This window comes from Mytilus edulis, chromosome 9, assembly GCF_963676685.1.
Source record: "Mytilus edulis chromosome 9, xbMytEdul2.2, whole genome shotgun sequence".
NCBI classification, from domain to species: domain Eukaryota; kingdom Metazoa; phylum Mollusca; class Bivalvia; order Mytilida; family Mytilidae; genus Mytilus; species Mytilus edulis.
The window spans coordinates 18855634-18927722 of NC_092352.1; the positions used below are offsets into that span (position 1 = coordinate 18855634).

A 72089-nucleotide genomic window follows, 5' to 3' on the forward strand; every position below is an offset into this window, starting at 1 on the left:
ATTAAATCAAAAATGTGGTTTCAACAAAATTTCTAGCCAGTTCTTTTCCCTCTTTAATCCCCAAATGTATATTCATCCCCTCTCATTATACACTGTTTGAATTGCGTATTGAAATAACAATTACGACTTTCTACATAAACAATTCCACATTTGATTAAATACTTTATTTATTTAGATTACTGGAATTGTTTACAGATAAAAGGAAACCATAGGGAAGCTGATTTTTAATTATTAACATTGTGAAATCAAAAGATATTAATCATTTTTGAAAATTAACCAATCAGTCGATGTATAATATTAATGGTTATAATACCATTTATTTCCATCGTATATAATAGACTGCCAGATCATTGACCAAGTAGATGAAGGATCAACTGAGTGTCAGCAGTGATAATGTAGTGGACTTAACAAACTTTGATGTATAATATACCAGCCAATAACCGTATATAAATACTAGGTAATACCTCAGCTTTTGGCTGAAAGGGAAATTTTTATTAATTGTTAAATTCTGTGTATAAGACCGTTTGAAATTGTATGAAAGCAAAATTAAACTGTTTAGTTAACAGTAAATATCCCTATGGACATGATTATTGAATAGGACCACACATACTCTATATCATCTAAAACATTATCAATTTCCTTTTTGTAGATAAATAGACGGAGAAAATACTACAACAGACATCACTAATGATTGACTGGGAAGTACCTATAGGTTACCAATCAGAACTATCAGAGGTGTTCAAAATCCGATAATGATGTCGTATGAACAAACTATTGAAGTTAAATTGAAAAGTAATATAAGAGACAATGTTTGTCCTTGGTTGAATCATTCGAACTGTTGATATCCGCTGGAAGTATGGATGTATCGAGATTATTTAACGTTGTAGAATTATTCACTTGGAACATAGAATTATTGATGATTATTTCCCGTGATTGTATGGATACCTGATAGTTTTAAATAATGTCTTCGTTGCTCGGACAAACATTTTTCGTCTTTTCAGTTGTTTTCTCTCGTATTGGTAAGTCCATATTTTTGTCTTCTCATAAAAATGTGTGTAGAGTTTAAAATAATTAGAGCAAGATCAAACATATCTGCATTTACTATTTTTATAAATCTAAATATGTTTGAAATTTCTAAACGGCAAATGTAAATATTAAAATAAAGTGGTAACCAAGAATAAACTCATTAATTACAGGTCTTGCTTGTTCTCCTATAATATGTAAACAATGAAGCTAAAATCGAACCCCCATGGATCTGTGTAGTTTCATCTCTGATTGCTAAGTGCTTTATAAAGTTGAATAAAGAAAAACGCTGATATTTAAACGTCCAAAACGAAACAGAAGTTAAAAGGAATATAAATAACTCAATCTTCATGACATGGTTTAAATATTTACTTAAAGATTTTTTCCACAGCATGAACAAATCGTTTGTAAGACCATGCATAGGTAAATGCGTATGTTGTCGTTATTGGAGTCATATGCATACAAGTTATATATACATCTATAATCTATCATAATTACTCGAAATATATATATATAAGTCTGAAAATTACTCCAAACAGTGTTAGAGTTAGATTTTCTACTGACAATTTTTTGTTCGTCCCGCAGTGGGATTCGAACTCACACCTTTGATACACTACAGCACCAATCGCTTAGCCTCATGTCCAGCGCTCTAGACCACTCGACCACATCCGCTATATATATGTTGTTTGTGCTGTATTAAGACCCTTCTACAACGAAATTTGTAACATGCACACGTATAAAAAACTGTGGTTTTTATACAACGCATTCCTAGGTATGAACGTTGTTTTCAATTTATACTTGTTTTATATATATTCTAAATATCAGCACATTGTTAAATCTACAAATTTACGGGAGCAAATCTTTGTTCTTCCCTCTCCGGGATTATAATTCATGCTAGTGGGATATCGTGACAACACCGCCTGCACTGTGTCCTGCGCTCTTTACCACTCGACATCTGGTAATATATCTATTTATTTGTATGATTTCTCGTCCCCCCCAAAAAAAATGAAATCATGTACAATTGTCTTGTATTTATGAAGACTGATGAAATTGTATTAAATTGTATAACGAAACATGTAAACATGATATTCATATTTAAGGAGAGAACAGAATAATAAGAATCATGTTATAGTATGAAGGGAATAAAACACTTACGGTCATAACATGGTATCACTAACATATACTTCATTTGGCAATATTGATAAAAAATAAAAGGATTATGCATAACAAATATTTGTAATATGGATTAAATATTTACTTAAAAAATGAATAAAGGCAACAGTACTATACCGCTGATTATAAGAACAATGATGCTGTAAAAAAATTATAAACAAACATCCAAAACTTCAAGGAATATTCAAAATGGAATATCCCCTTTCAAAGATCATAATCAAAAGCTCAAACACATCAAATGAATGCCCCTTCATATAAAAACAACATCGAAATACATATCTTTTGTTATGTATATAAAAAGGGGAGGTTTGGCATGCCACAAAACCAGGTTCAACCCACCATTTTTTTTCTTTAAAAATGTCCTGTACCAAGTCAGGAATATGGCCATTGTTATATTATAGTTCGTTTCTGTGTGTGTTACAATTTAACGTTGCGTCGTTTGTTTTCTCTTATTTTGAGTGTAAATTGACATTGCGATAAGACGTGTCACGGTACTTGTCTATCCCAAATTCATGTATTTGGTTTTGATGTTATATTTGTTATTCTCGTGGGATTTTGTCTGATGCTTGGTTCGTTTCTGTGTGTGTTACATTGTAGTGTTGTGTCGTTGTTCTCCTCTTATATTTAATGCGCTTCCCTCAGTTTTAGTTTGTTACCCCGATTTTGTTTTTTGTCCATGGATTTATGAGTTTGAACAGCGGTATACTACTGTTGCCTTTATTTATTAATACAATTGTGTTAAACATATATACAATATCAATTATGAATAAAATTAAACCTGCAACAATTTTACAATAATTAAAAAAAGCATTTTGTCAAAAGTTATAGCTTTAACTTTGTTTATAACTTGTTATGACAATTGCGCGAGTATCTTGTCATTGGATTAATGTTGTTTTCAACACACATCACAAACACAAAACTTAAAATCAAATTAAGTAGGTTTTCTATTGAATCAGATTCATCTATATTTAAAAACATCATGATAATACTTCAAAATTTTATTAATTTATTCAGCTAGTATTGTCGGCAGCTAGTATCGTCTACACCCTGCTTTTACTAAATTTTACCAATACTACTTTCCAGGCGTCTCGCTCAAACTGTGTTACAAAGAAACTTACACTGACATATATTTTGAACTACTAATACAGAATTCCGATAATGGTTTCTATTCAGTTCATCTTAAATTGAATATCAATTCAAAGCCAAAAGAAGAATAGAAATCAATAATTATGAAAAATGAATTTAGGAGTGTAAATGACTTTAATTTATCATCTGAAGTACATACTAAAGACATTTATTTGGAATGTTTTATCTTTTATTTCGTAATAGACTTTTTAAATTAATGTTCAAGAAATTTCTTGAAAAGCATCAAGTTATAACTTACAAAGACTTATTTAGCAAATAAGGTTTTTTTTGCTTTACAAGTATGTTATAATCTTGTGAGTATTTTTCTGTCATTTTGGGTTTTTGAATGAAAATTACTTTTGCTAAATAAGATCTCGTATAAGATATGGTAACGAGTTACGTGGTATAAGGAATATCTCCTCTGCATTATAAAAAAAAGCACAAAAATACTGAACTCCGAGGAAAATTAAAAAAAAAGTCCCTTATCAAAAGCTCAAAACACACCAAACGAATGGATAACAACTGTCACATTCCTGTATGATAAAACATTGCAGAAGCTTTTAAACGACAATTAACTGTTAAAAAAAATCTGAATTTTTTTTTTTTTTTTAGTAAAATTAGTAAAAATGTCCCCCCCCTTTTTATAATGTAGAAGTGCAGAGAATATACCATTATTTTTTTTGGGTAATTTTATAATACATATATTTTCGTTTTTTTATGATGTAACAGTAATCTGTGCATACAATATTCCAACAAAGCACGTGAAAAAAAACGTATATAAAAATCTCGTCTAGCCATTAATTTTTGTTGTGGTCATCTGCAGCAAATATAAGGTGGCAATACGAAGTTATTTTCATGCCATTTCTGTTCAATTGTCAGTTATTGACCAAAGTCACATGTATTTATATTGCTGCACTGTGTCATCCTTTAATAATGAAATTGAAGATCATACAGAATTATTAGAAGGAAGTGACGTTACCCAATTGTATCTCAATCATAGAAATGTATCATTAAAAAAAAACCTGAAAGATAAGATAAAGGAGGGTTTAAATCCTTTAAAAAATATTTGCATATATACCTGTCTAATAATCTCAACATGATTTTGTTAATAATGCATACAGTTTGTGCAATTCTTTATTCATTGAAACCTCTTTTAGATGACTTTCTCTGATTGTTCAATAAAGATAGTTAAATAAAAAGAGGTAATCTGTAATGCGACAGAATTAGTTTTTTAATAGTTCTTTCCTTTCAGAACAATTATTTGAAAGATCTCACTGACAAGATAAAAACAGTGACATTGAGAATGAAGAAATATTAAGTGATTTTTTTTTCGACTTCTCAATTACAAGGTTATCCCCTCGCTTTACAAGGTGTCTTAAATAGTTTTCGGCCTCTGTTTTCTGTAATGTTATTAGTTCATTGAACTTCAGGTTTCAATAAATACTGACGAAAAACTATTTTTTTTATTTAAATTCGGATGCGGAGCATTATAGTATATTCTGACTTTTTTGTATCTATTATTCAATCCCAAGGTAATGCAACATAAGTCGTAATCCCTTCGTAGGCGTTTTTGACTACATCTTTAGACTTACAATTCAATTTCCCTAAAGACAACACTCAGCTTATATCCTACAACTGTTATTTTTTTAATGAAGATTGCTTTTGAAGTAAATTAATCATGGACAGTTATGGTACTGTACAAATGGTAAGCAGATGCAATTCGATTCATGGAATTGACATTTCATGTCTTATGGGTCTTATTTACTATCGCAAACATAACCTTTGTGAACGATGGCTACCTTTTTTCAGACTAACATGCTATTGTTTTTGTTTCCTTTTCTCTTGTTTATCTTTGTATTGTTAATAACGGTTTATTATCGACTTGCTTAGACAAAAAGGATAACAAATATTGTCAACTTCAATGAATATATCACACAAATAGAAATAGTATTTAAAATAATGACCAAATATAGAACGTTTTCCGCTGTCTCTATTCTTCTTGTAGCAATATACATTTCGAAGCTTTTAATCTCAACACTATAATTATTTTTGATTGATTAACAGAAAGCGTGTCTAATCTTTATTCAGTTTGTCAATAAAAAATATAGTTCATGACCACTAAAACGTACTTAATTCAGCTGTTACAGTTCAGTTTATTGAAAATTAACAGAAATATCATCTCTGCGGTATTTTCTGATTCAACTTAACCGTTAACCTTGTCAATGTATTCAGAAATTATTTATAGTCACGGTTACTTATATATAACTACTTGGTGCAAAGCGATTGGTATTTTATCGTAATGAGTATTAACTAGTCATACTCCTTCCAAAGACATTGTTGTGGAAGATAAACGTCAATATATTGAAAGAAAACTAAATTATCAGTAAGAGGAACTACAGCTGGATTGATAAAACAGGTGCTTGGAGTTAATTGGTGTTAATTTACATACAATATACAATAATCGAAAATGAAGTCAATGAAACACATATGTATAAACAGGTTTTTTGGTTTAAAATTAGAATTCTTCAAAAACAATGAGATGAAAGCTTTTGCGTGTAGGTAAATTGTGTAAGTGCTTTTACGAACACATGAAACCATTCTTAGGTTTAATATTTTCAAGGGTATTTTTAGTCTACAACTTGTTTTAAAATCATTATTTTACTATATAAGACAGACTTCTACCTTATAAAAAACAACTTATGAAAACAAACCTCCGAGCAATTATTCTTAAATTTTGATTTAAAGTATAATGCTAAAGTTCGTCCAGTTAAACAAATAATCAGAGGGTGATCGAATCTCTTAGTTCTTCAACTGTTTCAGTTCTTATATACATTCTTGGCTTATATATTTACATATGAGCTTTCTTGATAAACTTTTATCCTGAAAAGAGCTTCAGACTCATACAATGGTTTTCATATTTTGATATTCAAGCGACTTAAAAAGTTAGATCAAGAATCAGTCTGGACAAAAACATTTGCTTCAAATATAGAGCCTTTTCTAGAACGTGAAATAGACGGACTATATAAAAAAAATATCTATCGCAAATCTCATAATTTTTGTCATCTGCCTATGTCTTTACTTACCTTCGTTATTGTTTTTAAAGAACACGTTCACATTAGACGGTTTCACAAACAGATATTCAATTCTGACTAGAAAACAATACCAATGAGGTAATGGAATCTTTTCTGAGTCTTTATAAATACTTGGTTGATGTCCCTGCTGGTAAACGATTTATCTCAAAGAGCATAACCTGTCCAGCAGTCAGTACCTGAAATATAAAGTCGATGCGGGAAATGTTTATATACATTTACTGTTACTTAAATGTGTAGATCATTCGAAATACTGTTTTGCTTCCCCTGGTTTGCCACAATTCATCATATTGTTTTATTTGTGTTAATATTCTTCAACTTTATAATTGGTATGACGTTCAGCTGTTTCGATATGAGTGCTTCTGAAGAGTTTTCTATAGTTGTAACGCGCATTTTGGGTTTTACTTTATAATTTTCATATCTGTTTTAAGCTTAATAAAAGAAAGCAAGCCTTTGAGTAAAACCCCAAATCAACAGGGCTATGAAGCAAAGTTCACTAGCTTTACCATAGCCATCGATATAATTTGTGAATTATTACGAATACTCTTTCATATACCATGATATACTATTTAATACCACATTTTCTGCCATTAACGAATGATTCTTATCATTGCTTTTTGATTCATATCTTGCATATCTTTGTCATCGCTTAGTCTAATTTTTCTTACATCTTTGTTTGTCTGTGAATTTTGTCGTAGATGGATGTAAATAATCTTTTAAGGTTGTTTTGGTCTTAATTTTATGTCCTTAACATTCTTGGCTTTAAAAATTTTGGGGTCGAGCGTTCCTGATGATGGTTTATCAGGAAAATCGCTTCGAACGCTCAAAATTATATAAAAGAGGGGCAAAATTACCAGAGGGACATTCAAACTCATAGATCGAAAATAAACTGACAGCGTCATTGCTAAAAAAAAACCCAAAGAGACAAACAGACAAATAATAAGCGTTATTTCATGTAGTAAATGGGTTTACGTTTTGTTTTATTACTTTTGCAGGTCATTGTTTTTTAAGGTTATCGATAGAGTTTTTAAAATACTGACGGAAAAAATAAATTACGTTGTTATTCTTATTGGAGAAAACAGTAGTTTACTGACGCTAGAAATAACTATTTTGTAGTTGCAAATCTAGAAAACAATCAAAACTGAGGGAATGCATGAAATCCAAAATGATCAAGAACTTTGACTTGACAAGCATATTCTGCACCGTGACTGATCAAGAGCAGGGACTTTGACTTGACAAGCATATTCTGCACCGTGACTGATCAAGAGCAGGGGCTTTGACTTGACAAGCATATTCTGCACCGTGACTGATCAAGAGCAGGGGCTTTGACTTGACAAGCATATTCTGCACCGTGACTGATCAAGAGCAGGGGCTTTGACTTGACAAGCATATTCTGACTTGACAAGCATATTCTGCACCGTGACTGATCAAGAGCAGGGGCTTTGACTTGACAAGCATATTCTGCACCGTGACTACCATTCAACTAGTAAAAATCTTGTTTCGCAATATCTAAACACATTTCGCCACTTCTCCACAATGTTTCATCGGGTTCCATGTAATTCATAACGAACAAATAGCTATCAATAATTTGAACCAAAAATTAAAATAAACTCGTCGATCCTCTTTAAATGAGGGATAATTTAAGATAAAGGCGTTGTTTGAATCCTTTGTTGTGACTGAAAATGAATGGACATATGTTATTTGATAAATGATATTTTGGTTAAGAAATACCAATTTCAATCTGAATAAACAATGCTTATTTCATTTCAAAAAGTGACTGAGAGACATTATTATCGTTATGATAAATGGGACAAATTTTCCTTTTCTTGATGATGATGTTCTATTGTTTTTTTCCCTTGGAGTATATTTCCAAGCTAATCAAATATACACATGTTGACATTGACATCGCACATTTCATCAGTGATTTTATTTGATTTGGTGTTAATATTCTAAAACTTTTTACAGCAGGGACATATACACCAAACATTAGTGAAAACGTGACTAAATTTGATAACAAATATAAAAAAGTAAGATTCTAACTCAAGGGATTTACTAATTACTGGTAGTTTACATCCAGTTATTAACAATAATTTTAAGGAAACCATCACGTAATGTCATTTTCCTTTAAATGTTTACAAATAGACGTATTAGTATAGGTTATAGATAATCTCTTAATGGGATAGTCTAGGGGATTGACATAGATTCTGAATTGTATAGGTTAAAAGTAAAATCACAAAAATACTGAACTTAGAGGAAGATCAATTGGGAAAGTCCATAATCACATGGCAAAACCAAATAACAAAACGCATCAAAAACGAATGGACAAAAACTGTCATATTCCTGACTTGGTACAGGCATTTTCAAATGTAGAAAATGGTGGATTAAACCTGGTTCTATAGCGCTAACCCTCTCACTTTAATGACAGTCTCATCAATTTCCGATATTTTTACATTGATGCGTTAAATAAACAGATATAATATAATAGTCAAAATATGGGTACATCAGTCATCATCGTTTAACAATTTTAAAAGGAAAAATTTAACAGAACACAAAAACATCTACTATAGCTACGAACACATTTATTGAGTGTCTGACGTCAGAAAATTTTATACGTCACATAAATTTGTCGTTCAATGTGCGTACAACAATTTTAAAATTTTCATGGGAATGTTAGCATACAGGGTTAAAAAATCAAAAGTATGTAAGAATAAATTTAAGAAATAGACCGAGATTTAAACTAGTCCAAAAGTTATATATAGAATTTATAAAAATCCAAAAATAGTTAATTCCACTACGCGATTGAATGATTTTGACGTTTGTGGTTCAACGTATATTGTAATTCATAATAGAAATATATCATAATGACATATAATAGAACAATATCATACTGACGGGATCTTTTAAAATACAGAGTCACGTTATAAGAACAAAAGAAATACAAAAAGTCGCAAATACAAAACAAACCACAAAAAAATGAAAGCCAATACAAACACATTGACGAGATGTATAAGTACCGAGCCACGTGAAACGGATATCACATGAAACCATTCAACAGTAAAAGTAATATTAATAATAGAACAAAGACAAATGAAAGAACTATAAAACACGTTGTTAAGATGATAAACAACATCAGTACGAAGAATCTATACATCAAGACCATCGTGTATTATTTGAGAAGTTGATACGGAATATTTATCAACAAGGTCTTGGTACCTTCCGATGAACTTTTTTAGAAAAAGAACGAGACGTTCTTTGACATACCCCTGTTTCATCAACTTTCTACTCAGACACTGAAAAATAAATCTTAGCTTTCTTAAATGCAATTATGTACATTCTTTCTTTAAACATTGTACAATGTTCCTGCTGTGCTGTTGCCGATGAAATATAAGCACTACCACCGATTTATCAGTCTGAGAAGACATGCATTTTTATTAGAAGTGTAGGTACTTTTTTTGTGTGAGGCAACAGAAGTATAAAAAATGTTCTTCAAAATCGTAACAATATTTGACATATACATAATAAAATTAACGGTACCAATTGTGTAGCACCAGATGCGCATTTCGACAATACATGTCTCTTCAGTGATGCTCGTGGCCAAAATATTTGAAATTTGAAAATAACAAGACACACTAATTATCAAATCGCATGAAACCAAATGAAACGGGAACGATTGTTGTAACATACAGGCGCTATGTAAGCGCACCATATAAATCTTTATCTTACCTCCAATAGATTTATGGGGATATGATTGGTTAATTGACTACACGTGGTATGTATGTATATTTGATTTAGGGTGTCACATGGTTAGTTACCATATATGGTTAGCAACCGTATGGGGTTTGTAAGGACTTACTTCCCTTTCAAAAGCAAAAAAGATGCCACAACCCTTTATAAAAAAAATGTGTTGAGGAAAAATCTGATAATCTAAGATACAGGCGTTGTTTAAATCCTTGTTTAAAAGCCACAAAACAAAATCAGACTTTTTGATTTCGTTCTATATATAAATTTAATTGTGTCTTCTATTTGTGGTTAACCAATAATTGATTGTATTTTGCGTGTTTAAAACCAGGCTGATATTTAATGTATTGTCGATTATAGTTTTTTTAGTAATAATTGTTCATTTATCTTCCTAGAAGTAAACGTTTGAGACTAAAAATTATTCCCCCCCCCCCCCAAAATCAGTTTGTATGCATTAACAAGTATTTATGCTATTTTGCATATACACTTAACGACCCTTAATTTTGTTTATCGTATTTCCTATCAATTATCTAAATAAAAAAATACATTTCGGTCACAAATAAATCTGAACTAGTATAATTCATATGCACTATATAGTCCAAACCCAGAGTCTGCCGACACAAAATTATCATTCTCTTTTTACACGTTTGGAAGATTTAATACATCATCCAATATTCATAAAATTAAGACAATTTTACACCTTTCATGTAACGGAATTTGTTGAATAAACGTCAAAGATTTTCGTTTCATCCCAAAAAAAACCATTCAATTGTTTTTACTAACATGAGCAACACGGCGGTTGTCACATGTAGAGGAGGATCGGCTTATCCTTCCGAGGCACATGAGATCACCCCATATGTTTGGTTAGGTTTAATGTACTGTTCTTTGTCTGTTTGTCTTTTTTTTTCTTTAGCCAAGGCATTGTCAATTTATTTTCGACTTATGAACTTGAATGGTAATGTTCCTCTTGTATTTTTTACTTATTTGTGTTGCATTTGGTTAATATGTTGATTTGATCCATTTCAGTGAAATTCAAAATAAATTGTGTAGCTCAAACTCTGTTACGGTTGTCGTCTCTTTGACGCGTTCTCCAATCTATGAATAAAGGTATATTTTTACTCTGAATACTCGTGGGTTTCATCAAATGCTCTTCTCTATATCTGAAAAAAAGCTGGGATACATTGGATATATTTCTATAAATGATGAAAAGAAAACTCTATGGTTCGAATATTGATACACTCCGATTTCATTTTCCAACCTTAAACTTAAATTCTTCGTGTAGTTATTCAAAATCATTTTGGACAGCATACAAAGGTAAAGATTGCCAGGGCTATTTTGTGATTCAGACTTCACTGCATATACATGGACTTTGGTATCAACAAATGGGGTAAAAATTTAAACACCGTAATAGAAATAATCAATAAACATTTATTGAATGAGAGTTATAAAGATAAAATAAATCAAAAATATAGAATAATTCTGTAAATTAGACAATTACAACTCCGACTCTTAAAACAAAAACAAAAATAGTCTCAGATTCAACATACTTTAAACTCTTTAACAATCTATAATGGAACCTACGATTTCATCATATGAACATATATTTTTGGTTGGAAGCATTAACCAACATTGAAATTATATAAATACCATTTTGCTTATAAATAAGAATAAGAAGCGTTGTTCTTAAATCTCTTATATCATATCGGTAATTATGAGCCGGCTAGTTTAAGATATTTAAAAAAAAATAACCGCAGAAATGTTCATAGAAAGTCGTTTTCAATCACCGAAGATTTTGTTTGACTATGAAGGTGAGATCATGTGCATAGACATCATATTAATATACTATATATGCAACAGTCGACAAACAATTCTATATGACATTTTAAGTGGAAAATGTCAAGGTCTAGAATTTAGCAAACACGTAATACTATTAATGTTAGGAGGAAGATAGTGATTATGTGTGGTCTCTGGTGGAGAGTTGTCTCATTGATAGTTATACCATATCTCCTTATTTTTATATAAAAGAGTATAAACAGGTCTTAGTTGTGAGTCGAGAAGCCATAAGCTACGATCCGATGACGACCATGGGATCGTAAGCGGATTTCAATCGTTTCCCTAGTAACTTTGGTTAAGTGCTGTTTTTTTTAAAGTTAATAGTCTAAATTTAAAATGAATGTAACTAACGAAAACGTATTCTTGTTCTTCGTTGTATTTTGGTGTGTTACTTAAATATGATATAATAATCATCTGGTATGGTCCAAATCCGAATATATAATGGTAGTGGGTATAAAAGTATAATAACGTGCACTCAACCCATATTTAAACTGAAAGTTTTAATGAAAAAATAAATATCAAATGTCAACTCAATTCTGTAAGGAGTGCAAAAATTTGATTTTCACTTTTGAAAGTTTAATAAGTTTAATGGTAGATCATGAGCGAAATTCACATCCAGGGAACTTCAAATCGACCAAAATCGAAATCAATTATTTTATGTTTTACTTAAACCATCTTTTGAAATATTGAAAACATTAAACATATGAATTATTGTATACGTTTAGATCTATTTACTTCCGTGGTTTCATATTATTTTTTTTTAGAAAATATTCCAATAACTACGGAAGCCAAATGACGAGAATAGTTTACACTGGTTCTAAGTGCAATTTAAGATAAGAACTCTTAGTGACTACTTTCAAGCACTTCGATTGTTCATTCAGAAAATCAATGTTTGGTTAAAAAGAAATAAACAAACATTTGGCAAAGTAGATATTAGATTTGAAGAAAACAGTAACTAGAGATTTTATAAATAAATGACCTTCAAATTATGTTAATTTAGGTGATTTATGATAATTTCATAGTGTACTCTGCAAAAATTGTCATACTAAGCTTAAACATTTATCAAAATAGACGCATTTACACTTGTAAGGTGTTATTTGAACCCGCGCAAGTTACCGCAAAATATTGCATCATGATTTTAAACATTTGACGTCAGATTAAAAAATGATTTTTGAATGACATCAGAAGTTTATTCTGTTATTCAGAGACAATTCAGCTAAAAAAAAAAAAATGTCTATTGATCAAGTAATCTTCATTTTCAATTTTTGTACAATGGAGAGGAACTGTTACTCAAAGACTTTAATGATTACCTTAGTACAAAATGAAATTACAAAAATACCGAAATCCAAGGAAAATTCGAAATGGAAAGTCCCTTATCAAATAGTAAGTACAGAAGGATGAACAGACAAAACGAATGATACAGTGTTTCGTATAGCAGAAGCGCACCTTGTTAACTTAAAGGAAGTCCTTCCCTATTGTTGCCCACTTTATTGTCGAGTAAACAATTATGTTTAATATGTATATGACAGATAACGGATTTCCAAGAAATAAAGTTCCGTAAATGCAGAAGGTAAGCTTCGTCTGAAACTTGTTTTATTAAACGAGGATCTACTACACCTCAGGGGTTATACTGTGGCTACAAGATACCATCATTTAAAACAGTTTATTATAATTAGATGCTGCATATAATCTTTTTCCCCCTTTAAAAAGCATAATACCCATATTCAATGCACAATGCATTTTCAATGAGAACTAAAATTGTATAATGAAAATGCACTATTACTAAATAGATTGTATAGTTTATATAGCTACAAGTTTTTAGATTCGATAACAATGGTTTATAATTTCTGTGAAGTATAGGTCTATAATGGAACTGTAGTAGAGATTGAGAAGCCATTGATAACAGTCGATTGAAAGCACAGCAGTAAAGATAAATTACCGGTCGGATAATTTGTTAAAGTACCTTCTACGATTTCTTACACGTAGAAACTCCCAGTAGGATTAATGACCGTAAATGAAATGAACATAGCTATATTGCCCATAATAGCAATAGTTTAAGCCATTTATTGTATTCAAATCTATGGCGTTGGCAGACATATCTGTCAAACCTTTATAAAAGGGTCACCCTCGGGAACATAGAAAGCTGACCTTGTTTGAGGTTACCTTTTAATTGAGGTTTTAAATAAAAACTACAATATGAAAAAAGAAGGGTGACCTGACAAGACATATTACCGATTTATAGTGGTAACTTTTTTAAGAGATTTAACACAACATATATAGCAAAGAAGAAACAGAATGTTTTCTTTTAGAATTACATCATTAATCCAACCTAAACCCATAAATAAAACTTTTGTAAAGCTATTGGCAATAAAGAGAAAACAGAATCAAATTTTCCAGTCGTGATTTAGACGAAATAATGAAAACACATAATAATAATAATAATAATAATAATAATAATAATAATAATAATAATAATAATAATAATAATAATAATAATAATAATAATAATAATAATAATAATAATAATAATAATAATAATAATAATAATAATAATAATGATGATAATAATAATAATAATAATAATAATAATAATAATAATAATAATAATAATAATAATAATAATAATAATAATTAAAGTTGAAGGTCTTTCAACTAATAAAGATCTATTTTGATATGAAAATATTAAAATTCAGTTGAAAATGTCAGTTCCTATGGCTTAATGATGTATAAATATGAATTTCAAGCAAAGGTCAAAATCTAGAACGTCCAATTAACCTATGACCTTGACCTCAATTTAAAGTTCATAAACCAAGGATCCCAAATCAAAAGACCCTTGGTCTGTATTATGTATGGTTCATGAGTAATATCACTTTACGCATAATTCTAAATATAAGAGGGGCGAAAACTCCCATTTATTGTCTACGCACCCTTGCAACCAAAATTTATAAGTTACGACATGTCGCAGCTAACAATTTAGTAAAAATAATTTGTTGATATCTTATAAGGTTAATGAAAATAAGTGAAAATAAGCCAAAATCAAAATTTAGAATTTGACCTTGACCTTTGACCTTGACCTCATTTTCATTTTTTTGGACCAAGGATCTTTAATCAAAAGACCCTGGGTCTCTATCACTTATGGTTTACCAGTTAGAAATGCATATCACCTATATCATATACAAAAGGGGGATAACTCTCATATGGAGTCTCCGGATAGCTTCGGTCAAAATAAAATAGAACATCCTGAGGATATAACGAGCAATTTGGAAAAATAAATTTGTCGGTTTCTTATACGGTTGCGAAGCCTTAGAGATACCAAGAAAAACAGTGTTTTGGGAGATAACTCTTACAACGTAAAGGTTTTTGTTACGCGGTGTCAGTTTCAGAAGCGTATCAACTGTTCGATATCATATACCATATATCTAAGCGACATCTTGCGAAACAAAAAAAACAGTGAAGGAAAAAAAAGTTGACGGAAAAAAAAAAAATAATAATAATAATTAAAAACCAATTGTTCAGAGAACAATTGAAGGTCTTTCCACCAGTTAATATCTATTTTGATATTGAAATATTAAAAATCAGTCTAAAATGTCAGTTCATATGGCTTTATGATGTATAGATATGAATTTAAAGCAAAGGTCAAAATCTAGAACGTCATATTGACCTATGACCTTGACCTCAATTTCAAGGTCACAAACTGAGGAGCTCAAATCAAAAGACCCTAGGTCTCTAATATGTATGGTTAATAAGTTATATCACTTTACACATAATTCTAGATATGATAGGGGCTAAAACTCCCATTCATTGTTTACGCACCCTTCCAACTAAAATTATTTAGTTACCACATGTCGCAACTAACAATTTATACAAAATAATTTATCGATTTTTTATAAAGTTAATGAAAATGAGTGAAAATAAGACAAATTCAAAAATTAGAATATGACCTTTGACCTTGACCTAATTTTCATTTTTTTGGACCAAGGACCTCAAATCAAAAGATCCTAGGTCTCTATCACTTATTGTGTTCCAGTTTAAAAAACATTTCAAAATTTCAAATACAAAAAGGGAAAAAACTCTCATATGGAGCGTTCATATTGCTTCGGTCGAAATTGGACAAATCATGCGAAGGATATAACGAGCAATTTTATAAAATAAATTTGTCGTAATCTTTTACGGTTGCGAAGGAGTTGTGATCACAAGGAAAACAGTGTTTGGGGAGATAACTCCTACAAAGAAAAGTATTCGGTTACGCAGGGTAAATTTCAAAAGCGCATAAACTGTTCGATATCATATACCAATTATCTAAGCGACATATTGCGAAACAAATGTTTATCGCAAGAACAAAATTTGGCGGAAGAAAAAAAAAATAATCAGAAGAAAAACAATAGGTCTTTCCACAGAAAAGTGGAAAGACCAAATAATCAGAACAAAACCTATAGGTCCTTCAACCGAAAGGTTGAAAGACCTAATAATTACTTTTTGATAATAATATTAATAAAATCCTAATGATTTATTTAGGATTAGAATTTTTGAATAATCGGATTCGAAAGTCTAGCATCATAGTTATTTCATGTAAAAAGATGTATTACATTTTCAGTTGTTATGTCCATACACCACATTACAACTAATGGTTTACTACATTCAGCACCGTTTTTTTTTATTCTGTACTTTGAACCCTGCTTTCCCTTTGTCTTTATCTGGAAGGTTTATTTCTAAACCGTGATAACTCCCAGTTTTCTAACAAGTTATAACACCGTCCTCTATGTTTGTCTTTACAAACTAGTTGATTCAACAAATAACTCAATTGAAGTCTTTGATTTAATTAAATGGAAATGTAGTACAAACAACTAAAGCAGTTATGATATTAGATTCCATTATGTGAGAATCTAAATTATTTAAGGTGTTTTTATATACAATGATAATTACAGATTTATCTGCCATGAGCAAGTAAATACAAATTTCCATTGTTTCCATTAAAGTGTAAATATTTAATCAGTTCCGCAGATAGCAATTTGCCGTAGAAGATATTCCCAATTATTTACAGTTCAGACCATTTTCTGATGTCGTCGCCACTCTATGTATTTAAAGTGACGTTCACTTCCATTAACGAAAGAGCACAATATTAATTTGTAATGTTAGGAGTGAGTTAACTCGTTCAACACTATTGATTCCTTTTAGTGGTTATTTTATTAGCACTTTTCTGTCAAAAATACTAGAGAATTATTCGATACTCTGTTTCAAAATGCCTCTTTGTATCAGCAATTATATCACTTCTCTTACAAGACGTCAAAGAAATTTGCATTTGCGATTATATTTTTTTTAATTGTACGATATAATCACTGCTACGTTTAACTGCTCATTAAGTGTTCAACTAGCTTTGAAATACCCTCTTCATATCTCTCAAGTGTTTATCTCAAGTTTCCAACACGTTAAGGAATCATTATATGAAATTCAAGTCTGATATCACAACTGGTTAATTGCATTTCATCTAAATATGGTACTATTCAAGTATTTGAAAAAAATTCAAACTTGAAGTAATTGTGATTTATTCATATCAAAGGCGTTATCGTTTTAATTTTTATTTTACGGTTTACAGATTTATAAATTAATGCTACGGAACACTGTCGATGACAATAAAAGATACTACTATCAAAATTACAAAATTGGGAACATCAATCACGCTAGGAGTAGAACTAATTGTCACAACTTCCGGGAAACTTTTGAATTCATTGCCTTAAATTGATGGAATAACAGTAAATATTGACAGTGTGTGAATCTGAATCAAATTAATTAGATTTAATTATCTTCAAGACTGCGCTGTTTATGGTAAACATTTAATATTAATTTACTTTAATGCGTCTTTGTATCATTCAGTAAAACTACTCAAGTAATTGGAGATTTTAGATTAAAGTTAATATACTGTCCATCATAGGCATGTATATAATAAACTCATCATAGATACCAGGACTAAAATTTTATATTTTACGTCTGACGCGCGTTTCGTCTACAAAAGTGATGCTCGAATAAAAAAATGTTTAAAAGGCCAAATAGAGTACGAAGTTGAAGAGCATTGAGGAACAGAAATGTATTCCTGATACGTGTGGTGAATCGGTGAAAATGACTTATTAGTATTTTTAAGAAGGCAAAAGATTCTAAAGGGACATTCAAACTTACATGTATTGTCGAAATGCGCATCTGGTGCAAGAAAATTGGTACCGTTAATTTTATTATAGATAGAAAATAAACTGACAACTTCATGACTAAAAAAGAAAAAGACAAACAAACAAACAACTAGTAGTACACAAGACACAACATAGAAAACTAAAGACTAAGCAACACGAACCCCACCAAAACTTGGGTGATATACTATATATTTTATAGTTCGTTCTTATGTTGTACTGTTATACCACTGACCCAGGTTAGGGGGAGGGTTGGGATCCCGCTAACATGTTTAACCCCGCCACATTATTTATGTATGTGCCTGTCCCAAGTCAGGAGCCTGTAATTCAGTGGTTGTCGTTTGTTTATGTGTTACATATTTGTTTTTCGTTCATTTTTTTACATAATAAGGCCGTTAGTTTTCTCGTTTGAATTGTTTTACATTGTCTTATCGGGGTCTATTATAGCTGACTATGCGGTATGGGCTTTGCTCATTGTTGAAGGCCGTACGGTGACCTATAGTTGTTAATGTCTGTGTCATTTTGGTCTTTTGTGGATAGTTGTCTCATTGGCAATCATACCACATCTTCTTTTTTATATAATTGGTATATTATCTATAATGACAGAAATCTTGTCGCACACAAAGTAGGCAAGAATAAGAATATTTCTTAATAGTTCCATCAGACTGATCTCACAAATGTTGTTAATCCAAATGCTTAAATGTATCTAGAGGTGATACGAATGTTTCAATAAACTATGTAACTTGTACTTTTTCGAAGCATCCTTGATATTGAAGCTTATTATTCAATGGCACGCGTCTTATGAATAACTTGTGCTTTTAAAAATCTATAAATTGTCTGGACAGATATTAGGGAAGTGCGAACATATATTCTATTTACCAAGAACATGATTGTGAATAAGATGCTTTGAATGCACGTAGACAAATTTATATAAGTTCAGATGTTCAGCTGATCTACTTTTATATAACTTAAATGGGTCTAAAATATTTTGAAATTTCTGGTTTAAAGTAGATGAAGGCATTAAGCATGTTCTAATGTCGTTCCGTTCGTTCTAAAACTAAACGCAGTGGCAAAGGTTAATTAAGGTTGATGTCTGCATTCCGTGATAAGTTACATAAAATATTATTAAATTGAGTGAAACCCCAAAAAAACTATGAACAAGGACATAAATGACAAATTGTTTTCGCCTTTTACTTGATGTGAACTATCTAATCAAAAGAGTCATGGTCATATTAATAACAACCTGTTTCCTCATGCAAACGTTGTATCTTTTCGTCGTAAACATATGAAAATGTACTACCATTTCATTATTATCAAACTCGTTTATCAAGCTATCATGCAGAGACAATATTTGTCATTTATCAGTGTTATATTATATATCATATCTTCTAACTTTGAACACTTACAAAATGAAACATTTCCGTAAAAATCATTAATCTTGGATTTTTCTAAATAACGTCAATAAATTCGGATGCACAATATTTATCTCCGTTTTTTATATGAATTTTGTTTACATTATTTTGAACAATTATTTTGCAAATGAATACGTGATGCAATGTAGTTTTGTGTATTGCATTTAAAGCTCAACTGACCGAGGCCAGTATAAATCGATTTGATCACTTGTGGTCAGTCGTATGTTTGCCGTCCCTCTGAGAAAATTTCGAAGCACCTTTCTTTATTTCCTTTCATAAGAAACGCCAAAAGCCTATTTTGTTTTGGAAGTCAATGACGTATAACACCCAAAACTGGTGACGAGCTATATTACCGAAAAGGACCTAGACATTACAGACTCAGCTTCTTTATAGTTTATCAATTAGTTTACAAACGTACAATGTAAGAAAGGTTTGAAAGAAATCATGTCAATACCGAAGTACTGCCTGCTGAGCTGATAATACGCTCAGGGAATAATAGTACACCAGCAGAGGTTTCGACCCAGTACTGTAAAACATGAAAACTCTTTTCCGTCTCAATAAGGGTGTGTATTTTTATATGTGTTCCTTTGTTCGCATGTTCACTAAAAATATAACAGCGTAAACAAGTAATTTTCTAATATCTTTAAGTCTTATTTGATAGAGAAATTATTAAAGGGATAATATATATACTTGCTTTCAATTAAATTCAAATAAAGACAATAGTAGTATACCGCTGTTCAATAGTAATAAATCGATTAAACTAAATCCTGGTCAAATACCAAAACTGATGGAAACACATCTACTATAAGATGAAAACAAAACGGAACAACAAAAACACTGAACTGCTACTAAAACAAACGCCAACATACATAGAAACAGACTATGTGATAACAACTGCCATATTCCTCACTTGGTACAGGACCTTTTACGAAAAAATGGTGGCTTGAACCTGGTTGCAATGTTTAAAATATTGCTAAACCGACAACATCTCGTGACAGGAATACAGTACAAATCAATGAAGAAATTGAAACTCAGTTTGAAATTATCTTCTCTTTCAGAAGTGACTGAATTATCTAAAGAGAAAACGCTGATCAAAAAGCTTCTTAACAACTACCAAGAAATAGGAGTTATGGGTCGACCTGTTGTTTCTCAGAACGATGTACTGAATGTACAGTATGGATTGAGTTTAATACAAATACTTGATTTAGATGAGAGGAACCAAGTTCTAAAAACAAATGTATGGGCAACATATGTAAGTATTCCCTGTAAATCTCAATAGGAATATATAGAATCATTGTTCCGTACACAGGTGTCAGTAGGCCTTTCAATATGAACGTGAAAGAACAAAGTCTACAATGATTATATCAACACAATGAAACATATGCTAATGCTAAATGGTTATAAATAGGACACATAGTTTTTTTTTTATTAATCGTGTTTAGTCAATTTTAGAATATTTCTTAAATGTTATTCAATATTTCCAGTCTATCTGATTTTCGTCTTTTTCGCGGTTTGGTGAGTGGGAACCTTCATCCATATTTCAAAACAAAATCCGACAAGAAATGAAGGTGAACAGTTAGTGGAAAGAAATAGGCCATGAAAGAAATTGTCTTCATTCATGATAATTTTTAACTAGTATAAAGCCTAAAATGAAGTATGATAAAGTCCTTACAAATTATTTCATAAGCGGGACACATCATATTTCTATACATGTTTATTAAGAACTAAAAATTTAACTTTTGAAGATACCAAGACATTGTTGATAAATATTCCTTTTCAACTTCATAAATAATACAAGATAGTCATGAAGTATAGATACTAGGTACTGAAGAAATGAATTACGTGTTAAGATTTTCTTTCATTTGTCTATGTAAATTATTACTTTTTACTGTAATATCCATTTGACGTGCCTCACTTATATATCACGTCATTGTGTTATTGTACTAGAGTAAACTTTTGTATTATAGCACAATGTCGAATGATGTACCCCTATTTTTTTAATTTTTTTTACATATTATTTCTGTTTGTTTTGTTCATACACTGTTGTCAATATTATGGAATCAAATGCGACTCTCATACCAGTAAGAGGTTAAGCTAGCTATTAAACAAGGTTTTATCAATTTGCTATGTAAATTTGCTATGAAAATGCCTGTACAAAGTCATCCATATGACTGGTGTTATCTATTCGTATGTTGTATTTGAGCTTTTGATTTTGCCATTTATATATAGAAAACCCTATATTGGAATCTGAGAAATAAACAATAAATAATAAAACCAGGCAAATTTGAGACCCTTTGTTTTGTTAGTTGTAGAAAGTGTTTTAGAATTTGACAACCTTCCAATAACGTAATACCATAGTTTAAATTTGTGGTCGTATAAAAACAATCAAAAGTATTATAAACATGCATTAACAACAGCTAACTATGTATTCTATTAGGAATTTCAACATAGTTAGCATGTTTGAGTGATAATAATTCTCAAAGTTTATAATGTGGTGGACCTGGAAGTGATGTAACACTTTTCTTGTCCCCAGACTTTACTTTTACTGCTTTGATGAATGTATATCTGTCAGTAAACAGAAGAAACATAACTTGTACTTATAGAATCTCTTTGGAAAGTACTACCATGGGATTTATATATCACAGAATACTATGCTTTCTTCCGATTACTTGTGTTTTTCCTTTAACTTGAAAAGCATGTCAAATTGATGCCTGTTACTGAAAATTGTAGAACAATTCAAGGGACTTTATACAAAAAAACAAGTCAACTATCAAAACATAAATACACTATGATTTGTCCTGCATCTGGTTTTTAGTGGTGCTGTCATTGACATCCAACCGACTTCTCTTTGTATTCATATCTAATAGCTATATCTATGATAGGTTTTCCACCGTTCGGAATTAAATTCAATAAGCTGAACCGTCAGATTATTTATTCAACAATACATGCAACATAACACGCGAGAGTGTAATGTCCGCTATGTATTTGAGTGTTGTGTCCAAACATTTGTTGTCCGTGACTGGTTTTCCCATTTACAGAATCTAGCTTCCATTACTTATCATATTTATTGTAAAGTTGGTGTCTGTTAATTAATTAACCGGTTGTTTAGACTGAAATGATTTAGGGCTTCACATATGGTTAAAAGTATCCCTCAACATTGTGGTGAACTCTGGTAAGCTTGTGCTGTTTAATTCCTGTTCTATTAAAATAAACTTTAACGCGGTCACCTTTTTATTCATTCAAATGTTACACATGTGTGTTTCTTATTTGACTGAACATGAAATTTTTTTATACTACAGGTTATATATAATAACCATTTAGATAAACGCATCATAGATACCAGAATTGAAAGTCAAAATTTGCGCCAGACGCGCGTTCCGTCTACAAAAGACTCACCAGTGACGCCCGAATCAAAATATGTTAAAAAGAGCAAAATAAAATACGAAGTTGAAGAGCATTGATGACCAAAAACTCCTAAACGTTTTGCCAAATACAGCTAAGGAAATCTATTCCTGAGGTAGAAAAGACTTAGTATTTCAAAAATACAAAGTATTGTAAACAGTGAACATATCAATAATAATTCATGTCAACACAGAAGTGATGACTACTGGGCTTGTGATTCCCTTGGAGAATACAAACTCCACCAGCAGTGGCATCGACCCAGTGGTTGTAAATAAACTCATCATAGACAACAGGATTGGTTATATCTATTTGGTGAAAAATTTTCTCTGGTACTTACAATCGACTTTAACTAGAAGGAGATGTTAATTTTGTAGTCTGCTTTATCAAGAATATAGAATCAAACATTTTGGAAATCAAATGAAGTATAAGATGGTGGAATGTTGTCTCATTGACAATTATACCTCATGTCCTTATTTCATAAAACAATGGAAACGGAAGAATGAAAATGGCCTACACGCTACGAGCTGCAGAAGTCACGAAGCCAGTCATGCAGGAGACAGTTTTACTGTAATTATCAAACAAATTCATTAAAACCAAAGTACGGATACATCTGAAATTAAAATGAAGTGGTAATTAATTTTAAATATGCGTCCAAAACATTTAGGAAAGTTATAACATTTTTATTGTTTTAATATTATTACAATGATTTTCTATTTCAGCATTGGAAAGATATTTATATGTCATGGGATCCACTAGAATATGATAACATCACCAAAGTTAGGGTTCCCATGGGAAGTATCTGGCAACCAGATATCAAACTTTATAACTAGTAAGCTTTTAATGTATACAATGTGATTAATAAAGCTTTTGATATAAAAAAAAATACATACAGGACAAATATTAACACATATGGTCTGTCTTTTAGTCTCTGTGAAATTGGTTCTAGTTTATGTTAGATTAATGAATAATGCTTTTTGAACATCTATGCAGAGAAAATGTTATTTGTTATGAACTATTCTCTTTAAAGTAGAAACTTAATGAAAGTTGAATTACTGCCAAAATGTATTGTGTCTTTACTAATCGGAACTACCCAAGGAGAGAAAATTTCAATATATAGTTATGTAAATCCTCAGTGTTGTTGCTTTTTTGGGGTCTCCGAGTAAATTGATGTTCCAATATATTTAAAGATTTACATAATGTATAGTAATGATAAGTTTAAAGTGATATGAAACGAGTTTCTTGAAATTTTAATGGTGTCTAAAACATTGAACCAATGCATGCATATATTCTAAATAAAGTCTTGTAAGAATTGTTTTTTATCATATTTATTACACATATATTACCTATTATCGACAAATAATATTTCATTCAGTGGTTGTTGATCGCAAGCTAATCAACTTTCGTTAATTTGTTGCCGAAGTTTACCTGATCGTGACATTGATAGACCATAAAAACAGACCACGCGGAAAACGTGACAGATAGGTGAATCGAAAGAGCCATTCCACTAGTTTTCATATTTTTCATACGTTCCCATTTGTTAATGAAACGATTCCTAAACAGTTGTTAAATGATTTGTTATATTACATAAACTTTAAGAATCTTTTATTACTGTTTACCTTTAAGAGCACGTTTGTTTATATTCTTTCATCACGGTTTTCCCCTCGCACTTGCGCTGACCAAAGTTGAAACGAGAGGTCTCGCAGTTTAGGTCACTGCATATCTACAGGAAAATATCGGCAGATTAGTGTCGGGAAGTAAATAAATGAATATTGGTACATTTAGGAAGATTTTGATCATGTAAAGGATTTTGTTTTGAAAGAGTTCACGTTCACTTTTCTTAGAGTAAAACTAAGCCATAAAAGTATATAAAATATATATATATATTTTTTTTAATTTGATAATCCTTAAGACTTTAACATTTATATAGTGACAATAACCACAGACTGTTTACCTGAGATCACCCCTAGTTTTTGGTGGGGTTCGTGTTGTTTATTCTTTAGTTTTCTATGTTGTGTCATGTGTACTATTGTTTTTCTGTTTGTCTTTTTCATTTTTAGCCATGGCGTTGTCAGTTTGTTTTAGATTTATGAGTTTGACTGTCCCTTTGGTATCTTTCGTCCCTCTTTTAGGCAATGCTTTTTACGTTTCTTTTTAGTTTTGATACTCCCAAAAGTTTGATAAACATAGATTATCAAATGATAAATCTCAATAGTACCTGTAGAAGATCATTCCAGAAACATGGAAAAATTGTTGTTTAGAAATTGTCTTCAATAAACATAACATATGGTTACGTTTTTAAATCTATTTTGTTATCATAATTCATTACAATTGAATATATTTATTATTTACTTACAGTGCAGACGAAAGGAGAGAGGAAAAGAGGGAAGCCCTGTTAGTGGTGTCACATGATGGTGGCATTCAGTGGATACCCCAAGCTATATTTAGAAGTTCATGTGCCATAGATATAATGTACTTTCCGTTTGATGTCCAAACGTGCAAAATGAAATTTGGTTCATGGACATACGATGGATATAAAATTGACCTTGATCTTGTTTATAACGTTAGCACTGGATTTGAAATGACAGATTATATCAAAAGTAATGAATGGGAAATAATTTCTTCCCGAGCGAAGAAAACTGTCTTCCGATATGCATGTTGTGATGAACCTTTTGTGGACCTCACTTTTCACTTAAAGATAAAGCGTCAGCCAGCCTTTTATAACTATATTTTAATTTTACCATGTATTCTCCTGTCATCATTAACATTAGTGTTATTCTGGCTGCCACCAGAGTCTCCTGCCAAGATGCAGCTCGGTAAGTAAACATTGACTACAATATATATGCATTAATCAAATTGATACACTTCATATTATATTATACACGAATAAAAAGAATATTTTTAAAATTCAAAAATTCAATTAACTAAATAAACGAAACTGGAATTTTCCATCACATTTCCTCAAATTAGATTAAACTGAAATTCCTACAAGTTTCTTATTTAAGTGTTATTGCTTAACCTTATCAAATTACTCGCTCTGTGTGATTCTGGTTATATATAAATGACATGAACATCTATAAAACTGCATTAGGAAAGTATTGAAAAGTCGATGATTATTGAATATTCACTATGATCAGTATAATATTATTGAAATTGAAAGTTAGTTAAACAAAATATCACTATCCTGATTTTTCAAGGATTATAAACAAGCTCCAATAACTCCCAAAGTGTTTTGTTCGTAATGGCCGACAAATCCGCCAACTATGTTGTGGTGGTAAGAAGTTAATATGACATAAACAATTCCACTACATTTGAGGCCGTACGCTAGCAAACTCACGTAAATTAAGATAAGAGCCATGAAAACTTATTGATTCTTTGAATCCTCTAATTCCTAATAGATATCATTTCAACACCAGATAAAGAAATTTGAACATTGTTTTGTCAATCGGTACATACAATGATATTGTGTCTGATAAATTAAAACATAACTCAACATGTATTGCTATTCAATTTTGAAAACTTATGGTCCTACATGTACATTCTGCCAATGTAAACATTTTTTTCTTACGCGTGTTATGATGTCTTTACATACTGACCCGTTGGATATGTATCGATTGATACTTTAATCTGGTCAAACATAATTTATTTTTAGTGGTTATTGACCATGATCTAGCTCTCAGTAAATGCGAGTACTATAATTTTTATACTCTGTGTCTTTGGTCATTATTATTGTTGTCTTTTTGTGCTTCATGCCAATATTCCGAGTTCAGCTTAACATGAGCAACATTACGGGTGCTAGATGTCGAACAGTATCTACTTACCCTCCCGGAGCACCTGAGATCACCATAGTTTTTGGTGAGGGTTCCTTTTGCTTGGTCTTTGGTTGTTTATGTTGTGCCTTTTGTACTATTATTTGTCTGTTTGTCTTTCTCACTTTTAGCCAGGGCGTTGTCATTTTATTTTCTATCTGTGAGTTTTAATGTCCCTCTGTTATCGTTCGCCCCTCTTTTAAGCTATGTTCAACTGATTTTTAGTGTGTAAAACAACTGTCACAGGAAGACGGACGGGTTGGGGGATGAGTTCACACAACTATGTTTAACTCTGATACATTCAATCAGTGCCAGAATCAAGTCAGGAGCCTGTAATTATGTGATTGTCGTTGGTTTTTTTTTTGTGTTTCATGTATTATTTTGTTATAAATAAGGCTGTATAATTATTTGTTTGTATTGTTTCTAATTTTGTCATGTCGATACCTTTCATATCTGACTATACATGTGTGTTTTGCTCATTCTTGAGAGTCGTTCGGCGACCTATAGTTACTTAAACCACGTCGTTTGGAATCTGTTGGATAGTTATCTCATTGGCTATCATGCCACATCTACTTATTCTATACTGATGTTCTCATTCCAAACGTAAGCAGGACTACCTTCATAAGAAGTATTCAAATCAAAAATTTGGAAAGTCAATGCTGTCTATATTTGTCTTATTAGATCAGTTTAGTATTGCATAGCCCTATCTATCTTCGGCATATCTAAAGGTTACTGAAGAAGATTTTGAATCGGTTCAATCTAAATAAAAAGTGTTATAGACTTGGCATTATATGCTTAAGAAATAAGGAATGGCAAAATGGCAAATATGATATGTGAGCTTTAAACTAAGGTCATCGAATGGTCGGCAGAGTCAAATTAATAGCATGACCAAGTATATTATATTCATCATGAGTTAATTGGCCTTTTTAATTTGATGCTATAGTCGTTTAACTATTATTTACGTGGTGCTTCAAAAATAAGCAATGCCTTACGTTCCATTAATATTATATATACGATATTTATATTGAGTGTCGATAGTTCGTGTTGGATAATTTCACGGTTACAGCACCCATCATTACTCCGTGAGAGAGTAATCATAAAAATTGATGAAGTGTCTCCAACAAATGATATCTTCGTATCGGAATTAAGTCCGTCATAAAAATTACAGACTTTCTCAAATACGTATCGATCGCTTAACGCCCCATTTGAAACAAGGATCCTGCAATTAGTTTCTATTTCAACCTTTTACGTTAGATAGGCAGCGATATAAACAAAACAATTTATAAAACGAACGAGTCGATCAGATTTACAGCTATGATATCACTTCAATTATCCTATGTAATTCCTCTTTCTTGATGTATAACCGTTTTTGCAAATTTCGTAGCAAAACGTATTATACAGTTTAATTACATAGGACGGAAAAGAAATAAAATAAAAAAGAACGTCAGAATAAAATATTTCACACCAGACAGTCTGATCGAGAAAGAAATATTTCTTTTGGTAATACCGTACGAGTTAGCCATCACACTTTGATGTTTAGCTGTCGTGTTCTCTTAAATAAATTGAACGTATCTAAGATATACCAACTGTGGGAAATTGAGACATTGGATAAAAAAAATAACCGTTATTACATATTCCTATAAGGAGGAAGTAAAAGAGCCTTTTAGTTTTTGAGAATTGTATATTTAACTACTTGATATAATTTAGTTTCTACTGATATGTAACTATTATTTCTGTTTTTACAATCATTGTTTTTTAATTGACCCATATTAAAAAGTTTTTGAAGTAAATCATTTTAACCTATCGAGAGCTTAAAAACTAATTCGACCATCATAAACATTAGACAAAAATCGTGTAGGTTGATTTTGCTTTAGGAACTTACTACCTAGAGTAAGATTTTTTTTTTATTTTATAAACCAAATTTACAGACAAATTGTGTTATTCAAATCATACCATAACCGATGCACTGACATCTTGGCGGATGTACCCTGGGTAGACAGTAAAATGGAAAAATGTGTTTATACTTTTTTAAAATTTCAAATATCTTCAATGAATATTATACTGGATATCACAGTCTATATATGGCGTTCTCATATTGTTATATTGGAAATTATATACCTAGCTTGCATACGTCTTTGAATTTCAAACAACCGACCGAAAATATTTATGTGTTGGTGTTTGCGGGGTGGAAGTGGAAATAAAGAATCAAGGCTAAATTCTAAATGATTTCCTAGATTGTTGCAACGAAAGACCCTGTTCAGTAAAATGAAATAACATGTTTTTGGTAGACAAAATAAGTCATCCGACAATTTTTTATGTGGGGGGGGGGGGGAGGGGGGCGGGTATTTTAAATTTGTCAAAATTCATCAAAATTACTGTTTCAAGCCATTTTTAATCGTTTATTTAGTGGTCACATGTAATGTTGGTTTGAACTTCCAAAAAATAGATAAAGACTTTTTAGAATTGATTAAACTTCTTTGAACCAATGTGTTTTTAATTGAAATTGCCCATGTACGTGGGCGAAACATTAAGATAAGAATGAATAGTTTCCCTACTTTTACTACATTAACGTTATGTAACTCCAAATGCATTTCACCACCATTAAGTCAAATTATAGTCCACTTAAACGGGAAATACTGCATTTAGGTGTTACTTTAAGTACATTATTGTAATGAAACAATTGCTTCCGGTAATTTTTGACAGTCGCGTATGTATACACCAAAGCAATATTGACATTTGTTTCGTATGTCATTCATTATGTAAAGAAACACAAAGTAAGTTCTTGCATTTTTACGAGGACAATTCGGTGTCAAGCATCCATCTTTTAGCATTTTTCTTATTCTATGCACTTAACCGAAATCCATACATACGTAGTGAAGGTATACTATGACACTGGCACAATTAAGGAAACTTCAGGAAAATTTGAATTGGTAATTGAGAGTACGATTTATATTTAAACAAATAAGAATCACCTTACTAAACTTCAAGGCACATCTAAAGAAACAATTGTCAATTTAAATAAACTCATCATAGATATCAGAACTAAATTTTTGTATATACGCCAGACGCGCGTTTCGTCTACAAAAGACTCATCAGTGACGCTCGAATCCAAAAAAGTTAAAAAGGCCAAATAAAGTACGAAGTTGAAGAGCATTGAGAACCAAAATTCCTAAAAGTTTTGCCAAATCCAGCTAAGGTATTCTATGCCTGAGGTAGAAAAGCCTTATTATTTCAAAAATTTTAAATTTTGTAAACAGTTAATTTATAAATATAACCATATCAATGATAATTCATGTCAGCACAAAAAGTGCTGACTACTGGGCTGGTGATAACTAGCTTTTTAAGAAAAAGGATCTTCAAAAATATGAATCATTGGGGGCATTGACAATTGACTGTTATTGTCCTTGGGTTTACGGAGTGTGCGCCAAACCCACATCTTGTATAACAATAATTTGGTTCCACTATGAATATTGTAGTATTAGTAAGTGATAAAACATTTTATTTGTTGAACTTAGAATAGAAAACAATCACTTACCTGAAATTTGATGCGAATGTCATGCAATTTAGCTAGATATAAAACCAGGTTCAATCCATCATTTTCTACATTCAAAAATGCCTGTACCAAGTCATGAATATGAAACTTGTTGTCAATTCGTATGATGTGTTTTATTTTTTGATTTTGCCATTTGATTAGGGACTTTCCGTTTTGAATTTTCCTTGGAGTTCAGTATATTTGAGATTTTACCATTTCGATAGTGCAGAAAGACCTATATAATTGTATTAGTATTGAACAAATCAACTAAACGGTATGTTACATTAACGCACCGTCGTCTTTTGTCTGTAATTAATGGGGTTTTTTTGTAGAAGCATTTCTTTTAAAATTCAAATGAAATTGTCAAATTAATATATTTTACATGTACTTTTAGTCCGAGTTGTTATCGAAATTTCTCGTCTTTGATTGCATTCCCTACAGTTCATCCCTAGGATGATTTATTATTCAACAAATCACACGGTTCTAACAATTAGAAAATTATACATCTTTACATTTTAAACCGTTCGATTGAAACGTTATTGTATATAACAACAAAACTTATATGTTCTATATACAATACATTTTTTTACTCGTGAGGAAAATGTAATATTAATAAATAACCATTAAATTTTAATTATTTGAAAAGCTCGACAAGCCTCGCGATTTAAATACTAAAATCTAACAGTCTCGAGTGGAGAAATATCTTAACAAACTTGTTGCAGTTATGGAATCTATATTTTCGGCATATTCTTTTTTTAACATTGAAAGTATAAAATTTGGATGGTTTGAACAAATGTAAGAATATTACTTTAAGTTTTTTTTACCTCTTTGTTCGATGATACTGTTTGTTAATATTTTCACTTTATTTTCAGGTATGAATATTTTTGTAGCCTTTTTTGTATTATTGTTATTATTGGCCGAATCAACACCACCAGCTGCCTCATCTATACCCCTTATAGGTAAGATTATTGTTCATCTATACCCCTTATAGGTAAGATTATTATTTATCTATAACCCTTATAGGTAAGATTATTATTCATCTATACCCCTTATAGGTAAGAGTATTATTCATCTATACCCCTTATTGGTAAGATTATTATCAGCTGCCTCATCTATACCCCTTATAGGTAAGATTATGATCCTGATTTCTCGCTATTTGATTGGCTGATATTGTCTGATTTCTCGCAATTTAATTGATTGGCTGATATTGTCCTAATAAATTTCAGTACAATTTTTTATCACGTCAATTGGAATAATCTCTCTTATTTATTACGTCAATTGAAATTATCTCCCTTATACCATTGACCTAACAAAAAAAATTGAGTTGCTTTGATCATAATATTTTTAATTTTTCACAGTTTTAGATTAAATATCTAAAATATATTAGTTGATATTGTCCAAAAATTTAATTTGAATATAATAATATGTAATGTAACAAAATCAAGATAAATTCGTTACACAGTGTTCAATTGTCCTAATACGGAATTTATCGGGTCAATAAAATTCATATCGAGTTTGGCTTCGCCTCACCCGACATGAATTTTATTGACCCGATAAATTCTCGTATTAGGACAATTGCACACTGTGTTACTAATATTATCAGCTGCCTCATCTATACCCCTTATAGGTAAGATTATTATCAGCTGCCTCATCTATACCCCTTATTTGTAAGTTTATTATCAGCTGCCTCATCTATACCCCTTATAGGTAAGATTATCATTTAAACATGCACTATAATGTTTTAGAGTCAGGAATATGACATTTGTTGTCCGTTCGTTTGATGTGTTTGAGATTTAGAATTTTCCTCGGAGTTCAGTATTTCTGTGATTTTATTATTTTTAGAATAAACGGTGAAAACGACCTCACAGTTCAAATAGGTTTTGCGTCAGTCATTTTAACGAATATTTTAAGATTTCTTTTATGTTCAGTGTTTTTGATTTTCCTCTTTGTCATATTCTGCTATATCAATCTTTCCTGCTCATTTTCTTCCACTTTCTCAGAGAGTGTTGGCCAGTCAACATGGAATTATTATAGTTAAATTGAGTTGTCCGTCCATTTATGTTTGAATGTTTTATCATCCACCTCAAAACCCTTTAACAGACCAAAATCAAACTTGAAAGAAACTTTCAGTTCGATGTCCTCGTTAAGTGTAAACTGAGTGTTATATGTGCTGATATGTTTACAGACATGACCCCTTTTGCTTATTCTAGTTTACTGATAGTCTTTACTTTAATCAAATGCAACTAAATTTGACATGTAAGTTCCTTTACAGTTCTTTAACAAGATTAATACTTAAATTTCCAATCAGAACTTCCAAATGCCCGCCCAACAAGGTGGGAAAAGGGAGACGGTAGATATCAAATTCATCATTTGGTCCGAACTGACATATGTCATTGCTTAAAACGAAATACGACCAAAACGACAAACAACAGTCTACAAAATGCAACACAGAAAATATAAGACTGGCAATCACAATCTCCACCAAAAAGGAATTTAACAAAAATACTGAACACCAAAGAAAATTCAAAACGGAAGTCCGTAAGCAAAATCAAAAGCTCAAATACATTAAATGAATGGATAACAAGTGTCTTGGTACAGGTATTTTCTTATGTAGTAAATGGTGGATTATACCTCGTTCAAAACCGATGTTGAACCTGTTGTGCTGATTGTGATAGTACAACATTGGTGATAAGTATAATACGGTTGGTCACATTCGATGAAAATATGACGGAATTGGTGTTATGACTATTTGAACATATCCGTCGTTATATGTGAAACAATTATTCCACAACAGTCAACCAACTCGACCGAATAAAAATTTGAAGGGTTGACTTCAACTTCATCATTTAGATTTCTTGGTTTAATGACTATATTGTAAGCATCATCTCTCTATCAAGGAACTCATGATATGAAATGCTAACTCGTTTGTACCAAATAGAAGATATATATTCCATATTCAGTCACTGCTGGAATACTGCTGAAAATAGAAACAGAAAGTTCACGATTGGGAAACACCCTCTATAGCGATTTCAATGTTACTATATGATATGTTTTTCATAAGATGTAGATAACACAAGATTGAAGATACTGAAATCTTTGTTTGTGTTGAATAATGTTTCATTTATTTATACGTTTTAATGGTAATCATATGCCGTCATTTGTTTTTAGTACTTTTTGAAACTCAGGATGTGTTGTTTTTCATTAAAAAAAAAAAAGAATGAATATAAGGAAAACGATATCAAAATTATGTTTATCCATATTTCTTCTTTGTACAAAAATAGTTTACCTTTATTTACAATGAATTTATTTCTAATACCACTAGATGAATTATTTCTTACGAAATGTGAATAATCTAAAGATAAAGACACTAAACTTCAATGTGTGCTGAATAACAGTGCAGTTATTCCTTCATTTAAATTGGAATCATAAATACTGTTCGCATTGTTTGAAAATACCAATACTTCCTCTTTTTGTTAATATTAAAACACCGATATTTGCATTCAGTTATTTTAAATGCTAAAGTGTGAATAATCTAAAGATAACGATACTTATATTGGAGTTTGTGTTGAATAAAAGTGCAATTATATCTTTATATTGATGGAAATCATGAACCGTCATTTGGTTTTCAGTACTTTTTGTACATAAGAATGTGGTGTTGTCATCAAACATGTAAAATGTAAAAGTTTAGAGTCCCAAACTTTGTAAACCTGCTTTTCAAAACAGGGTCTGTACTAACATTACCTAAACAACGAGTGCAAAATGTCGGGCAGGATCTGCTTACCCTTCCGTAACACAATCTAACATCCCCGGTTTTTGTTCTTAGAATTAATTGCTTTGTGTTGATATGTAGGTCCTGATGAAAAGTACAGTATGTTCAAGTTCTTGTCTGAAAACAGGAATCTCATGAATGTTGTCTTCTGTATTATATCTGATAGGTATAATGTTTATTGTTATTCATTCGTTTGATGTGTTTGAACTTTTGATTTTGTCATTTGCTTAGGGACTTTCCGTTTTGAATTTTCTTCTAAGTTCGGTATTTTGATATACTATTATTTTTTTGTATTGATGTCAGATCTTTGATAGTTTCCATTAACATTCCCATTTTATTGGCGCCATTTAGAGCTTGATATATTGTATCGATACCTGTTTATTGTTGAAGATACTTTGGTGGCTGTTGGTCTTTTATTTATTGTTCAGAAATTTATTGCTATTGAGAATAAAATTAGACAAGCGGATCTCTTAAAATTAGGTAAATTTTTTAAATCTGCTTTTTTTATTTGTGTTAAGGTCTTGATAAAAACATGTAGGATAGATGTGTTTTTGATATACCATTTTCGTAATCTGGAAGCCGCAGTTACATTGCCCTCTGAAAATGACCTGTCGAATGGAGTATAAAAATATCGTTCTCTGGACTTCTCTCATTCGACAGCATAATCAAGACTATTTTGTGATGTATAAATACGCAGCCTCGTCCAGTCAGAATGTGGACGTTATATTCAAAGTTTTATGTTGCATTCCCTCTATTCCAAGTAGTGGTCTAAACTTTTCGACTTTTTAAAGTTTTCATTGCGGTTGTTCCACTTTGAATATTTTATCGAATTAAATATTCTGATCTGTTTTTCCTGAATATGCAACATGTCTCAACCTCCATCAATGTACCTTTCAAGTTATTGAGCCACTTAAACAATCGTTGACTAGTTACACTAATGTTTTGTTCTTAGGGAGTCCTTAAACCTTTTACCCCACAATATATGGATAATCTTTCAAAACTATTATATACTCAAGCATAAGCGTGCATGGTATGGTACAATTATTCACAGTGTCTAATACTGAATATAGCATTAGTGTCTAAATCAGTCCATCAATTTAGACATCACAGTCTCCCAAATGAGGATGTAAATTAATTTTAAAGTATGAACAGATTTTGATGAAATTAGAAATTCGTAGGTTATTCTAATCATTTATTATATGCTGTGAAAATTGCCTCAATCAAAATCAAAATGATGTGTTACAACGAAGTTCCAACAGTTTACAATTATTCCCACAGGCCTTTGTTCTGACAGCAACAAAAATATCTGTCAAAAGGTATATCCACAAGTCCTTTAATGCTTCTTCAATATTTTCAGTTTATTCAATATGAAATCAACACTTTTATATAAAGCTAGTATTATCCGATGGAAAATCGTATATACAGTACTCGTCTTTTTTGCATTGTTAAAGTTGAGGGAAAGTTTTCTTTCTAAACTACAGTTCTATATGATAAACTTAAAGTAAAAGAAAATGTGTTTTTGGAGACGGATTTATATAAGTTTTTCAAAACTTGTTTCCGAATGCCATATTTAAAATGAATTTTTAATTGCTAAATACTGTTTAAACTAAAGAAGTTTTGAAACCAATTAAGGTTGTTCACCTTTAATTATTGAGTAGTGTACAGCATTGTTTAAAATGTTAAATGTTAGGACAGAACTTTCATTCTTGTTTAAGAAACAATCTGCGCAAATCAGCCATTTGAGTCTTTGGTCATGTTTACAGTTATGTAACGCATCATATTTATATATTTTTTATAATGAAATTCTTTTAATTTGCACATAATCATATTAATAATAAGTTTTAATACACAGTATGCATAATTTAATATATATATTTAGAAGACATACAACATAATAAATGGACACAGCTAAAACATTTTGATACATAGATTACAAGCAAGACAAAGGCTGTTTGGATAGAGAATACATGTTTTAATTTAAACAACATATGGTGTCTGTTGCATCATATTTCGACTTTGTTTCGTCTCCTATGTTTTAAGCAACACAAAGACTGCGGTTTTTGTTGACATAGATTAGAGCTTATTATAAATGAATTATTCATCATTGCTCTATTGTGACGACTTATTTAAAAGGAACACACAACAGTTTACACTGCAAGTCCGTCTCAGATTTACAGCAAATCGTTAGTAAAGTAAACATTTATCGCTAAACGTGATTTATAGAAAGCCGGAACTAATTTTATCACACTTGGGTCTAGGCTACAGCTTACTAAGACTATCAGTTTACTATACGAAAATCGTGACTTGTATATAACCTTGAAAAGTAAGAATAATAAAGTGAGTGTTAATTTTCTCCAGACTAAAAAAAAACGATAACTATTTAAACAATATCTTTTTTACTAAACTATTACCATGGGACCACAAGTGGCTTTAAACAGCGCCAATCTGAACCTAATTTGACGATCTCTAGAAAGATGTTTTGTTTCGATACTGTTGGTTATATTGAGGAACTGTGATTTCCTCGGGGACCCTAGATTCACTTCTATCAAATAACCAATGAAAATATTTGTCTATTTGTTCGAGAAGGCTTGTCAAGTATAACGGTATTTCCTTTTCATTTAATTGACAAGTTTCCAGTTGAAATACTTGGAATTGGCTAAATAAACTCTTTGATATTAGTGACATTGTAACTATAGATGAAAAGTTGTGTTTATACTTCAGATATGACTTTGGGTTTTGAAGTTTAAAATTAATATTCAGCCGAAGTTGAATGAAATGGAAAGCAAACAGAAAACGCTCAATATAACTTTCCCCAAACATTGTCACTAAAAGTGTTTATTCAGATTATTGATATATCACTGCAGTTTATTATACTGGATGATATTAGTTTTTGACACGTACGTGATTTTGTTTTATATGAATTCATTAGTTGCAAAACTTTCAAAAGAGAAACAGTTGCCAAGGAAAAAAAACACCAAAAAGAACAAACAACACCATGGCCAAAAAGAAACACGAAAAAAAGACAGACAAAACAAATGTAGATAACAAACAAAACAAACAAGACCTGCTGGTGACCTTCTGCTATTGTTTTTTTCTATGGTCGGGTTGTTGTCTCTTTGGCACATTCCCCATTTCCATTCTCAATTTTAAAATACAACAAAAATAAAAAATATGTATCAAAAGGAATACTCCTAGCTAAATATTCTTCAAAGAGTCATTATTAAAAAAGTCCATGCACAAGGCGGCAATGTTGCCTATTAAAGTTTATTGGAAATAACATCTCTGAAATTTGATTTATAAAACTAAACTTGGCTAGACAATAATACAGTTATCTCACTGTTACGATTTGTTGGGAAGCAACTGTACTAATTTCAAGGCATAAAAGTATCCGTTTACACGTTTTAGGAACCATCATACGCACAATTAATGCTCAGCATTAAGTTTAGGTCGTAAAACTCAAGGACTGACAAGCAGAAAATCGCGAAAGCTGTGAGATTTTTAATTTTTCAGCGTCTTGCGCGACAAATATTAATGAATATATCCCCACGACAAGGACACGCATACCTATACATTGATACATTTGTGATTATTGTAGTTTTATATTAATCATTCGCTTTTATTTTACAGGTGCATACTACTGTCTTAATATGATACTGATAACGCTGTCAACATTTTTATCAGTGATTGTTGTAAATTTGTACTTCCGGGGTTCCAGAACGGAAGTACCAAAATGTGTCAAAACGGTAAGTAAAGGATAAGATATTTTTAAGAAATGTCGATTTTTGTATAAAAAATTTACAGCTATGAAGGATTATTGTGCCTGTTGGAAGTTAAAGCATCATATTTCCTAAAATGAGGAAGAAACCTTACAAAATCGAAAACTTGTGGTTTACTGACAGATAACCATTGCGGTAAAAATATAACTCTTCATTTCTGACATTTTCTAAAATACTACACATAATCCTTCCATTTCTTCAGTTATTAACATCTTATGATTTCGTGAATGTAGCGAGGCAGTTGGTCGATAATTGTATACCATGACGATATGGATACTCCTTATATTGTAACAAAACCTGATTTTGAACCGTTAACAAAATAGCTTAAATAGTTAAAACCTGACTTCAGTAAAATTGGAAACAAACCATCAATAAATTCATGACTTAAAACTACCTTGGTTGAACGGTCGAACTTCTAGGTATAATAAAACAAGTATTTGGGATAAAATAAGATGATAAGGTGTGATTTACGATGAGACACTTCTGCATCAGAGACCACATAACGTAGAAATTAACAACTAAAGGTAATCATACGGCCTTCAACAATTAGCAAAACCCATACCGCAAATCAAGCTAAATTGGCCACGATATGAAAATGTATAACAATTCATACGAGGAAAAACTGACATAATTTGGCACTGTAGTTTTGTACAGAAAGGCAGATACTGAACACGCAAAGACCTTTACTTTGGTAACGTAATTCGTTATAGCTAAACTACAAGCTTCATTAACTGTACTATTGACTTGAGTTGCTCGAACTAAGTAAAATCTAAGGCGACGCATCCTAATATATAAGTTTTGCCAACACATAAACTGACAACAAATTGTCAATTGCGAATCTGTTGCAGGCAATTGGTACCGTAAATGTTTTTAATAGAAAACTAACTGTGTTTGCAGTCAAATGGATACCATAGAATATGCATTAAATATGTTTATTCTCTTTATTTTTTCAGCTTTTTGTAAACGGATTTGCCAGAATTTTATGTATGAAAGGACAAGTGTCTTACAATTCCTGTTCAACAGATAATTCACGAATTACAAATAATATTAATATGAAAAACAGAGAAAAACGATTTAAGTATGACAAAGTGGGTTATTTTGAAACACAGACAGAAGACAGTTGGAAACCAATGCAAAACGGTATCCAAAATACAGACGACGAACCTTGTCCTCCGATTCCGACAAGTATTTCTCAGACTCTACTGTCGTCTGTAGAGCAAGATGTCAAAGAAATCAGGAACCATTTGCAACGATGGTCGGATAAAACCGAAGAAAAAGAAATGAAAGAAAGAATAACAAGAGAATGGCGAATTGTCGCCCTTGTTTTAGACCGCTTATTTTTCTGCTTATATTTGCTTGTTATTATTGTATCGATATGCACAGCTTTTCACAGAGCAATAGTAAGTTTATTTAATCAACAAGAAGAATAAAATATACAATGGGGAAATGACAATGTCGAGGGACAGGAATTACCCATTTCGTAATACCCAGTCTATAAGAATTATTTGTCCTGTATTGTAACATTTAACTTTACTTATACAGGGGTACACATATATCTGCGCATGCGATCATAAATGAACACGGTATCCTGCATCTTTCATGCGCGTTTGTATTATTCAAATTACTTTTTACGTTTCAGTTAATTTTGGTGTCATATGAGCGTCAAAACAATGAACATTGACGTCAAAAATATGCCTAATCATTAAATATCAAAATTATAATATATCATCCTCGCCAAAAAGCAGGAGAAATATCTACTAGTCTTGCTTTTCTTTTTGTTCTTAACATAATAGTAATATAATGTAGTTTTTCTGGTGACGTATACTGGGGGGAAATGTTTTAAAACAGTCTTATGCAGGTAATTTGGTTTAAAGGGATACTAGCTGTCAAACATTTATCCAAAATATAAAAACCCTTAATAAACAATTAAACGGGCATGAGCTTGAGAATATGTAACTTCGTTTCGTATGTATTAAAGGCGCCATTAACTATCGGCTTGACCTCCGAAAACCTCCAATAGCCATATAAGCGATATAAACATAATTATAGATATCAATAGAAAGTGGACTCGTACAATTGGACTTTTCTATGTCAGTCTGATTTCATGTTATAGATTAAAAATATATGTTAATCATCGTTTTAACCTGTATAAGAATGATGTTTTGTGGATCCAATCAGTCAATCACATAAATTATCTTTGATTCACTTTCAATTTTGACATTCTTTTCCTTTAAATAACTCCACACCCACAATGCATGCGCAATCAATCTCTTGGTAAGGGGTTAAATTGGAGTTCAAATGAATACGGATTCAATGAGATCAAATTATTCACTTGCAAGTGAATAATTTATCATCAATGTTTCTTAACTTGTTTTCACAAAATGGAACCATATTGGCGGCAAAAATCGAATTCTTATTTCACTATTTCACTTTTATTAATAATTGACAAAAAAAAACCCATATTTTTTATTTTTAATAGATATCTCGTAGCTAGTGCTACTTTAACACATAACACAAACAGAGCACTAAAATGATTTTTAGATTTCAATGTCAAAATTAATTCTCTTTAACATGTTGAAACGTGTTATCATTTGTAAAAACTGTGGCAATGTTTAAAATAATTAGTTGTACTGTCAACCTAAAATAACAAATGACGTAAAACCTTCATTTACATGGACAACACGATTATTTAATCTGTAAAGATTATTCTTTAGATAAATCATACCATGGTTAATGAATCTGAAACAGGCAGCAGTTTAAAACAAAAATGTATATTCATTCATTTTCTGCAACCGTTAATAAAGACCGGATTTCATGACTTGTATCTTTTTAATTTGTTTGATCAAGCAAATTTCGCGAGTTAATAAACAAGTTTCAAGTCTCGTCTAATAACTGTTTCGATGCACACCAAATTACTACTAAAATAATATAATTTTATTTATTTTTTCATATTAAACAATCAAAGTCAGCATAACAAATAGTTTTACCATAGCATCTCATCTACAGATTGACAATGCATGAACACGATTCACGTACACTGTTGCCGTGTTAAAGAGCTTACATTTTTTTTTTAAATCCAAAATTGATTTTCATGTTAAAATAGCTTCACTTCAAATACTGTTCAGGTTTAAATAATAGGTTGTACCTATCAAACGCCATATATGTGGTTTACACAATAAAACATTGTATTAAATGGTTTATTTTTTTCATGTAATGTTATCAAGCTGAAAATGTTCATAGTGATCATGTAAATGCGGATTTGAGCTTTTAACCATTGTGTTCCGTCTTAGTTTTCGTTCATGTTTTCTGTTGTGTATTATAAACATGTACTTTGATAAGCAATATCCTCATTTAATTGTCCGAGTTAAACTTTCATGCATCTATAGCCACTTCTTCTTTAAATGACAAGACAACCAACAATCAATAAAAACATCATTTTTAACAACAAATATTGTTGCACCAAATTGTTTGGTAAGCCATGTGATTATGGACTTTCCGGTTAGATTTTCCTCTAAGTTCAGTATTTTTGTGATTTTACTTTTTCCACACATGCAACGCTAAAACGTATATGAAACAACAAACAAAAAATGGTGTTTAACATGAAAAATAAAACACACAAACAAAGTAATATAATGCCAAAAGGAAAAAACATAAAAATGAGAATATAATATCAAAAAGAAAAAATCAATAAAACAACAAAACCAACAACACCAACACAACAAAGGAATAAACAATCAGGAATGAACAAAAAAAGAGAACAGCCGACTTTTGAACCTTGGACAATGCTGTATTGCTTTCTTTAACATACGTATGCATAAAGGCAACAATAATATACCGCTGTTCAATAGTCATGGAGTTAACTGAAACAAAACTGGGTCACAAACTTAAACCGAGGGAAATGCCTCAACTATTAAAGTACAACAACGGAACAACAGAAAAACCGAATCTGCTACAATAAACAGCAAACATACATACAAACGGACTATTTTATAACAACTGCCAAGTTTCTGACTGGGTCAAAAAAATATCTGGTTGAATCTTGTTTTATGGCTAGCAAAACCTCCCGGTTATATGACAATGGTAAAAATGTCGTTAAAATGACAGAATTACGACAGGAATACTGTACAAATAAACGCAAGAACACTCAAGACAGATTAATACATAAATAAATACTATAAAAGCACATGCCAACATTTAATCCACAGAATACCACCTTCCACTAATTAACGACAGTTCACTAGTACATCTAAATAGAATAATGAACTGTGCTTTCAAGAACGTATCAACAAAGAAATGCAACTGACAGCGTCATAGGTAATAAACATACCCAACAGACAAGCAACAGTACATAAAACAAAATATACAAAAGTAAAGACTGAGGAACAAGAACCCCACCAAAAAAGGAGGTGGTCTCATGTGCTCCGAAAGTGTAAGGATATTCTGTTCAATGTGTGACAACTGTAGCATTGTTCAGGTTAGTACACACCCGGTAATTAGTCTAATTTGGAGGTCACATTCGGGGAATATGGGGATGGGATTTCAGTTACACCAATTGAAAAATACCTACAGTTATCTGTGAAACGTATATACCATAACGGTCAACCAACTGGTGATGGCGTCCGTAAAACTTTTGAACGAATGATTTCAACTCCCCACTTGGAACTCTTGGTTTAACAGCTTCCTTGTGAGCAGCAACCATCTTTTGAGGAAGTTTGCTACTCTGTTTCAAAATAACAAGCTTTTTAAAATTTGATAGATAATAAAGAAAGAAACTAATAAAGCAGAATAAACTGAACGGTCAGTGTGCAAAGACAATGATTTTATAAGATTTTATAAGATATAGACAAAATATTAAACTATATGTTATCAAATTCTGGGAAGAAATGTAGGGGTCAATGGGCAAAAACCTTTAATGGCACAACATGGATAAAACCAGAGGATTCCAAATATCTGGCACAAGTTCTAAAACAAGAGGAGCGATCATCTTTAAGAAACTTATGATAGGAAATTAGACCCTTGCATATCGTATCAACTGTGATATCCGTATACAGGTGCCTTCTGGAATATTTCTACATAGAAATGGAAAGTTCACTATTAGGATGCTCAAATCATCTCTTTTGTCGTAAGGGTTTGTTTTTCTCGCACCCTCATTGTAAATTTTTATATGGAAATCAAGATTTGAGGCAGACTTAACTATATGGTTTTGATGAGATAGATGCGTTCAACATAGTCACCAAATTTTGAATAATAGTGAAAAGCAAAGTTAAAGGATACTGCTTACTTCTTTTATTTCTTCCTAAGAAGTTCCTATATGACGTCATTTTCCTTTGAATACAAGAACAAGTCGGCAAGAAGAAGAATATGACAGTTGCTGTTATTCATTTGTTTGATGTATTTCAGCTTTTGATTTTGACATTTGACTACGGACTTCCTATTTTAAATGTTTGTACGAGTCCGGTATTTTTTGTTATTTTACTTTTTAGATATTACTTGACTGTAATGAATTACATATATTTCATAAAGTCGCATGACCGTGATTATCTAATATAACTGTAATATTGATTTTAAAAGATCATGAAGACTTGCTGTCTTGAAATAATAGAACAAGACAATAGACATACTACAAAACATTGGTGCTACTAGAGCAAACATGAATATATATACAGAAACGATACCCATGCAAGACAAGTCATACTACAAAACATTCGTACTACTAGGGCATCATGAGTATAAACAGATATAGTTATGGTAACATATTTAAAATTTTCACTTGGTGTTGGTTATCAAGTATGATCATTCTGTCTTAGGAAGAATTTCTTCGATTTAAAAACATTAAGAACATAAGAAGATTTTATTTAAACGCAATCAAGCTAACATCATGTCTTGATGTTTAAATGATTTAGTTGCATATATATTCGTTTAAATAGACACTACCAATTAGGCTGTCTAGTTACACATGTTTACAGACGCTTTAATGAAAGTGTAAGTGACATTTCTTAAAAGCTCTTCTTGAATTTAAAAAAAAAATAAGCGAGGTTGTTTGCTCAAATACACATCACAGTCGGGAAATTGAAATTTGATAATAACTGTAGTGTAAAACAATAATTGAAGCAATAATTTTGATTAAAACATATCAATGTTGGTTATTTGTAACTCTCGTAAATTGCATACTATTTAATAAAAAAAATATATTTCGTTTATAATATGTTTAGACACTTTAATCCAGTATTGATACGCAAAAAGCTTTTAATGTAAAACAATTAAACACGAATGATTATCCATGTCGTTTCATGGAATACAGTTAATCTGATTTATATACCATGTTTAGGAATAATTTGAACCAAAGTAGTAGTGTTAGTTGTATATGAAAACAATCTTGTTCATAACAAAACATACAAGACATAGCCTTCGAAATATCATTAAAAGAAAAACCACTGCTATACCACTCCGACCATGTGGTCAACATTAATTCTTGGTTCGGTTGTTTGCAATCTGTGTCTGTTTGTTTTGTTCACGCATCGTTGTCAATATAATGGAGTTTGATGCGACTGTCATACAAGTGAAAAGTTAAGCTAGCTATAGAACCAGGTTTAATTCATCATTTTCTACATAAAAATAATGCCTAGATACAAGTTAGAATTAAGAAACTGAATGGGTCTATCAATGCCCATTCTACGTCAATCTTTAAAGACCCAAATGTTGCAAAACACTTATCCTACCTCCATGACAAATATGTTGTTGTCCCGCAGATAAAGCCCGTTGTTGTGTGTAAAACTCATTATATTAACTGCTTGATAAACGAATTAGGTATTGACAATTCACTTGGAAACTCAACATATACCCTCATGATTACCAAAGAGGAAATCCTGGATAATCATAGGTTTGTTCCTTTGGAATTTCAACCAAAGATGAAGAACTGGATCTTCCATCACTGTATTGGATACCGAAACTACATAAGTGTCCTTACAAACAACGGTATATTGCTGGGTCTTCCAAGTGCTCCACGAAACCTCTTTCTAAATTATTAACATCTATGTTATCAGCAATCAAAGACGGGCTTCAAAGTTATTGTGAAACTGCATATTCTAGAGGTGGCGTGAATCAGATGTGGATACTTAAAAATTCCAAAGATATTTTAGAGAAGAAACAATCTAACTCTCTTTCATCTTGTAATAGTATTAAAACATTTGACTTTTCTACACTTTACACAAGTATTCCACATTCCAAACTTAAAGAAAAATGGAAAGAGTTGGTATTGCTTTGTTTCATAAAAAAAACAATAGCCAACGTAGGTACAAGTATCTTGTCTTGGGGAGGGTTTAAATCCTACTTTGTAAAGGATCACTCTGATTCAAAAAAATATTCTCTGAAACTGACATTATCAAGATGCTTGATTTCTTGATTGACAACATATTTGTTACGTTCGGGGGACGTGTTTTTCAAGACTGTCGGCATTCCAATGGGAACAAATTGTGCCCCTCTTCTTGCCGACTTGTTTCTTTATTATGAGGCTGGCTTCATTCAGGAACTTCTTAGGAGGAAAGATAAGAAGTTAGCAATATCCTTTAACTCCACTTTCCGCTATATAGATGATGTTCTTTCACTAAATAATTCAAAATTCCCATCGAACTAGAGATAAACGATACTACAGATACAGTTAAGTCGGCCTCATATCTTGACTTACATCTAGAAATTGACAATGAGGATCGGTTGAAAACAAAACTTTACGACAAAGGAGATGATTTAAGCTTTCCCATTGTGAACTTTCCATTTTTAAGTAGCAACATTCCAGCAGCACCTACATACGGGGTATATATCTCCCAATTGATACGTTATTCCCATGCTTGCATTTCCTATCATGATTTTCTTGATAGAGGGTTGCTGCTCACAAGGAAGCTATTAAACCAAGAGTTCCAAATGGTGAAGTTGAAATCATCCCTTCGTAAATTTTACGGACGCCATCACGAGTTGGTTGACGATTATTGAATAACCGTTTCACAAATGATATCGGATATGTTCCTTACGTCGTAACTAAAATCCCTCCTATATGAATGTGACATACCGAATTAGACTATTTACCGGATTTGTTATCACATAAGCAACACGACGGGTGTCACATGTGGAGCAGGATCTGCTTACCCTTCCGGAGCACCTGAGATCACCCCTAGTTTTTGGTTGGGTTCGTGTTGCTTATTCTTTAGTTTTCTATGTTGTGGCATGTCTACTATTGTTTGTTGTTTGTCTTTTTTATTTTCAGCCATGGCGTTGTTAGATTATTTTCAATTTATGAGTTTGACTGTCACTCTGGTATCTTTCGTCCCTCTTTTTGTAATCCATTTGTTTGATGTGTTTGAGCTTTTGATTTTGCCATTTAATTAGGAACTTTCCGTTTTGAATTTTTCTCGAAATTCAGTACTTTTGTGATTTTACTTTTTTCAAGTCTATAGGAATTTTGTTATTAAATTGAACGCTTATAACTCGTGGCACATTTATACCTTGGAAAACCACGACATTTGGTACCACACGAACAACAATGAATTTACAGTAAGAGAAAAATCCTACGAGAATTTCTTATTTTCACATCTCCTTATTTTGATATATATGCGGAGACCAGGTAGAAGGTAAGTAACTTATCTGAAAAGTGCCATACTGTATAAGTTCCAAAATGATAAGCTCGATACCAACTATCAAAAAGTTCTGATTTTTTTTGTAGCTGAGGAAAATGAGAAAGAAATACATAACGTACAGACGGACAGACAAACAGGAGTTAAGAAGCATGCACTCTTTATTGTTCGCGTAGTACCAACGTTCGATGGTAACATAAAAACACAAAAACACAATATGATGGAGATTATTAGTTCTACTCTTTTTTTGGCACCCCACTGACTGAAAAAATTTCGTGATGTTCGCCCCAAATGTGTGCACAGGAATATCCAGGTTATTAAAATCTACATTCAAGATTTTTCCGTTCACTGGTTATCCCCTTGCAACGGTACTAGTGTGCTGATGGCGGTACGTTGGTTTTACTCAAACACAATAATAACTTTTCAATATTTTATTACATCTTGTTCCAGTCATGTGCTATTCGAGTTAGATCTTGCGATGCAATTATACGATGACGACTTTTTACAATGTCTGGTAATGGTTGATTATACGTTTCCGGTAGTAATAATGAGATGAAGCCAACAAAACACATGAAAGTACCATATCCAATAAATGTTGATGTGTAATGAAATGACTGAAAAATAATAATATCAGTTTTAAGTGAATAAGATAAAAACATATAATGAATTCTTCCGATTAAGTACATACATGCATATTAACATAGAACTACTTACCTCGGGTAGTTGTCTTCTTTCTCTAGAGCAAAACCAAACCATTTTCAAAAATGTCTTTGAGTTTATTAAAAGCTCGGAAAGATTTCAAATTGTCTAGGTAGCAAACCATGATCGCACACACATCATCATCTAAGTAAAATTTCTTCTCCCCTTTTTTGTCCTTTTTATTTTTTTCGTTTTTTTTGTTTTTTTGTTTTTTTTGTTTTTTTGTTTTTTTGTTTTTTTTTTTGTTTTTTTTTGTTTTTTTTTGTTTTTTTGTTTTTTTATTATTATTTGTTTTTTTTTGTTGTTATTTTTTGTTTTTTTTGTGTTTCTGTTTTCTAAATAATGATTTATATATTTTTATTTTTTATTTTTTTTCTGTATTATTATTGTTTTCTTTTTCTTCAATTTTCCGTCTTTTGATCCATATTTATATATATATTTACTAAATAGATATACCATTCTATACATGCATGCTCATACATATATTTTTGTATTATATTGCTATAAATGTTAAATGGAGAAGACTTCATAAGTCTGTTTGACTTGTGTCTTATCCAATTTGTACTTTAACAAATAAAATATGTTTAAACTAAACATACATGCATCTACTAAGGCTTAGATGATACGGTTCTCCTACGTTTTTGTTTTGCAGACTAGTATTCACAGATACCAGGCTTATAGTGCTGTACGCTAGACGATCGTTTCGTCTACAAAAGTATTATCAGTGACACTAAAATTTCCTTTTTCAACCGTCCACGATAATAGCTGTAATATTCTTTGGAGGGAAAGCGGCATAACTCAGACCTAGATAGGCATATTTTACTGCTATGAATCTTTCACTCTTTGATAATAGCGAAAAATTATTATAAAAATTAAAATTTTTAAACAGTTGATGCCTTTATGATTACACAAATTTTGTCAATGAAGAGAACAAATTGCTTACATAGTAATTTAGTAAACACAATTGTGATCTGGTCTTGATCTATTGATTATGTTCTGATAAATATTTTCGAGTTGAACAAACTAGATATAAATACACAGAAAATATAGGCAACCATATACTAGTAATACAAAAAAAATAGGAAATAAATAAATTTCTTTAGTTTTGTAAACGTTACCTGATTTAGAACTGTACAGATGTATCTTCCAACTGTTAATCCACAAATACAACTTGTAAAAACTAAAGCTGTTCCCATACATCTATAAAAGAAATAGTATTATTAGTTACATGGTGTGTTAGTGACCTAATACGATATAAATGGGGTCAGTAAATTCTATATCGGGTGACAGCGAAGCTCTAATCCACTAATGGAATTTACTGACCCCGTGTATATCGTATAAGGTCACTAGCGCATCGTGTAGCGAATTTATCTTACCGACTATCTTCACATGTGGTATTTTGACTAGCGACCTAATGAAAGTGATCAAGTTTTTAATAGTTAGTATTAAGATACTACTTCCATTTGTCTATACAGAAAACAAATGCCACCAATAACAACTTTTTAGCCTTAGATTTGTTTTATGAATATATTTCAATCGTTCATTACATGTATCAATTTTTTGGTCTGTTGAATCCTTTCAGATTTCTTTTTGTTTTGAAAGGGAAGTAACTCCGTTATGCCAACAATAACAACTTGTTAGCTTTAATTATGTTTTATGAACTTATTTTAACCTTTCATCATCAATTTCTTCGTCAGTTGAATCCTTTTTTCCTCAACACCGTGTTGTTTTTATAAAGGGTTGTGACATCTTTTTTTGTTTTGAAAGGGAAGTAACTCCTTACTAACCCCATATGGTTGCTAACCATGTATGGTAACTAACCCTATATTTTTAGGACACCCTATTTTAAATATACATAGTCACCACGTGTAGTCCTTTAACCAATCATATCTCTATAAATCTATAGGAGGTAAGATAAATGTGATAACACTGCAATTTTACGTGTTCACTATCAAATACATAAAATCGCCGCGATATTGCCTTTTTGTGCTCATGCGGCGTAAAGCAACCAACAATCAATCAATCAATCAAATACATAACTTACATATGACATGCAAATAGAAATTAAACATCAATGAGACATCAACACAACAACACATTTGAAACAAACCTGTCGTTTTGTATGGGAATGTGTGTTGAGAATATGGTGGTTTGGGTGAAATATCATGGTAACCATGATATTTCACCCAAACCACCATATTCTGGTGAAATATCATGGTTACCATGATATTTCACTCAAACCACCATATACTCAACACACATTCCCATACAAAACGGAATACGAAAACTACAAAGAGGAAATAACACCGACAATGACAAACTAGATTTTTGGACAGACACTTTAACGTGTAAATGGTTAAACAAAGTTTTTTTTTAACACAATCCACCATACACAGTGTTCAAAAGAAACATTTGTGAAGTTTTCTACTATATTGTTGCGAGAAAAAAATAGAGAACAGAACAAACCACAAAATGCATACCATATCATGATACCAGTATATAATATCTACTAAAAATTCATACCATATCATGATACCAGTATATAATATCTACTAAAAATTCATACCATATCATGATACCAGTATACAATATCTACTAAAAATTCATACCATATCATGATACCAGTATATAATATCTACTAAAAATTCATCATATTTACTTCTAGTTTGTTTGTGTTCTTTTTTTTTTAGTTATGATTTTGCATTTTGTGTGTTTTTGTAATTGTCGTATTTTAAAACTCTTTATTCGTGTTACTCCCTTCAAATAATTTGTGATATTGGCTTTACAGTGGATTAACGAGGTTTTACTCATTGCTGCACGGTCATCTTTGGTTGGTAACCCTCTAAATCATTTGGTTTCTGATGGAGAATCATCTTATTTGCAATCATATCGCATCTACTTATTTTCATATAAAATTATTGTATCTCTAAAATACCTTATTGTGGTCGGGAAAACCTCCAAAACAACCAAGAACAGAAAAATAATCGTTGATGCCACTCCCAGTTTACCAAATAAGGCAATCCCAGTGATGATCTCTTCGTCCTTAAGAAGACCATCTACTACTGTCAGTACAATTACACACATCATAGCAAATCCAGACGACATGGCATACAGAAATATACACCATCTTCGACCAATACTAAAACAAACAAAAACATATACCTTGGTTATATGATATGTGTGCATAGTTGTTTACTTCGTCTGATGCTGATTATATAAGTATTTGACATTAGACAAGGATAACTGTAGTTATTTTTTCTAAGACAATAATTCTGCTTGAATGTAAAAATGCAGTAACATAAAATTATCAATCTACTTTAAAACTGATTCAAAGAAGGTTCATTTTAGTATGGTCATAAAGCACTTCAACTGTTTCCTTGGCTTACAAATATTCGGCTTTGAACGTTTGTGATGAAGGTAAATCAAGAGAAGCAAATCGGATGCATTAATATTTATAATTAAAGACTTAGTGTGTTGTTTTCTTTTTTTTTTCATACTGTTAATGGTTATTATAGATTCTTAATCTATATAAACCTTTTAGCATCTTTCATCTAATCTATTAATATTTTTCAATAATTCATAATAAAAAATTCTTACCATTTGCTAATTACCATTGCAGAAAAAATTATTGGTAAATCTACAATGTATCTCAGACTATTATCTATGTAAATGTTGTTTGTTAAGTCCCATACTCTCTCCATTAAACATCTGTACACAATACAACTTATACAACTGAAATAAAAGAAGAAAACAGTAAAATTACATGAGCAATACATCTAAAACACATTTACATCAGCTACATATCATATAGTTTGTTAATCCATTAAACATAAGTATTCAAGACAACTGGTTAATTGCTAAATCCTATTAATTTTACGAACTAAAATATATTTAAAAATGAAATTTTTAGTATTTCAGATCGCAAATGTATCAATAAAGGACCAATTTAGAAGACACTTCTTGTGAATCCTGCTATAGATAGTCGAAGTTGTACACTTGTAGATGCGGAAACGTAGCTCTTGGGTCCTTACGTATTTTTTGACTATTTGCGGACCAAATAGTCAAAAAATAACATATGAACCTACGAGCTACGTTTCCGCAGCTAGTGCACTTGTAGAATATAGTTTTGTGTGCGATGCCATAGTTAGCCAATACGACCATATGCAAGTCAACATATAGTAAGCCGAGTCACCTATATGTACGAGTCAACACATATTAAGCCAAGTCACCTGTATACGGGCCAATAGCCAAGTCATCTGTCTCCAATCCAAAAATTCTAACCTGGAATATCTTTGTACATGTATGTATGATCCCAGTGTTGACAGTAATATAAGACAAATAATGGACTTGAGAAAAATTCCAGAGGAACTTGGCTATTCTGCTTAGATCCTGTTTGCTCATAACATTTCAGTATTTGTTTAGGTTCGGTGTTCCGGAGTAAGGTTAATCTGAAAAAGCGCTTTAGACGCACGAAATTTATGAAGTGTTTTTATAAGCTTACAAATTTGAGATCAACGAGGCAAACAAATCTATGCGTAGTTGAAACACATACCTTGCAAAAGAAAGAATGGTAATGCTGGTTATCAGACGTTTTGTTTTAAAAATGTCTAGATATGTATATGTTCTGACACGCATGGTGTTTATCACTGCCATGGTAATATTATCACACACTGATGTCACATCCGGCTTTTTATGAGAGTTGCATGATGTCATTTCCCTCAAAATATGTTCAGCCTCATTGAATTTCTGTCTGCAACAATACCATCTAAAACTTTCTGGAAATAAACTGAAGAAGATAATAATTGAGAGCGTGCTTCATTGAAGAGGTTTTCCAAAGAGTCTTAGAAAAAAGAACAATATTAAGATAAAAGGGATGTTCTAAAAGAAAAATGGTCAAGCTGTCCAAATTTATAAGTTAATAAGTTAATTAATCTATTCATATGTTTTACTGATTCGTGGATAGTATAGGGCAAAATTATAATTGTCAAAGGCCTGTCGTCTTTCGTTTTATTACTAAAAGAAATTGTTCCCTAGTGTACCTTTTTACATACTAGTATCTGATGTTCAGTAGTTGTCGTTTGTTGATGCACGTTCATAAGTGTTTCTCGTTTCTCGTTTTTTATATAGATAAGACCGTTGGTTTTCCCGGTTTAATGGTTTTACACTAGTAATTTTTGGTGCCCTTTAGAGCTTGCTGTTCGGTGTGAGCCAAGGCTCCGTGTTGAAGACCGTACTTTGACCTATAATGATTTACTTTTATAAATTGTGACTTGGATGAAGAGTTGTCTCAATTGCACTCATACCACATCTTCTTATATCTAATACTACTATCTTTTTTGAAAAGTACGTAAAGTTAGAATGTCAATGTTGCCATAATCTATGACTCATAGTAATACCCCACAGGCACTTTTTTCTATCCATGGGAAGGTCATGGATAAAAACAAGTGCATGTGGTTAAAAGCCCAAAAAATTGAAGAGCAGTAATTTACATGTACACATTCCATGTTCGGTTAAAATTTACACCTGCAAATCGATTTTCACAATCAAACTTACAAATAAAATCCACTCATAGGTACTCCCAGAACTCCAAAGATCACAGCCAGATACCTCCAGTCATGTGTTATAACAGCCCCTATACTCAGTATGATCGTACCAAACCACCATAGACAGGTACAGATGCATATATCTCGCCAATTACGTCCTAGGTACTCCATGTAAAGGACAGTTGATGGCACGATGAAAGATCCTAAAAATAGTAATAACAACAGGTCAAAACTATTCATTTCATAATTTCAATTCAATTCAGTTTTTCCTTTTTAATTTAAGCATTATCTATGAATATAATAAGCACATTCAGTAAAACACTTCATTTAGTGTGCACTACAGCATTTCGACATGTTTGCGTCTTTCTCGTTTTCCAAAGAATGAAAATTAAAACTTTATCAGATATTTTAAACAAGCTCAAATACGTTAACAGGTTGCCTATTTTAAAGTAGCTAATGCATGTTCGCATCTTTCCAAGATGATGCTTCTTCAAGGAATTATGCCCGAGCTGTTACAATGTATACGATGTATCAGAAAAATAGCTGCAAGATAGTCTAAAGGCCCTTCCAAAAAATGATAAGAAAAGGGAAATATTCAAATTTAGATGTTTTCTTATTTTCATAGTTGAAATTAAACTCTAATATATAGGCTAATTTTCTTTAGATACTCAATTTGCAGGCTATAGCATCCCGTTATTGTATGATTTTTTTCAGTTTGCTTTATCATTTATTTCAATGTCTTCCCCGTTAGGGTAATATTTTGACTGGTATTACTGGTGAATATATAAAATTGCCGCACTTATACGCAAAAAAGCGATTCGGCGATAACACAGAAATCTTTAAACGAAAATTTAAATCTGCTTTCATTGATATATATATTTGTTCACTGAATTAGTACACATATGTTTAGGGACTATCTGGTTTCGCCTTCGGATGCGGGATTTTCTCGCTGTTTTCTGCTCTTTAGTCGGATTGTTGTCTCTTTGGCAAATTCCCCATTTCCATTCTCAATTTTATTTTCGTATTTCGCTTTATAAATGCCAAGGTGAAATGTAAAATGGCAGCATCAGGCTATTAAAGTCATTACTGTACTATAATTTGATAGAAAATAACAGACTTTTGCAAATACGATTTTCAGCGGCTATTAATTGTGGCTCTTATCATGCTTATAGTAACTCCTTTTTTTTCAATTTTTGTTTTATGTATATAATGTATGCAGTGTTGGTGATATTTGAGTAGTGAACAGTAAAACTGTTTTAATAATAAATGATTTACAGAATAGTATGCTTTACTATCACCTAAAGTCGTAAAATATTTTTTAATGAGTAAAATTGATAACTTGTATAATATATACCTGCAAAAAAGTTTGTGACGAATCGACCAGTACCAAAACATACAAAATCTGAGCATGCCGCTACTAAGGCATGTGATATCATCATAATAGCATATGACAAAAATAAAATATGTTTTCTTCCCAATAAATCAGCTACAAAGCCACCGATGATGGTACCAAGGACAAGACCTGTAGTCTGAACGTAAAACACAACATTTACATCTCCTGAAGTCTGGTTCGTATACATCCACTACAAAAACAAAAAAAAATCTTTTTACAAGTGACAAATCAAAGTTCGTTCCCAGTAATCTCCGATCAAAGCATTAAAAGAGGAAAGAGAATTGCAAAGATTAACAGTATATTAATGTATGATAAACTATATACTCTTGGAAATTACCGTAATCTGATTTAGCATTTTATATCTACGTAAATGAATTCAGATGTTCACTAACAATTGGTATGAAGGTTAACATGTAATCCTGTGGGTCATTACTATTGTTAGACTAGCTGGATCATCACCCATGTGAATTAACATGACATTAATGACTGCAAAATCGATGCAAGGTAGAATACATCAACATTCTGGTATTTTTCTCTTAAAACGCAAACATGTAATGGTATATCTAAGACATAAACAGCAAGATGACCTTACAATATATGCGCAGATTTTCAATACGTTTATATCTCTATACTGCTTTAAATTAAAAAAAAATCCTAGATTTCTGATTCATACAAGCTTTATTGGTCATTATAATGGTCATCGCTGCGGAATAAATGTTAAAGAATATATTTAGCTTGGAGAAGAAAATATCAAAAGGTTCACAGCTATTTGCCTCATTTTAATTTATTTCTAACTTACCTGTGGAAGATTTTTAATTGGTCCAGCGACAGATATATTGACACATGTTCCCGTAATTTCTTCTGAATATGTTGTATTTGTATCACTACATTTGTACGAATATATTACAGGTAATTCTGTTAAAAATCCAAAGTATAAAATCACTGGCATTGCTAAAATTTGCAGACATGATGTTAGAAAAAATAATCTCTTTTGAAAATATCCAAAATGTCCAACTTCGTCTAATACGCTCTCAAACGCTTTAGCACACGCGTCCTCTTTTTCTTTCATATCTCGTCTTTGTTTGAGTTAGTTTCAGGGCAATCCATAGACTTTCAAGATTCAGATTCAAGATTCAATCTAAGAGATAATTAGTTATTACAAATTTAGTGAAAATTTGAACACAGTAGCATCTGCTTAGTTTTCTAATTTGCCTATGGTGGTATTATAATATCTTTACACCTCAAAAATCCATTACATTTTAATGATATAAACCCATCAGCAACGTCTATCATCTTTTAGATTGTTGAAGTAATTGCATACATAAAAAGATTTATAGGTTACCATAATAAAAACAATAATACAACAATGGGATTTAACCTTGCTTGCAAACAGCGAGAATATGGTTTCAATAAAAAAAAATGATTTACATCTGTTAAAAGATAAAAGCAATATACGCTTTGTTCATTTCTTTGTGATTTTGCAGATTATTAAATAAAGAAGTATTCAAATTGCACTTTGCATATGGCAAGAATCCTTTACAAATTGAATAATATTGCCAGATGATGAAGTTATTTGAGGAAAACTTTGAAGTAATATATACTGCTTACGTCATTACAAAAACAAAATCTAGAATCCTTAAAACATGTAGGTTACATTATAGTTATTATATATGCATCAGTGCTAATGTTCATTGGAATTATTGAGTAAACTCATTTTTGATAATTTCCTTGTTGGCAGGGTACGATATAATAGTTACCACTTGCGTGAACATGATGTGACATCAAACATACAAACTCTAGTTATAGAATCATATAGTTAATCTGCTCCAGTCGGACTTTGTTGAATTGTTGTCTCATTGACAATCATAACACGTCTCCGTATCTTATACAAACCGAATCATGTGTGTAGCAAGATCAACACAACAGAAAACAGTTGTTTAAATATTTCAATGAAGGGATGAATAATGATCGCGGGGAAGATATACCAAAAAGAGGGAGGAGATAACACAATGTGTTCGTCCATCTCTCGGTCCATCTGTAGCAAATTTAAATAACAAATATATGCAAAAAGAATGAAAATAATTCCTTACCTCTATATTGTCAATAGGTTTCATGTATATAACGGCGATTCTTGACCTTACTGTATGATCTCTGATTATGTAATAAACAATAATTGGTCATCTGGTACATATTTTAGCTAACAATTGATTTATCTACATCGATTTCTGACATTAATACAGATACACAAATAGCATTTAAATGAATGAACTGGCATCCGAATTGTGCTTTATACAAGTTGTAGATAGACAATAGGTTTAATGAGAGGTGACCTCAATCACTTTGTCATAAAAAGCTATTTAGCACTCCGATTAAGACCTTTTTGCTAGTGTACTTTAAAAATCGGTATTGTGTGTCTTTTTTTTTCTTGTCTTTTTTGTATTTGTTGTTTTTGTACTTGATGTCAAGCTGGTAGTCTGATTGTATATCTAGCGTTTTCTTGTTGTTCCGCTATACCGCTGTAAAAGATACAAATACACAAAAATTGCCCGGGTCTCTTACTTTTGAAAAATAAGCATACGTTACGACAGAAACACACGAACAAAAGTATATCTATAAAATCTGCAAAAAGAATTTCCGCATTGACAGAAAGCAAGCTCATATTTTTAATGGAAATATTGTACTTTTAAGACAGTAAAACAATATGTTGAATGTAATATCTAATATTCTAAAAAAAAAAAACATCAACAGTGATAATACAACTCACCGTAACGCGAGCTTTTATAAAATGATATCACACATACTATATACAAGAGTGCACACGCTGAAATGTCTCGCCTTCTATACTAATCATTGATATTATGTTGATAGTCCTAAGTAAAAAGCTAGGCTTTATAACAACTGTACCAAAAACTTAACAGTAACCAAGATAACTAAACAAAGACCAATGAACCTTGAAAATGAGGTCAAGGTCAGATGAACCATGCCAGGCAGACATGTGCAGCTAACAATGCTTCTATACAACATATATAGTTGACCTATTACTTATAGTTTAAGAAAAATAGACCAAAACACAAAAACTTACCACTGTGCAATGAACTGTGAAAATGAGGTCACGGTCAAATAAAACCTGCGCGACTGACATAAAGATCATAAAATATTTCCATACACCAAATATAGTTGACCTATGGCATATAGTATTAGATAAAAAGACCAAAACTCAAAAACTTAACTTTGACCACTGAACCATGAAAATGAGGTCATGGTCACATGACATCTGCCCGCTAGACATGTACACCTTACAATCATTCCAGACAACAAATATAGTAGACCTATTGCTTAAAGTATAAGAACAAGACCAAAACACAAAAATTTAACTATAACCACTGAACCATGAAAATGAGGTCAAGGTCAGATGACACCTGCCAGTTGGACATGTACACCTTACAGTCCTTCCATACACCGAATATACTAGCCCTATTGCTTATAGTATCTGAGATATGGACTTGACCACCAAAACTTAACCTTGTTCACTGATCCATGAAATGAGGTCGAGGTCAAGTGAAAACTGTCTGACAGACATGAGGACCTTGCAAGGTACGCACATATCAAATATAGTTATCCCATTACTTATAATAAGAGAGAATTCAACATTACAACAAATTATAAACTTTTTTTTCAAGTGGTAACTGAACCGTGAAAATGAGGTCAAGGACATTGGACATGTGACTGACGGAAACTTCGTAACATGAGGCATCTATATACAAAGTATGAAGCATCCAGGTCTTCCACCTTCTAAAATATAAAGCTTTTAAGAAGTTAGCTAACGCCGCCGCCGCCGGATCACTATCCCTATGTCGAGCTTTCTGCAACAAAAGTTGCAGGCTCGACAATAAACTATTTCATAAAAAAAAATATCAAATTACAATTATACATCAATATGCAGCGAGTTTGGATGTGTTATTACATGTTTAACTAAAAAAAGCCAAATGCAAGAAGTATAAACCAAACATGGAGGTTTGGTCAATTTTTTGTAATATATAATTTAGATGTGATATTTGTATCTATTGTACATGGTTTATAACTTGTTCCCAGAATAGTTCTACTCCTCTTTCATCAAAGTTCCAGGCAGCATAACTAGACAATTTGATTAATGAATATAAGGATGAATTCATGTTTTTAAAATCGATTTCTTCAAGCATAACAGGAAAAATAGAAAACGTCCCATCTTTTGACAATTTACTACGAGCCACAGCAAGCTGGAATAAGCACCATTCATTTTTCGCAAAATTATTTGACAGGACCGTAATAACTGTTTTACTTAGATTCATATGTTCAACAATATTGTCGGCAAAAACTTTTCCAAGTTCGAAATCTCTGTGAGGTATACAGAGATGTAATCCATGCTTCTCTTCCAGTTTAGGTATAAGTTCGTGTTTTACCCACTTGAAGTCTTCGTAACAGTATATAACGTATGCACTATATCTGTAATCGTCGCCATCTATTTGCTGGTAGTAATGGGAGGAAGAAAGTATTTTATAAATGTGAAATCGAATACGCCATCTGCAACTGTAAACAAGAATAGTAGCTGCGAGGAGAAAACAAACTCCGCCTCCAACTGAGACGGTTATAAGAAATATGATATTTGAACATGCAATATACGTTGGGTTGTAATCCTGGAGCTTTGTGCGATCATCACAGTTGTAATATGTTTCATTTAAGAGTTTAACTTTAGTATTCTTCATCCAATGTTTGAACCATGTAAGTTTGCACGTGCAAGAAAACTGGTTTCCAGTCAGATCTATTGACTCTAAAGTTTTCAATATATTTTCAGGAAAAGATGTAGAGCTGAAGTGGCCAATCCTATTAGACGATATATGAAGTTCCGTTAGGTTTGTTAAACCTTGAAATATCTCCTTACCATTGGTCCATGGAAGAATCATATTATGATCCAGATAAATCCCCTGTAAGCGTGGAAATTGATGAAAAAAATGTCTAGGCATCAATACTAGGTCTAGATATTGAAGTTTGATTTCTCTTAAGTTGATTAAGGGTGAAAACATATCTCTGATTTCCTGGTTTGTAAATTCTATAAAGTTATGAGACAAGTCCAACATCGTTAAACTCGGACAAAATTTAAATAAAGTTTTTGGCTCAAAATAGCCCATTTGAACACCAGTTTTACAAAAAATAAATCTATCACTTTTTGAATATGATAAGCTTGATAGCGATGAACTGTTGAACGCTAAAGGTAGAATCTTTTTTAGTTGCGTTGACATCTTTGTCATTTCCAAAACTTTTAGAGACTTCAATTCCGAGAAGGCATTGTTAGGGATAATTGGTACAGCTATTCCGTTTAAATGAAGAGTTGTCAATTGTCTGAGACAACGAGTATTATTTTGAAGGTTTATAAGATTAGCTAATCTAGTATTTGAAAGTAAAAGTGTTTCTAGTTTATACAAATCACCTGTACAAAAATCTGGGACATAATTTAAATAGTTTCCAATTAGGCTTAACCATTTCAAATTATTCAGGCCTTTGAAGTTGAGATCCTTATCTCCAATAGAGTTCCATGATATATCTATATCTGTTAACGAGTTCAGTCCAGCAAACCATTTTCCGCTGAAAGGCTTTAAATAGCTATGACTCAATTCAATTTTTCTTATTTGGCCTTTTTTCAAGCCGTCAAACATGGTATTCATGTTATTGAGCGGATGCCACAGCATATGATTCAATAGTAATTCGTGTAAAGTACTTGGCAAACTGCGCAAACAATTTTGCACATTTTCTATTCGAACTTGATAGTTTCCGGAAATATCAAGTTTGAATAAGTGTTTCATATCTGCAAATGTATCCTTATGTATAATTGTAATCTTGTTATTTTTTAAATCTAAATTAGTAATAGTCAGTTGCGATAAGTTCTTCAGCGTCGACCTAGACAAGTTCGATATATTGTTGTTGATAAATACTACTTTGGTAATACCACTTGGAAATTTTGGAATATAGGTTAATTTGACCGTTTTATTACTACCGTCACAAGTAGCAGATCTATGTTCACATTTACAGTAAGCAGGACAGAGCATGTCCATCCGTACGAAAGATAGATATAAAAGACTGAAGAAAAACTTTACTGGCATCATGGTTGTATAGAATTTTATGCCTCCCCCTGCAAAATGTAAACAATATTATTGCATCCATTATCTTTGTTATATTGATATAATATTCAGAAGCTGTCATATTAAATCAGATTCTTTTTTTTCAATTGGGTTCTTTGAAGAGAAATACTTTATTCCATTTCAGCAACATTATATAAAATAATAAAATTCCATACATTGATTTATTTTATTTTTTTAATTGGAAGCATCAATTTGCCTTGGTTTTTTTTATTTACTTTTTTTTTTATATATATATACGATATATATATATACGAAAACTGAATAAACTAAATATAAACTGATTTACTACTGTATACATTATACTTACAAGTTATCTCCAATTAAACAAAATAATTATGATCATCAAATGTACTAATGTGATGATCATATTATTTCCTTTAAGTGATTCAATTCACGTGACTGAAGCATTGTAAAGGGAAATTCTTTATCATAGGCTAATTAATACATTAGTAATAAATACTTCCTTCTTAACATATGATGGATGCTAATCCACTTTTGAAAGTGAAAATAGCGAATAACTTGATAAAGTTACTTTTTTTTAAAAAGAACAGAAAGTCACATGTACGACGAAAAGTCACAATTGATAAGTTTACAGTTATTTGATATAAGAAACAAATGTTGAAATGGTTTTTTTCTTATTATATGAATTCAGTTTACAGTTAAAACAATTGTTTATTTGCATTGTTAAATTCCATTCTATCACAAAAGGAAATGTTTACAGGCACAATGCAGACAGTCCGCGAACAAGCTACTCTGAAAGCTAAGATATTTTTTTTTACCATACAAAGCTAAATCTTTGGCAATGAATTATTGATTGAATGGTGTTAATAGGGTCTGTGTTGCGTCCATTCGTTTTTATTTTTCGTATTCAATTTCTGAAAAAAACAAAATGAAAAACAAAAGTGTTTTCGTTTTTCGATTTTGATTCTCTGAAAACCAAGACGGAAAACGAGTGTTTGCATTTTTCGTTTTTGATTCATTTTGGTTTTCGAGAAATCCAAAACGAATGGATGCAAATGTACACTGAACCCGTATCCTTTTTATATATAGTTTGGTTTCATACATATATAAACGTTGACTGAGTATGACGGATTGGCATACCGGGTGCTGCATGCATAACAGAAGTTTACTCTGTTGACCAACCAGTCTCACACCTTTCGGGGTTCATTCGATTTCCATAAGTGGTTTGTTTACCTTGATTTGTATCTTATTGTTGTATATATGATTGGAATATCGGCAAACTACTTACTGTTGCCACTTATTGTATATATGATTGGAATATCGGAAAACTACTTACTGTTGCCACTTATTGTATATATGATTGGAATATCGGCAAACTACTTATTGTTGCCACTTATTGGATATATGATTGGAATATTGGCAAACTACTTACTGTTGCCACTATGATTAGAATATCGGCAAACTACTTACTGTTGCCACTATGATTGGAATATCGGCAAACTACTTACGGTTGCCACTATGATTGGAATATCGGCAAACTACTTACTGTTGCCACTTATTTATACCTCATATCTTGACTTACACCTAGAAATTGACAATGAGGGTCGGTTGAAAACAAAACTTTACGACAGAAGAGATGATTTCAGCTTTCAAATTGTAAACTTTCCATTTCTAAGTAGCAACATTCCAGCAGCACCTGCAATTGATACGAAATTCCCGTGCTTGCATTTCCTAAGTAATCGAGTAATAATTGGGTCGTTGGTTTTCACTTTTTGTTTTAGAAGTTTTCTAAACAAACAAAATAGCGTTTTGTTGAATTTAAGTTGTACATGTCCTTATATCACCCTTGACAAAGGGGTGGACTTCTCAGTTATATCCGGGTTATTTTAGCTTCATGATATATTTCTCACGATTTTACATGAAATTATTCTTACAGATTGGGATATTTTTTCTACAAACTGAAGCATCCATATACAAGTCGACACTGACATTTTGGATTGCCTTTCCATTACCAACACTAATCACATTCATGTTTATTTTGGTCTTCCTAATGATTTAATCATTTTAACATGCATGAGTGTTCATTATATGTGAGCAATACTGATGTCTCATGTAGACTGTTGTACTAGATGTGAGGGCCCTCATGGGGTTTTTGATTATGTGATTACTTGGCCGTTTTTTTAATGATTATTTGATTATTAAGCCAAATATTTCATGATTATTTGATTACCTAGGACTGTATTTTTAGTTTATGATTATTTGATTACTAAAGATAAGCAAATATTTAATGATTATGTGATTATATTGGCAAAAAAATGGTGATTATGTGATTACTAGGACCCCCCATGAGGGGCCTCATATGTGGAAGGTTTTTAAGGTGAATTTACCATTTATAAAATGTTGAACTTTTTAGAAAACTAATGGTTTCTTACCCCCAGAGGTACAGGTGGCCTTCACATTTGGTTCTAAATGCCCCTTAATATACTTTGAATTTAATTGGACCATTTGTTTGTTCTGATTAGAGGCTCACCTTTTTTTTTATGGTGACTGAATGATTTGTCATTGTTGATAACCACCATAGACTTGTGAATAAGTTTCCAATGGGAGATAACTTTTAAAGTAAGTTGTAATCCAGCTTACCTAATTATGAGCTGTTTCTAAAATTTTCTTACTTTTGTTATTGTGACGGTGTGTTAGTTTTAAGACATATGGTCTAGATAGGCAAACTGGGAATGATTGTGAGCATGTAAAAATAAATTAACCCCCACATGTTGTGCCTGTATTCAGTCATGCTATCTTGATCACATGTTATTGCTGGTCTTTGTTATGTTTGTTTTTAGTAGAAATTGAGGGGTTGGTGGTTCATGTGGTCTGAGTACTTTGCAGGTTTTTTTTTGTGATTCCTGGTACAACTTGTAATGTTTTACACATCTGAAAGACCATAAAGAACCCTTAGCACTAAGTTAGCAGGCTAACCATTTATCAACAGAAAACTCAGTAAAATGCATGTTTAAAATATAGTCAGGGTCAATTCATTAAAACAATTAAGGGATTATGTTAAGACCACAAACACCACCAACATCTAGCTCTTCCAAATAGTTTGAAGTTTTCTGTGTCTAACCTGCAATTAATTTAGTATTCATGTAGTTCTTTTGGAGAAATGTATAAAGTTGACCCATGTCAATATTTCTTGAACAGGTGAATCACATACTATAGTATTGTTGAATATATCCAATGATGTGTCATTGTATTTGGTATATTTCAGGTTACAGTTTACAGGGTTCCATGCTTATAAAACATCAATATCAAAATACAAGCAACAAATAGAAAAAAAAGATTTTTATATATTACCATAGATTGCACATTTAAATAGTACAACTACTGGAAACAAATTCTCACATAGCACTTAGTAAAAATATGCATATAAATATTCTAATACCAATTATGTATCTGTTTCATGAACTTGTTCAAGAAAAATTCCTGACAATATTTTTTTTAGAATTGTATAATTTTAATAGACTATATATAGTGTTTAGAGCACATGAGACACAGGTCACTTTATTTGACCTTTATAGATACTTGCTGCTCACCTACATAATTTCAGCATTTTTATGAAGGATGCATATTATTAAAGTATAAAACATAAAAACTGTTGAAAAAAAAACATGATGGGAAAAATTCATATAAACACTTATGAGAGCAAACTTGAAATATTGAGAGATATGCTTGGACAAAGCAAAATAGTTATCTTGAGATGAGCTTGGATAATGAAAAACTTGAATTGCACCTTGATAAAATAATAAACATGAAGATTTACAGAGGTTAAACCAATTTTGGTACATTTTTGTATTTAAAAAAGAGCAAAATTACAAAAAAGTGTCTTTAGAAAATTTTTTCAATAAAAAAAAACAACTTCTGAAAATCTAAATATCTCAGTAATGCCCATAAATGACAATTATGAAAATTAGAAAAAATGAAATCAAAAGTTTTTTGTCAGCAGCAAGGAAAAAACTTAATTCTTATTTTGGCTTTTGGTTAAAGCGGATGTTTTTTTAATTTTCGTAGCAGGTATCAATGTGTGTTTAAAAAAACATTTAAACAAAACATGACTTTAAAAATTGCAGAATCTTTTTCAAGAAGGTAGCTATAAATATCTTATTTCCTAAAGGAAGCTGTTACTATTCAAATAAATAAAGTTTCATTTAAATTGTAAATTCAAAATTAAACTAGAAACAAGTAACATGATGAACACAGTAAGAACTGGGCAGCATGCTGTTATATTAAAATAATTAATGAGGAGGCAAGCCATTAACATGGTCCGTATCACAAAGCAACTTATTAAGCAACTTATTTTGTGAGTGAAGACTTTGAAAATTACCATCAAAAATCCTTGATTTGTCATTTTTCAGATAGTAATCTAAGGCAATTCTAATGACCTTCAGTTTTCATGTAATAGGCCAAAATCAAATATACTAATAAACTATGGGCAAATTGAAAAGTTTTACATTCTCTTGCCCATTGGAAGTTCTTAACTTGTCATTATCTTTTGTGTGAATCTTAGCACCTGATCAAAACAATATATAATTTGAAAGCATTTTGTAGTTCAGTAAGAATGTGTCCCCATATCCAATGTCCAATTATTTCTTCATGAAATGTTGTCTTCCTTGTTTGGGGCAAGCCTCCCATTTTTGTGTATATCAGTTGATACTTGTGTCATGACTTTTGCTTGGCTGCTTCTTCTTTAGCTGTAAATACAAGTTGGAATATAAAATTATGTATATTCTATACTGGGTAATTGTACTGACAAATTCATCAAGTAATTTTAATGATTGATTGATTGATTGTGTTTTCACGCCACTTTTAAGTGCCACATTTGGGCTATTTCTTTGTGGCCATTTTTTTTTGGGGAGAAAGCCAGAGTGCCCTGAGAAAACCACAGACCTTTAATAGGAAAACTGACAGTCCTAGGCAATAAAGATTGGAATCGAGTGCACCCCCAGGGCAGGGTTTGAACTCACAACCTCAGTGTTTACTGGCTTGTGATTACAATAGTAGAACTACTTAGACAACTTGGCCACTGAGGCCCCTGAAATTTTAATGCATCATATTGGTAGTTTTGTAAAGTTAGAACACAAGATTACAGATATTTTATGTACAGTAAGGCTTTATAGACTTCCGTTTGTATAAAGGTACTATAGTTCATAATGAAAATGAAAACTTTTAGATTGTTACGTTCACTTTGTGTGCAATCTGTAATTATTCTGAGTTTAAGAGCATAAAAGTAAGCTCTCAAAGAACTGCTGTATCTATTATAAAGGTTTTTTCATTCATAACTGATTGCAAGTCCCCTTGAGATCTTTTTTTTTAAATAGAATGGTTAAAGATCATTTTTAGGATTTGCTGTCAAGTTCATTTTCTATGCAAATTCAAATTTGGACCAATATAGAAGAACTACATAAAGAAACAACTTTATACTTCATACAGTAAAACTTAATTCCTAACTTTTTATGCAGTCATAATTTAAGTTCTTCTAACAGAAATTAAGCTTTTATCAATCTGTTTTAAATTCTTATGAATCAAAATAGGTGGAACCCCCAATAAAACTTCATATAATATATAAATTGGCACCCTAAAGCCATACCTTTTTGTGCCTCTTTCTTTTTAGTAGCTTCTTCTCTTTGCTTTCGTATAATTGCTAATCTTGCTAAATCTGCCCTAGCCTCATCTGTTTTTCCAGCCATATGCATCTTTTGGTAATTTGCTTTTGCTTGTTGTTTTTCTATTTCTTCCCTGAAAATATTTTTATTTTCTCCAATAAATAAGATATTACTTTAATATATAAATGAAAAAGTTATGATATTTGTTAAACAAACAAGGGGTCATGACTACATGTATAAGATAACAATAGCTTTTATGGAGCCCATTTATCTGAATATCCACATGAACTTTTAAATTGTTGAAAAAGTTCTATATTTCCTATAATAAAATATAATCCATATAATTCCTTCATGGTCATTTTAACATGGATGTTCATTATCTTTTTCAATATTTTAGCAAAATGGTAGCTGGTTGTTAAATGTTTGCTTTAAGCCTATCCATGTTAAAATGGGTATAGAACAAGATATGAGAGAATTATAATGGTTCAAAAGGAAAATTCATAATTTCATGAAAATTAAAAAGAAAGCTTTATTAATTGAAGGAGCAAAGTTTTCTTAAATAGCTAATTTAAATGTTTCGCAATCTTAAAAGTGTACAAATGTCTAATACATATAGATTTCTTTATTGAAAGTCTGCATAGCATTTTGATTACATAATTACAGGTCAAATAATTTTTGCTTCATTTGTCATTATATTGAATAGTTCCTAAGCAGTGTTCTTTTACTTCTTGACAATTATAAGGAACAAGAATGTGTACCCAGTACACAGATGCCTATCATTTTCTATGTTCAGTGGACCATGAAATTGGGGTAAAACTCTAATTTGGCATTAAAAAAATTAGAAAGATCATATCATAGGGAACATGTGTACTAAGTTTCAAGTTGATTGACTTCAACTTCATAAAAAAATACCTGGACCAAAAACTTTAACCTGAAGCAGGACAGACGGACGAATGAACTGACACACAGACCAGAAAACATAAGGCTGTACGGTGACCTATAGTTGTTAATGTCTGTCATTTTGGTCTTTTGTGGATAGTTGTCTCATTGGCAATCATACCACATCTTCTTTTTTATATAATGCCCCTCTACTATCGTAGGTGGGGCATAAAAATTCACAAGCTGTAGAAATTAGTGCAACATAATTATTATTAACTCTCCATGACCTAATACCACAGTCCCACTAGGCCACGATCCAACTACATAAAAAAAATGATCATATTACGATCGTCATGATCGTGTAGATCGCAGTAAGGTCGTATCACGTTTATGGTGAGGTCTTCAAGATCGTGATGAGCGTGTTCAAAACAATCTCGGTAAGGTCGTGGCGAAATCAGGTCGCAGTAGAAGCGTAGTGAGAGCACAATAAGATCTTAGTAAGATCGCAAAGGTCGCTGTACCATCGTAACGAGAGCGTAATTCTTTTCGGAGAGACTGCGCTACAATCTCACAGCGACCTTAATACGACCATCACGTGTTCACTGCGACCCAACTACGCTTCCACTACGACCACACCACGCTGTCCACGATCATAGTACGATTCTAGCCCGCCCTTGCTGTCCTCATCACGCTCTTCTTACGACCTGACTACGTTCATACTACGACCATCATTCTCATTGTCATTTTCACATAAAATATAATAAATCTCTCCAGGTTTTGTTTGTCTGTATGTCGTATGTATTAGGACTGCTTGTCCATTTTTTCTAACTGCTCAAACATGCTTCTTGTTTTTATATAGATTAGACGGTTGAATGGTTTAACACTAGTAATTTTTGGGACCCTTTATAGCTTGCTGTTCGGTGTGAGCCAAGGCACCGTGTTGAAGGCCGTACCTTGGTCTATAATGGTTTACTTTTATAAATTGTTACTTGGATGGAGAGTTGTCTCAATGGCACTCATACCACATTTTCCTATATCTATTGACACGTTTGTGTCATCTCTAGATCTACTATCGTTCACTAAAATATTGTCATTTGAACTTTATCGATCAGAAATTGCAATAGGTTGTTATTTAGGTTGGATTGGTCGTTCCTACATCTCTGCTTGAATTGGATTCGTTACTATCAGAGCTCCCTCTGCCTCTACATCAACCCCTACCACACCAACAAGTTCTAGTAGATTTCGATGGCATGAATGTATTGTTTCCTGGAAATCTATATATCAATCACAATTAGAAGGAATGGAACTGTATTGATATGGAACACGATATAGTCGTTATTGCTGAAAACGTAGTAAGATCGCAGAATGAACGTAGTATAATCGTGGTAAGAACGTGCTATTATCGCAGTAGAAGCATGGTAAGATTGTGTTGCAAGCGGATAACTCGTGGTATGATCGTAGTGAGAACGTGATGAACTTAGAAAGATCTTGATAAAAGTAAGTGAGGTAGCAGAATAAGTGCGGTAAGAACGTGGTATAGTTTGTAGCGGTATCGTTGTAGAAACGTAATAAGACGTAGTAGCATCTTGAAAGCACCGAAAATTTACATTTTCATGTCGTTCATCCCGCGACCTCACCATGATCTGAATTCATTTTAGATCGCGGTGAGCGTGGTGCGATCGTGGTCTAGTGGGACTGGGGCTTAATAGAGCAATGTAAAAACATTAAATTCAAATTATTTGTAAATTTTTGCTATAAAATAATAATATGTGTTTTCAGAATGTACAAAATATTTTAATTTTGATACATCTTTGGACTCATCAGTTTTGATTTTGAAAATGGGGAGTACAGTAAGATTTTCACAAATCCAGGACTCATGGACTTGCCTTAGTGAGAACCCTGTGTGGGAACAGTGGACCAAGGAAAAGCTGTGGGGAAGATATAATTCTTCTGAGGGTACAAAAGTCCTGCAGTGCCATATTATACTAAAGAACAGATGTGTAGTTGTTTTGAAGTTGTTTGTTAGAAGGACCTGCAAACTTAAATGATTTTAGTGGCCAAATAAATTATGGTAATAATGATATAGTCTAAATATACTTTCAAAACCAATTTTATTAATTTTTTTTTTTAACCTCCCTGTGAAAAATGTGACAGAAATGTGTTTTAAACAGACAAATTAATCAGTTTACCTCTTCTTTTGGAGTGCTGGTTAAGTGACCAGTTAAATGTTGAAGTCATATTACTTTTCTTTTAAGTATCCAATCTTCTATAAAGACATACCTTTCTCTTCTTGTCAATTCTGTTTTGCCGCCTTCTAACTCTGTTACTTTTTTAATAGCACGACCTTTCATTCTATTTGGGTTTTCAACTTCTATTAAGTGTTCTATACCTTTATGTTTATCCTGAAAAAATAAATTATTACAGACTTTTATTAACTTCTTAAAGGTAAGTAGCATTGTAAAACATGGTCTATGTGGAAATAAGAAATAACTTGTATAATTGGGGAATATCATATATTTCTTATGTCCTTTTTCCTTCTATACAATCACTCTCATAAGATGACAAATTTTGTTTAAGACTAAACATTAAATTTATCATGTACTATAACAATGTACAAAATGATGTGCTGTGTATTCAGGTAAAGTTGTGAAAATTTTAAAACTTGACCAGCATATTGAAACTTCATGATTGACTTAGATCGAAATACAGAGGTCAGTGACAAAGTTATCAACCTTGGCAAGAAAAATTATCACCCTTAGGACATTTCCTTTTCCTCTCCCCCAATATTGTTTTATTTTGTTGTCAATTCATTTATTTTAGTGGGTACCAATTTTTGGGGATTGACACTGGGAATTTGGAATGACTAATCCTTCCAACTCCCTAAATCCATTAACATGTGAAATTTCAACATTATATGTGGCAAATAAATTAAAGGGTATTGAACTGCATTTAAAGTATAAAGTATTTACCGATTCATCATCTGAACTCTCTTCAGAACTAGATGGTGGTAGATCCCCAGGGGCAGCAGCTCCTTTAGCTTCCTCTCCCTCTTTTACTACTGTCTCCTTCCCCTCCACTTCCTCCTCCTCCTCACTTTCTATACCTTGTTTTCTCTGAAATAATAAGAAAAGCCACTGGTCAAACTGAAAATTCATAAACTGTCAAGACATAAGTGGATGAATATCTACTTTGTCTACCATTTAATATTAATCATTTTTTTAAGTTGTAAATTTAAAAGCATACCCCCTTATAATTTAGATAAGTTTCCTTTGAACTGCAAAAACTCAAAGAAATCTGATTGAATACGTGTTCTACTTCAAATTATATAGATATAAGAGGATGTGGTATGAGTGCCAATGAGACAACTCTCCATCCAAGTCACAATTAGTAAAAGTAAACCATTATTGGTCAAAGTTTGGTGTTCAACACAGAGCCTGGGCTCACACCAAAACAGCGTATAAGATCTAGAATACAATTTATTTTGAGTTTTGACACATAATACAACTTACATGTCAGATGCACAAAGGCTGTAAGTTTTAGATCTTTTAAGTGTTTAATATTCACCAACTTACAACAGTAACATACCCTCCATTCTTTTTGTCTTTCTTCTTTTTCCTGTGCATGTTTCATTTCAGATTCATCTGTAAAATGTCTTCTTTGACCCTTGTGGGTTTTTTTGTTTCCTCTTGGACCCCCTTAAAGAAAATAAATATTAATTACACATGTTTTTCTAGTATACTAAAAATATATTCACTTTACATATTATGTATGTTAAACGTTGGGCCAATAAATTTATAGGACCAGTAAAAAATCTGCTCTGTAACTATTTTCAGCCTTCATACTTGTCAAAGGACAGTGTTTTTAAGTACACTCGGTGGAATGAACATCTGCCTGTATGACCGCAGAGGTCGAACCCTGAACAATTGGGGCAAGTATGGACAAAATATTCAAGCTCGATACAGCTCTGAATTTGGATTGTGATCAAATTTTTGACATTATATGGGTTTCTTACATAAAACAAATGTCAAGATTTTACAAATCAATTAAAGATTTTTCTTCAAACTTTCAAAAATTTGAAATATTTGAAAATACATTTTTGTAAACATTGAAAACTACTACCACCCCCACCCCCCTTTTTTAATTAGTCCATAGCTTGACATCTCTTTATACATGATAAACAAGTAGTATAAGGGAGGTACATGTAAATCTGAACATAACCAATATTGTATGTTAAATGTTTATGAATTACCTCCCTTACACTGCTTTTAAATTGTCTTAATTGTCCATTGACCAGAAAAACCTAGTTTTCCCCCTTTATGCCCCTAATTCCAAAATATTTTGAGCCCTAACAAAAATTCATTCTTAAAGGTAAAAACAACAATAAAAATACATTTTTAATCTAGAATACAAAATTTAACAGACCTATAAAAATCCAATTGCATGAGTTGCTTAATCTATTTATATCTGTGTTTAAGTTTTCATCGCTTATATGGTCATAGAAGGTCAACTCGATAGTTAATTAGATGGCGTCGTGGCTAAATTTCACACGAAACGAAGTTACATCTTAGTGTGACCATGTCCTGTAAATTGTTTATTTTATACTTTTGATAGTTTGGAAAAATGTTTTACATTGTTATAAATAAGATATGAGAATTTGAGTCAATAATCGGGGAAGATAAATTTGGCAGCTAGTGTCCCTTTAACTTTTATATGTCTAGTGGATGCTAGGCATTAAAACTTTTCCAACTTCACAGGTAATTTTTGACATGTAAATACAGCCATATTTGCCCGTTTGTTATGATGAACCTTAATAATTGTATAGAAACAGATGGTATAAAACTATCTTTTTGGTGGGAAAGATGTATAAACATAATTATATTTCTGACATCCCTATTTTTTCTTCTTAATTCTACAAAAGTATTAGCTTATGTACCTCGTGGCATTTTAGTATATATTTCTGACTTGTTTAAATGGGATATCAACTGTTTTTCGTCGTTAACTCTGTATATTTTGTGTACACAGTGAAAAGTATAAATTCACACTTTGCTCTGTCTGTGTGTCCAAATTGGAAGAAGAAAAAATAATGCTGCACTTTCGGTCTCAATAAAAATATATTGAATCGTTTAATGAAGTTTTTCATTTATGAAAATATATTAAAACGATTAAGTAATTTTGTTTGAAATCAGATTGACTGTAATATTTATAATTCACCGCATTAAGTCTGATAAACTTTAGCGTTTTATATTTATTTACCGGAAATAAACACTCTTTTAGTGTAACCAAAACGTATTGTCAATCCTTCCTGT

The 72089-nt window shown here is 31.6% G+C and overlaps 4 protein-coding genes across 7 annotated transcripts in view; 2 read left to right on the forward strand and 2 right to left on the reverse strand.

Annotated features, from left to right (window-relative positions):
* The first annotated feature begins 273 nt into the window (after window positions 1–273).
* On the forward strand, window positions 274–39492 carry LOC139487763 (neuronal acetylcholine receptor subunit beta-3-like). Its single transcript, XM_071272828.1, has 8 exons — window positions 274–457; window positions 650–1019; window positions 20628–20821; window positions 23691–23800; window positions 25327–25784; window positions 31182–31268; window positions 37706–37821; window positions 38808–39492. Exons 2-8 carry the CDS (start codon window positions 962–964, stop codon window positions 39282–39284), a joined length of 1500 nt encoding a protein of 499 aa, XP_071128929.1. The 5' UTR covers window positions 274–457; window positions 650–961; the 3' UTR covers window positions 39285–39492.
* Window positions 39493–46894: 7402 nt separating this feature from the next.
* On the reverse strand, window positions 46895–60762 carry LOC139487770 (solute carrier family 22 member 15-like). Of its 4 annotated transcripts, none has more exons than XM_071272846.1 (10): window positions 60594–60669; window positions 56204–56264; window positions 54913–55251; window positions 54075–54303; window positions 52731–52923; window positions 51730–51963; window positions 50775–50909; window positions 50113–50316; window positions 48296–48377; window positions 46895–47092 (listed from the first exon to the last, which is right to left on the reverse strand). In XM_071272846.1, the coding sequence occupies exons 3-10, from the start codon at window positions 55180–55182 to the stop codon at window positions 46913–46915; spliced, it is 1527 nt and encodes a 508-aa protein (XP_071128947.1). In that variant the 5' UTR covers window positions 55183–55251; window positions 56204–56264; window positions 60594–60669; the 3' UTR covers window positions 46895–46912. The 4 variants fall into 4 exon arrangements, 3 of the variants coding, with proteins under 3 accessions (XP_071128947.1, XP_071128946.1, XP_071128945.1); XM_071272845.1 differs by having other exon boundaries at window positions 56204–60276; XR_011655874.1 differs by lacking the exons at window positions 46895–47092; window positions 48296–48377; window positions 50113–50316; ... (4 more) ...; window positions 54913–55251; window positions 56204–56264 and adding exons at window positions 56753–56913; window positions 57997–60276 and having other exon boundaries at window positions 60594–60762.
* Window positions 60763–63571: 2809 nt separating this feature from the next.
* Window positions 63572–72089, reverse strand: part of LOC139487774 (28 kDa heat- and acid-stable phosphoprotein-like) — a 327843-nt gene continuing 319325 nt past the window's right edge. Inside the window, exons 2-7 of the mRNA XM_071272851.1 lie at window positions 71717–71814; window positions 70369–70478; window positions 69753–69896; window positions 69064–69185; window positions 65889–66037; window positions 63572–64992 (exon numbers count right to left, since the gene is read on the reverse strand). Of these exons, the coding sequence (XP_071128952.1) occupies window positions 64961–64992; window positions 65889–66037; window positions 69064–69185; window positions 69753–69896; window positions 70369–70478; window positions 71717–71726 (567 nt within the window). The 5' untranslated portion in view covers window positions 71727–71814 and the 3' untranslated portion in view covers window positions 63572–64960. The remainder of the gene's footprint in view (window positions 64993–65888; window positions 66038–69063; window positions 69186–69752; window positions 69897–70368; window positions 70479–71716; window positions 71815–72089) is intronic.
* Window positions 72043–72089, forward strand: part of LOC139487776 (protein BUD31 homolog) — a 7711-nt gene continuing 7664 nt past the window's right edge. The window contains exon 1 of the mRNA XM_071272852.1: window positions 72043–72089. This exon is cut by the window's right edge and continues 115 nt beyond it. The gene's annotated coding sequence lies outside the window, so the exon portion shown is untranslated.

What these genes read in the sequence shown, in the direction of transcription:
- LOC139487763 (XM_071272828.1), top strand. Translation starts at nt 962, where the DNA reads ATGTCTTCGTTGCTCGGACAAACATTTTTCGTCTTTTCAGTTGTTTTC. An exon ending in TCCTGCCAAGATGCAGCTCG is followed by an intron (nt 25,785 to 31,181) that starts GTAAGTAAACAT and finishes CTTTATTTTCAG; the next exon opens with GTATGAATATTTTTGTAGCC. An exon ending in TACCAAAATGTGTCAAAACG is followed by an intron (nt 37,822 to 38,807) that starts GTAAGTAAAGGA and finishes TTATTTTTTCAG; the next exon opens with CTTTTTGTAAACGGATTTGC.
- LOC139487770 (XM_071272844.1), bottom strand. Translation starts at nt 60,250, where the DNA reads ATGATGCCAGTAAAGTTTTTCTTCAGTCTTTTATATCTATCTTTCGTA.